This window comes from Doryrhamphus excisus, linkage group LG21, assembly GCF_037039965.1.
Source record: "Doryrhamphus excisus strain RoL-2023G ecotype Guam linkage group LG21, RoL_Dexc_Guam_v1.1, whole genome shotgun sequence".
NCBI classification, from domain to species: Eukaryota; Metazoa; Chordata; class Actinopteri; order Syngnathiformes; family Syngnathidae; genus Doryrhamphus; species Doryrhamphus excisus.
Window position 1 is genome coordinate 11,297,276 of NC_136377.1, and position 72,089 is coordinate 11,369,364.

Consider the following 72,089-nt stretch of genomic DNA (forward strand, 5'->3'; position numbering starts at 1 on the left):
CTATGTTTACTTGTCGGTGCATTCCTGTGCTTTAGATGTCTATATGGTGTGGAAAAGTGTCTGCCCTGTTCCTTATTTCTTTTGTTTTGCGTGTTTGGTCATCAAACTAATTTCAATATTAGCCCATGACAATTCTGACAAAACATGTAGTTTTTAAATGAATCTATTTTATTTATAAGGGAGAAAAAAATCCTAACCTACATGGACCTGTGTGATAAAGTGCCGGGGGGGGGGGGGGGGGGGGGGGGCGCACCCCGCGCCCATTATAAGAAAAAGAACATCATAGCAATAGTAAAATATGGTGGTGGTAGTGTGATGGCCTGGGGCTGTTTTGCTGCTTCAGGACCTGGAAGACTTGCTGTGATAAATGGAAAATTCCTACCGAAAAAAATCATCTTTTCATAACCTCAAGCTGAAACCAACTTGGTGATAACAAGTGGGCCAAATTAGGACTCATTGCAAGTTATCGCAAATGCTTGATTGCGGTTGTTGCTGCAAAGGTAGAGTGGCCTAAGCAGTTATTATGTTTAGGGGGGAATCACTTTTTCACCACAGGGCCATGTAGGTTTGGATTTTTTCTCCTTTAATGATAAAAAAAATGTATTTAAAAACAGCATTTTGTGTTCAGTTGTGTTTTCATTGGAAAAAAAAACCAAAAAATTTTGAATGAGAGACAATGGTTGTTTTTTTTTTTGGATTATGTTGCAATACTAACTTCATTTTTCATCCATTCATGATGGAGCCTATCCCAGCTGTCACCAGCCAACCACAGTGACTTCAGTTTTATTTCATGTAATTAAATGGAATATACTCTACTGTCCTGATGAACATTGTAAGACCAGCAAGGTTTTTCCATTATCTTAAGGAGGTTCTCAGCAGCGCTTCAAAAAGCATTAGAAACCACATTTCATGTCAGGTTTCATGTTCTGTGATTCCTTTCCCACCACTCATTTGCATTTCATTAGGCAGTACCTTTGTAAGAAGGGAGAGTCATGCAAATTGTTTCTCCTGTATTCACCAAGTCCTCAGTGTGCTTTTGTTTGGAGAAAAGCGCTTGCTGAGCTTGAGGCGGCAAGCATGGAGAAAGAGTGCCCTCTAGCGGTTGTACAAGTCAACCATCAACACAAACACAAGTCCATTCTGAGGCAGTTTTCAGAAAGCATTTTTAAATTCATTTTATTATTTCATAGCTAATTTACAACAAGCGCTTCACTGAACTGGAACATTTTAATTTGCTTGATATTGTCATTGTTAAATATACTTTTCTGCGTCATTTGACTTTGTTATAATCAGTCTTTTCTGTAAAAACTAATATACTTTTATTTTTAAAATAAGGAATATCACACTATGATATGGATGACTGAGAGAGATATTAAGAAATACACGGATCAAAGAAACAAACTGAAAACATTATTCAATTTGTGGCTGTGACTGGATGCATGCTGCAATCCTTGTGCATGTGTGTGTGTGTGTATGTACTGTATGTGTGTGTGTGTTCAGATATCACTATATTGGGCTGTTGTTGAGTACTTTGCATCAATTCCAATAGTGTCCACGGCTAAATCTAAAGCCACGCGGCATCATATTTACAGCAATTTATCCCAATAACTCTTTCAATGTGGAAAATAATATAAAAATATACAGACTTGAGACCCGGGCGACAATTCCAAAAAGAAATAAATAACAAACAATTGATACTTGTCATTCACAAGCTTCAGCTGTTCCGCCAGTGAGCACAAATCAACAATAAATATGACTGATCAATCAATACTTCAATACTTCCACTCTGAGAATTCAGCAATAAAATGAAAAAGAAGTAAACACAAAGACATGCTCATAAAACCTTAAAATCCATCTTTTTTTTTTTTTTTTTTAACCCCGTGGCACACAATGCCGTCAGTGCAATAAATAATTTTAATTCTGGACACACATAAAACCTTCATTGCATAACATCAGAGCAATATTGCACTACATCTTCATATGCATGTCTCACTCTCTCTCTCTCTCTCTCTGGCACACATACACACCAGCCATTTATCTATTATACATTAGTACTGATTGTGGCTGTTATAAAGGATATATATTCTCATATGGGATCATCTATATTTTATATTTCATGTACATGTGTCGCCCCAATACAGCATTTCACACATGTGCCGTATAGGTTCTCATTGGTGAGGTCATCTTTACATCAACATTTCCGTGTAGCTATTTTCTGCAATAAAATAGAGTGTGAGGAAATTCCACAAACCAAACTGCAAATTCAACCAAAGAACTAATGCAACATGTTTGGATATTTTTCTTTTTTTTTTTTACAGACTATAGTCCTGTTAGAAATTGTCATAAAAAAGATATATGTGTATATATTTATATTTTTATATATATATATAGACCATTTATTTGTGACTGAGCTTTAATCTGTGTGGTCACAAGAGGGAAAAAGCAGAGTAGAACTGGAAGCGAGAGAGTAAAAGAAGACCTGTACCTTCCACACTCACTCACACACACACACACACACACACATGCACACACATATACCATGACACCATGGCTTTTAGCGCAACCACTGGAAAACAGTGTGAATGAAGGACTGATTCGGAAGAGACGGTTGAGTTGGTTGCGGTGCGTTCAAGCTCTGCTGTTTGTGCCCAGAGAGATAACATTCATCCAGGGTTTTGTGACCAGAACAGCCCCTCTTTTCGGAAGGGGTGTGCAGCTGAGGTTACATTTATGTGTGTGTTTTCGGTGCACGCATGTATGTGGACGTGCGTGTGTGCATAAGAGGCTAAAATGTATGTCAAGAGTTTCTGCTCTACTCACAAGTGTCCACATTACGACCGCACCCTTTTCCATCATCATCATAAGACATGCTTAAAACTCGCCCCGGTTCAACGTTGCCTTTAAAAAAAAAAGATTTTTACGTACAGCGTTCATAGCTTTGTGTCCTGTCTTTCCATTGTCTTTGAGGATGCATGCACAAATTCAGCATATTAGGTTTCTTCTCTGAATAATCATTTTCACTGCTTTTAATTAATAGCGCCTTGCAGTATATGACAGGTGATCTGTCACTGAGGTTGTTCTCCCTCAGAAAAATAGGCTCAGAGAAGACTCCTGGTCATGGGGGACTCAGGCGCAGACCTGATTGGAGGACAGAACGCCAACAGGTTATACAAAAACTACCCCAGGGTCCGTCCCTGCTAGGTCACCCTGTCCTTCCTTTTCATCTCTGCTCAGACCTGTTCTTGTTTCTATCTGTCAGTTCACACTTGACATGAAAATGCATCTTGCGTCTTCTCATTTGCTAGAAAAAGCACATTTATGCTCTTCTATACAGTGTCTGACACCATTGAATCAACTGTTTTTGGTGAAATGGCTTTTCAATGCCAAGTGTGAACACAGCCTCAGTACTTGGCCCTCCCTCCTGAAAGTGGAATACTAATTAAGTCTGTTTCAGTCTAATTACACATCAGTGTCCGCCTCTCAGTCTCTCTTTTTTCCTGGTATCTTTCTCAGTGCCACATCTCTTATTTGTAGTCTTCTTCAGCGAAGCACTGACTTTTGTGGAGGACGACCCCGGCAGGCGAGGCTGGCTTGGTGGTGAAGGATGGCGTCGGTTGGTGGTTGTTTATGGAATATGGGAGGGCATCACAGCCTTTCCCGGGTGGGAATCCAAATGTAAGGCCCTGATTGCTCCTCGATCACTGTCTTTACTTTGTGGTAGACCTCTTCGAAGCTGTCCCCTTCTACAACAGCTGCAGGATGACACAGTGGGTGGGGGAGTTGAGGAGGAAAGCGAAAATGAGAAATCAGTTCAAGACTTGCAACTAAACTACAGACACTCCAGTAGCCTCTCGTTTATCACGGTTAATTGGTTGCTGGCCAGACCAAAAAGTCAATTTCCATAAAGTAGAATGCAATATTAATGAATGGACATTCTTCACAAAACCTGTTGACTTTCTATGTGGTTTTTACCATTATTAGAGCCCTGTAGACATGAAATAACACCCCTATGTTCACGTTTACATTCCTATTAGTCTTTGTTTACACCACATTGTGCAATTCTAATGTGTATGCTACGGACCACTGCAGGGACACAAGACACAGATGCCGCTTGAAGCATAGGTGTTACCGAGCCAGATACTTAACCTCCAATTTATTTATTTTAAACTTAAGAAAGCTCTGTTTAAACTCTGTTTTCAAACAGAATGGGAAAGAAGGACAAAGCCACAAACTTACCACTTCCACACGGAATGGGAGGATAACTTGTTTTCAAAATGTTATGTTGCACATGCACTGTGGATTAGAATACTACATAGGACTTTACTAATAATATATTGTAGTCAAAGACAAAACAGCGATCATTTATTTATTAATTCATTTGTTTCTACTCCTTTTTCCTCACGAGGGTCGCGGGTGTGCTGGAGCCTATCCCAGCTGTCTTCGGGCGAGAGGCGGGGTACACCCTGGACTGGTGGCCAGCCAATCACAGGGCACATATAGACAAACAACCATTCACACTCACATTCATACCTATGGACAATTTGGAGTCGCTAATTAACCTAGCATGTTTTTGGAATGTGGGAGGAAACTGGAGTACCCGGAGAAAACCCAAACACAGGGAGAACATACAGAGATGCCCAAGCGGACTTTCGAACCCAGGTCTTCCTGATCTCCTGTCTGTGTGGCCAACATGCGAATCACACCCTCCAATAACAACCAAATTTTGTGCATAATTATAGAAAAACACTTGCAAATAAACATACGGTATAAACACACATAAAATGACCCAGGTACCAGACACCTGTGCCATATCAGTTGGTACATATCAAATGTACGTATTAGTTCTTAAATCATTTATATTCATCAGCTGCTGTGATCTGCCCTGAAAATGTCTCATCAAATGTTAAAATGTGTTGGAGACTCGTTAAAGTCGACAGCCTGTCATTCAGTTATGCAGCAAAAATGTAAATGTAATGTTCATTGTTGCAAAAGGTGCATTTTTTTATTTTTTTACATTTTGTTGTTAGAGTTAAAAAAGCACATATTACGGCCATCTGGAGTGATCAAATAAGCTCCTGCAATGAACTGGAAATCGGTACAAAGTGTATTGAAAATCTCTCGAGCATAAAATGGAGCAATTTTATGACTAAAAGTGCAGTGAGGTGTAAATGCAGATGCTTTAGCTCACGTTTACCATCTGGCGCTGCCATAACCCAAATTTACTGGCAAGCATGAAAGTCATACACACAGATAAAACTTTGCACCTTCAACTGGTCTCTGGATTCGTTTCCACTTCAATATTACCTCTGCCAGGGAAGACAGGTTTGTTTGTGTGCCAATTGCTGGAACCTACTAGTTTTTTGCATTTACGTTTATGTATCGATTTATCGGCCGCACGTTGACGAGTGGTTAGCATCGGGAATATAAAGCGGCTGGATTGCTGATCACTCATGATGCTTCAAATGCTAATGTTTTTTGACATGGCTAAGTAGAGACCCTGGCGGTTATTTGCTTTTGTAGACCACACATCTGTCCATTATAGGAGACTCTGCAGTTAACTGAATAAATGAGTTAATTCCAGCATTTGCGGCATGTATTAAGTTGTGGTGTGTTAAATGTTGGTGCTCTTACCTGAGAAGCACTCGAGGAAGTCTTGTTCTAGTTTGAGGGCTCTGTCCATTCCTTTCCTGGCCTGCTCCTCTGTCAGGCGAGTGTTAATCTCTCTGTTCACACAATCAAAAATACTCTGTTATGGCACTTTATTAGAAGTAATAAACAAAATGTTCAAAGAGTTGAAGGGTACACACAGAACATTCTCCAGTGACTTAGGCCGGACAAAGATGGCGATGGGATGGAGCTGAGCAGCCTGTAGTCGTCGTACAGCGTTGGCTGACACGTCCAGGATACAATGTTTCCCTTGCTGCTTGCACACAATAACATCGCGTTGTTAAAAACCTTTAAACAAGGTACAGTAAAGTCTCGTTATATCGACATTCTCGGGAGTCGGAAAAAATACCGATATAACCGGACTATCCATATATCCGATCCTGCGCCGAACTGCATTAAAAGTGGGCGGATCTTTGATATGGCATGTAATTTTCTCCTTGAGTTCATGGATTGCGTATCTAGCATGCTTTTGTACTACAATACATTTTGTACTACAGTAAATAAAAAAAAAACTTGCGCTGTAGTGATTACCGGTTACCGGGACATAATTCACCCCGGAACTATCGATAGGGAAGGTGTTGCCACCCGGAGGGGTAGGCGCGAGGGACGGGTGTTTTCCGCTGTGTGTGCTGCACTCTGGTGGTGGAAGTGTGAAAAATAAAGTTGACTGGAAGCAGCCGTTCGCCGTGTTCTTTTTTGGTATTGAAATCCTTAAGCAAAGATTGATTTAAGCTGCTTTTGTATCGATATAAGCAGACCAAATTGGCTGGCGGGAGATGAAAAGGGCATCGTAGTAACCGGATTATCATAATAACCGGGTATCGTACTAACGGAGCTAATTATATCATAAAAGACTAGAAATTTGCCGGGAAATGAAAATAGTATCGTAATAAGTAGTAATTCGTTTTAACCGATATCGATATAACGAGACTTTACTGTATTCAAATGACTTTTTAATAGCGTAATTTTGCTGTTTACGCACCTGCTCAGCCACCTCGCGGACACTCTGGACGCTGGTGCCGTACAGATGACTATTGTACTGGCCGGCTTCGATAAAGCGATGGCTCTGGATGTCTTTCTCCATCTGTTCCCTCGATGACACAAAGTGGTAGTCCCGCCCATCCACTTCATACTCCCTTTTGGGTCGTGTGGTATCTGTCAAGAGAACAAAATTATTAACAAACACGTCTCTTGCTGTGTGTCCGGTGACATATGAAGTTTTTGGAATTGACTTATATTACATCTTAGTAAGGAAAGCATTATGCAGATGGCTCCCAAAAATGGCTGCAGGTGACAAGGCAGCTCCATGTCTTTGACTGACAGCATAGTTACTTACGTGGGACACACGAGCCAAACTTATCAGGGAACTCAGACAACAGGTCATCATTTATTCTGTCCTTGACGGGACCCAGAATGATGATGGGCCTCGCATAGTGAACTAAGCAGGAAAAGACAAGAGAGCACGGACATTTGGAAATAGGAAATGACAATGGAAATGAACTTTTATTGCCTAAAGTAATGGACTTTACATATTACTTTACAGCCTTACCTTCCACTTGGGTGACTGTCTCATAACTGTGCGAGGTTTTATCTCTCCCTGGTGACAGATCAGGGAAGCAATCAGGATGATTTCTTTTTGCCATCATCGTATAGCATTCCCGTTTATGTTGCCAAGCTATTTTTTGTAAAGGTGTTGCAGCGAGGAAGATTTATTATTAATAAACAATGCACCAATGCATTTTTGTGTAACGGTTGCCAGCTGCTGTCGCTGTGCAAAAATACATTGGTAAACCTTACTCCCTGATACCTTTAGAGTTAGGTTGACAGCTCTGGGTTTTAGTGCCTAGTGCTCTGAACTCTCAATCAGTGGACTAGTCAGTTTACATTTGGACTGAACAACATGACTATTTTTACAACATAAGCTGCAGTACAGCTGTAAAAGCAGATGCACAAACCCTTGCAAAAATACTGTGGACATGATGCACAAAAATTCTATATTTTGACGCATGCTTTGCTATCATTACAGTGTGGGTCATACTATATTCATAAAATGCATGAATGTGTTGTCACAGAATGGAGAATATATATAGTTAATCTGTATTCCTCCCTTGCTGATCATTTGTGGAGAAGAGAGCTGGCAAATTACCTTGCGTTCCCAAAGTGTCCCGACCATGATCCTACAATAACAAGAATACAGTTTTACACACACTCGAAATTAGTAAGTCTGACTCAAGGAGCTCAGATGAACTTACCCTTTCTTTGGTGTTGACACGAGACCACTCTTTTCTTTCCAACCTGCAAAGGTTAAGAAGCACAAATTAAAGCTAGGGATCATCTTGTGCACAAAGGCTGTTCCATTTTTACTATGAATGGACAGTCAGTGGACCGTTAAACAGCAATGAGAACCGAACTACTGTATTATGTTGTCAGGCAAAGAGTGTGTGTCTGACCTGTGTTTGCTGGGGATGAAGCCAACCTCTTCAGCCTCGTTCTGGGGGCTGACCTTGCGTGCCTGCCACCACTCCTCGTCCCCGCAATCCAACACGTGGAGCACGTCTCCGAACTTGAAGCCAACCGCCTGACTGAGGAAGCCACAGTCTGCCGTCTTGTCATAATCAAACAAAGCCCTGAGAAATGAAAACAATTCAAGTTAATCCTGTCAAACTATTTATATAACAATAGTTTGGGGACAGGCGGTAGTGGGTGGAATGTCTGTCTCACAGTCATGAAATGCGGGTTTGCATCTTCGCTGGAACTTTTCTTGCTCAGATTGTTCTCCGGCATACAAAAAACATGCATGTTTGGGTATTTGGAAATTCCAAATTGTGTTGTGTTTTTGGATAATTTCTCTTAACGTTGCTTCATGTTTACAGCTGTTGGCCACTTAAACATTCTAATTGTCAGTGATGCATGATAAAATACATACACATGAAAATTAGGTATCGGTTCACATTGGTATCGATAATGATGTGGCGTGATAATGCAACAACTGTAACAATAAAAAACTGTTAACATCTCCCATAATAAAACCACAAGGGAAGTTTTAAACAACAAACTAAACAACTGCTAAAAGGAACAATAAATAAAGTGTAGGGCGAATAGAGTCACTCTTTTTTGGACAAAATCTCAGGGACTTGAGAGGACGTGTGGGCTCGGTTTATTGAACACAACAACTCTCCCCCCAAAAAACCGCCAACGTCTCTACTACAGTCGCATTTCCTTGACGTCATCCGTGCGCCCACTGTCCAGGCATGACCAATCGATGTACAGCAAATTAAACTGTTACACAATTAATCGGATATATAGAGGCCAAAATACGGGCGGCGTTAGTGACAGCCGTGTGACACAGTACAATGGCATACAGCCATTAGTTTCTTAGGAATAAATCCAAATACATTATACACGATTAACTTCCTTGGCTGACATGTTCTCCTGCTTGAAAAGGACATGAATTTTTCACAGGTGCTTAATCACTTTCAAACAAGAAGAGCCGAACCTGCTACCAAACGTTACGACGGCGGAAGTTAACCTCACCGGTTCAGCAGCAACCATTTTGGCGGTGACATCGTATCAGAATAAGAAGTAAAGTTAAAACAAAAACTTCTATGCACGTTGCAAGCTGCTGAAGACAATGTGGACGTGAGACCGTTGCTAATCGGCAACATGGCGCCATAATGGACACACAATCGACACTCGTGACTTGCTGACAATGGGCTTCAAAACAAATCCATGGCATGTGATTTGTCGTCAACGATGCTTGCTAGGAGCCAGCATTAACAGTGAGGATGTTGTTAAGGTAAGAGCTATTTATTGTTTATTTTTAAATGTAAAACACTACAACCTCTGCTTTTGTAAATGCTAATGTAAATATTACATTACATTGTGTGTGTCATTATATATGAATTTGTATAACGTGTTCGTTATTGTTCTTTACCGATTGGCTAAGACAAATCACGTGATTCTCTTGTTATTGTGAGACGTGCTGAGTCAATTTTTTTAACCAAAAAATACAATCCTTAAGGGTTCACTAACATACCACATTTTTTAAAAGACCATAAATTTACTATTTTAATCTTATGTAACAATGGAAGATAACTTAAATCCATACTGATACATGCTTGGTGACTTAAGCTTTAACAAGACACAATTTTTCTATTTGCATATTGAATATGATTGCTAAAGAGATTCATAATTTACTAAAACATTCAACATTTCAAAATGCCAAATGCACTTAACCCAGTTTTTTTTTTAATATGCACCAAATGCCGTCCATTTCAGCACTTAATTACGACACCGTACTGGCCACTTTTATGCCTATGCTTGTGATTATGACCAGCAGTCGACTGTTAAAATGATTCTTCCCAGAGGCAATCAGGGGATCAAAATTAGCATATGATTATACTACCCACGCTGTCTAGGATGAAAGAAGAAAATGACTTAATCCTGCAGAATTAATTTCTAACTCTAAAAGACATATATTGAAGTCATTGTGTGTCATTTAGTTTACTTTTATTTTAATATTTTTTTTTCTGAAGACCGGTCGTAAATGTCTATTGTTATACTATTTCTCAACAGTTTTAAATAAGCCTCAGAGGTCCCACCATAGTGTATTGAAAGTGTGTTGCTTAAAATGCCCTAAAAGTGCCCTACTGGGAACACACCGTTTTGTGTGTCTATAGCTTTTAATGCTAATGAGCTGTGTTTGTCCAGCTTACCTCTCCAAGAAGTGCTATTGTGCACTTTAAACACTTTTTACACATACACCGTAACTCAGCACTTGTGCAATGTAAATATGCAATATATCAGATACAATGATTTAACATTAAGGAGTGGGGGAGGACACAAACCTAAGCAACGCTAGCATAGCTATGTCACCTACTGTGATAACATTAACGGCAATAATATGCTAGGTTAACCTATTGGCTGAGAAAAACACAATGATCAAACTTACAGCAGCCACGTGTTTTAAGACATGTAGCAAAGCCTGCTTTTTTGCCATTTGTAGAGTAATGGGTGTACAAAAAGGGACAGGGGTGTTTAGAATGTCATGAAAATCTGAACTATGAGCATATTTTGTCTCAAAAACCTTTTAAGTCTCTGGGGACACATTATGCAAAAGTCAGTTTTACATAGTAGGGGACCTTTTAATTAAGACCACTTAAACTACTTGAACTCCACTTGATTGACTTGGTTTATGTTGTCTTGACTACATCGCAGTGCCTCATGTTCGACTCCACCACTTTGCACTATGGGAGCTGTACCTGATGTAGAAGCCTCTCTTTGAGTTGCTCCGTAGCGTGGTTGTCCCAGAGCCCATGCTGCTGTTCATCAGCTGCTCCCTCAAGTCGTGAATCTTTGCCTCAAAACGACTGTACTCTGAAAGGGACAAATCTCATCTTTAGCATCGTAAATGAGGTCTTTTTTGTTTGTGCTGAGGTTTGTTTCTACCGTCTGGTCTGTACTGAGCGATGATGGTCACCGTCTGACCAGCATTCTTCAATGCTGCTGCCGCCTGCTCGTGCGTGGCCATACGCAAGTCCACACCATTTACCTGATGCACACATTGCTCAGATGTTAACAAGCATACTATGACTATTGGCGTTCTTCTATTTGGATGACAATTGGGCAACATGTATTTACACTGAGGATTTGATCGCCCTTGTGTAGCTCTCCACTGAGGTCAGCTGGCCCCCCTGCCAGGATGAAAGAGATAAAAATCCCCTCTCCATCTTCTCCTCCAACGATGTTGAATCCCAGACCGGTGGAACCTCGGTGGATCAGAACCCTGCGAGGTTCTCTAGAAAAGAAACCACACAGAATTCTAAACTAGATCATGTCTTTCTGGCAGTAGCACTCACCTAGGGATGTCATCATCTCCCATCAGGCCGTGCAGAACAGGAGAAAAGCGGCTCGGCGAGGTGGGCGTGAGGGCTTGTGGGTAATCTGAGCCAAGGTAGTTGGGGTGGCTGAGTTCAGTATCCATGTGGGAATACGCTGGTTAAAGAAATCACAAGGAAGATTGAAATGCAGCTCGGAAAGATGACTTCCGCACTCCTGCTCCTCATTTTTAACTCTTATTCTAAATTTCATCCTTTCAGTGGGCGTACACTCTTGGAAGCACCGAAGACTTGTTTTTAAATGAAGACACCTTGACATCATGTGTTCAGGCTTACTATTGGTGAGGTCAGGAGGGTTGTAGGAGTTGGTCAGGAACAAGTTGTTGGGCTTGGCCACCCTGAGGTACACCACCTCGGCTGTGTTCTTCAGAGCCCCCACCGCATCCTCGTGCATGACGTCTTCCAGACACACGTTGTTCACCTGATTCGAAAAAAAAAAAAAAAACGGGCGGATGCAATTGATATCGCTGTAATAGACCATTGTGACAGAGGTGAGGGACTTGCACTGCCTCTTGGCATTTATAATCAAGGCCACAAAAACTAGATCAATAGCAATCAGAGTACAGGAGGAACAATAACAGGTACATGTTAATTACTAAAGCAACACAATCCCTGCCCACTCTATATAGTGTTCATCATAAACCCAAGTATTAGCATTAGTATCACATGTGAAGTACTTTTATTTCACTCTACGTCATAAAAAAGTACAAAGCTACAGTTGCAGGTGCAATTTTCTTATTTTGTTCAACTTCTTTCACTTTTAATCTGCACAGTGTTGCAGGAGACACCATTTTGAAGTAGCTGGTGTAGCCCCTGGTTCAGCTGCTGTAGCATCTCTTCTCCAGCAGATGGCAGAAACGCTGCGGCTATAATTTATCAATCACATCCCACACATCTATTAACATATTTATGAATGTAAAATCAGGCCATGAAAATGATATCTGTAGTTTCGCTCCATTCTTTATGCATGAGTCAACACAGTGAGCGATATGATCCTATATGATCAGGGATGTCAAATAAGTGACTGACCGCTAAGATCTTATCCCCAATCTGCAGACGTCCATCTTTATGTGCTGCTCCGCCTTCAATTATCTTGGTGACGTAGATGCTGTTATCTCCTGGAATGTGCTGGTTTCCCACTCCTCCAGCAATACTAAAACCTAATCCTGAGAAAGGGAGACAGAGGAGGGACCCAAGGAGGTATGAGTAAATACTGCTAACAGTGGAGATACTCGATATTGGCTTTCTTACTGATGTCTGATATAGTAATCCCTTGCCGCTTTGTGCTTTGAATTTTGCAGCTTCGCTCTATCATTTTTTTGTGGTTGAATACTGCATATCATTAGTAAAAAAAATATGCATCTTTAAGAAAATTTTACATATTTTCTGCCCAAAGGAATCATTTACAAGCATCAAAATGTGCTGAATCAACTACAATGTAAATACAAGGCATTCAGAAGATGCAAATATTTTTTTTTTTTGTACGTTTTCTACACTGGTCACTAGGTGTCAGTAATGTTACAGGTACGGTACAGAACAGGAAGTAACAAAAGAACACTAACAAATAATTGTAATTTAAAAAGCATCCTGAAACCCACAGAAAATTACCAGCACAGTACACCAGTTCAAACCACCATGTACCTTTAGGCCCTTTGATGAGTTTGATTTCGGTGATTTTCTCCGCTGCCGGCTTCCGGCGGAGAACATAGAGCCGGACAATAGCACCTGCTTCCTTCAGAGCTTCCACAGCTTGGCTGTGTGTCACCTCCCTGACGTCAACATCATTCACAAATAGGATGCAGTCGTTCACACTAATATAGGAAAGAAAGAAAGGCTGAGGTTAAAGCAGAGAAACATGAGATGAGTTCCATCCATTTTCTACTGCTTATCCTGTTCAGGGTCACATTCAGGAGTGGAATTTATCCCATTTGTGCACTACACTGTGGACTGGTAGCCAGTCAATCAAAAGGCCATTGTGAAGAGCACACTGAACTATCTGAGGGTCAGCTATTATGTGAGCTCCTACAACAGGACTAGATTGTTCTGGTGTCAGGAAGCTGAAGACCGGGTTTGGCGTCTGTCTTCTACTTTCACTCGAATTGCTATCTCACCAAATGGCTAATATAGTCCTAAATGTGCAGTCTGCTATTTTTAGGAATCTGCTGCAAATATGTTTGGCAGTTTTGATCTAAACTCACGGGCCGGTCTGACTTACTTCAGGGGCCACATTTGGATGGTGAATAGTCCATCCTTTCACAACTTTCAGCATCCAAATAGTAAGCGTGAATGGCAACTGCATAAGTGTAGTTCATGATGACAAAGGTTTTATGTTCCAAAAGCTGCATTTGGGATTTGAATTTAATATCTGTCAGAATGTACACAAATTCATCTCACAATCATATCATTTTTTGTCACACTCAAGGCTCTCGAGGGGGTTGCGCTGCATTCCAAAAATTTTTTTTTTAAAGTTTTCATCTTTCACCAGAAAAAAATGTGTTTGAACATTAAGTTTCCAGTTGGAGGGGATTTCACTGAGATGCAGTGATCTGTCGTCACATAGTATCAATGGCCGTGCACTAAATATATCAATGGTTATAGTAGATAACACCATTTAACAAAAACAAATGATCAAAGCCGCCAATACGATTACACTTGTTGTCAGGACTGATAACATTAAAATGGTCTCTTCTCAAACTGGCAGCTATGTTTCTTTTAAGTTGCTAGAAACCCCTTTTTTAAAGTTATTTCCCACTAGTGGCAATACAATGAAATCCTTTCTTTGTATTTGTAGTTGCATTGTATTGTAATTGCATTGTTAGTACCTCGGCCTGTCACGATAATCAATCAATCAATTATGATGAATAATAGCAAACTTGATAATTTTGCTGGCCTCGTTAAATTGACATATGCATGTTTGTTTTCCTCCTCTTTCTCTCTCTCTCTTTCTCTCTCTCATCAAACCGACTGGATGACAAGAGGGTTCACTTTGTGCCTCTGTCTCATCATCTGGGCGTGTTGGTTTTATAGCAGAATGAACGGAGTGAGTGAACCCTCCTGTCAGTCATTGAGTCTCATGTGCCAGTGGTTGAATTTGGGGATGCTAGCGAGTGCTGCAGCCTGCAAATGAGCTAACACGAATATGAATGAAGGCAAAAAGGTGAATGCCACAGCTCCAGTGTGAAAATATGTTGATTTTAAAGAAAAGCCCATGTACCCCAATATGTTGCAGTTGTTGGAAAGCATTTTTTGATTGAGTCCTTCTTATTTTTATTAAGAAGGACATTAATTGTGCTTGACATTCCTAATTGCAATGTTAAATACTCTTGAAATTCAAGTTTATTGCTTTTGTTAGTGTACATGCTTTATTATGCCATATATTATCATTACATTAATGAGAAATGGCCTCAAACTAATGTTGAACTTGATAATAATATTGTTTATCGGCAATGATGATGACCCTTGAGGACAATCTTACAATCAAACAAAAGTACAATAACACCTGAAAGCTAAGATGCCATTCTACTGTGTGCACTGTAAGTGGTGATTATTGCAAAGCCCTGTGTGTGTGTGTGTGTGTGTGTGTACCTGAGGCGGCCATCCTGAGCTGCAGCTCCTCCAGGGATGATTTTAGTGATAAAGATGCTCGGGTCATCGCCCACGTGGGGATTGTCTGTTCCCCCTGCTATGCTGAAGCCCAGGCCTGAGTTCCCCTGCAGTAGCAATTACAAGCAAAACACATAGTGAATAATTCATCACGCTAGAGGCGCTTGAGTGTGGCTTCAGGGAACACATGGAGATTGTAAGGATCATGCAACTATCATGTTTTTCATGGCTTCTATTCACTGTGAGAGTCAGAAAAGTTGGAATATACCCTTAAATTAGGAGTTTTCAAAGTCTAGCACAGCAAACTTCCCGTAAAAAAAAATATTTTCTGTCACATTTTATGTTATTTTCTGTTCACTCCAGATTCTATTGCCGTGCAAACTGTCAATATCTATGACACTGGCCTTTAAAAAGACATGAAGTTAGCTGAGCAGGTTTGGAAATTATGCTTGTTTTTATTTTTCTCAAGCTGCTGTGCCCCCCCCTTAAGTCCTCTTGTGCCTCACTCAGCACAAGGACAGCAGGGGGACAGTATTTGTACCGGATTGTTGAAACAAAGCAGTTTATCATTTAATTCAATTCACTGCCAGACTTACTCTCTCCAGTGTGATCTCTTCATATTCGATTTCCCCTTCTGTTCCATTTACCTGCCAAGATAAGCATGAGTTAACTGATTTTCAACAGAGACTAGGATCTGAAAGAATTTCTAAAATTATCGGTGACTACGACACTGTAAATGAGGGGTGGGAATGTACCGGCTAAATTTATCAATCATTTTGGACTGGGAAGGTACTCTATTGATGAATAGCCACATTGTTCTTTGGTCCAATTTGCCTTTTGGCTGAACATCTCATCCACTCATTAGCATTACCTCCGCAATTAAGGACGTCCCTGTGGAAGATGGAATTTAAGGAACTTAAGTCTGACCTAGAAAACAACTTTTCTCAGCATTGTAGTGCTACAAAAATATACAGTGTGGAAAGCCTTTCTTTCAGAAGTCCTATTTTGTTAATCCCCAAAATGCCTCTTTGTGTTTCGCTCTCTTTGTTCCAACTTATTCTTTGTTCCTCCAGAAGTAATACACGCACAGGAGTTATGTTTGGTGTCCGCTAATGATAGCAGTTTGGCAAAGTTTAGCTACTCGTGTTGGCTATCATTTAATTTACCGTAATCACTACATGAAAATCACGGTTAATTTGTTGTTGGAGCATAGAAAACCTGTTTACAACCTTCTAAATACAGTTTTTAACATTATTGGAGCCCTCTAGACATGAACTAACACTCCTTTAGTAAGCTTTACGCTTGCGCTCGTATTATCCCCTATATTAGACATAAGAGTAAATAAGCCATTAAAACGTAAGTAAGACTGGTGTGTTGCAATAAATGCGTTCCCTAGGGGAGCTGAGTGGCGGGTGCACAGGAAGTGACATCTGGGTTTCAGAGTCGAGCTTCAGGCGTGGCTTACTGCAGCAACAGAAGTCTGTGCTTTTTGTTAGGGATTATTGTGCCTGTTGTGAGATAATTCAAACGTGCAATAAAAGCCTGTTGTTCCGGAGATCAAATCTTGAGTTTGTGTGTTTCAGCGAACATTACAGTAACATTACTGACACCTTGTGATCAGTCTTTGAATGCCTTACTTAATTTATTAATTTTTATGCTTTAAAATGTTTAATTTAAACAGAAAATAAATAAAATCGTTTTAAAATACAGGTATTTTTGATTAGCAACAGACCGCATTCCACCACAAAATGATTATTTGTCATAATAACGATGTAAATTGTCGACGGCCTCTTTGAGAATGAATTTTCCAAGTTGCAAGAGTCCCTTTTAACATGACGTAACATGGATGTCGTGGATTTGAGACACGGTCCTTACATATGGCGATCCATCCAGTGTGTCTGTGTTCACCACCACAGGAGGACTATTTCCCTGCGGGCAGAGAGCAAACATGTATGTTACATTATGTAATAACTGCACAAAGTAGGTAGTTGTCAGCATCATATCTATGAAATCAACCATCACCGTCAAGAGTGACCGTTTTTTTTTCTGCACTGTGAGAATGCTTTCCCCTCACTTCGGTCTGGTTGCCACGTTTCAACAGGATAGAGATTAATATCCCGCTTGCTTTTGTATTTTCATGACAGTCACAGAAATAATTTATGCTAACTCTCATGTTAGTCCAGCTTGTATTATTGATGCTGAAGGAGAGCCATTTCCATTGACATGACATGTACCTTACTGGGTCTAGTTGTCCAGTATGGCTAACAGACTGAAGAGCATGCATGCATGTATGATCTTTCCTCAAAAATACACCCTCCTTCTCAGGGTGTGATATATCTTGAGGTTATAAACTCACTGTTATGAACCCACTACACTCTTGTACTATGTTCCAGGTTTATGTCAAAGATGCTATGCACCTAAAGTGCTTGGAGAGCAGTGGCGTAAAAATCAGCCTGGTGACCTTCATTGACCATTCTACAACAACACACACACAATAATTGTACAAACTTAGCTCCAGCTTTCATTAAAACTGATCATATTAATCCTATTAATCTGACAGTATGATATGTCGTTTTTTAAAAGCCATCTGGGCAATCATAAAAGTTAAATACTCACTGTTTAGCATACATTATTACAGTTAATAATTTAAGGAGCATTGGCCCCAGTTCTAGAATATCATAACACTCCATTCACAATAGGTCCCTATACTGAGATTTTGAGTGATATAATGCAATTTATGCGTTGAGAAACTGTTCCTAACCTTCAAGTCACTCCTTGTTGATATGATAATGAATCACTTTAATATCGGATTTATATTCTATTTATGGTTTTATGGTGTGTTATCTGCAAATCTGTTTTTATGGTGCCTGCCTCAGGGCAACAAATGAAATTTAGCTATTGTAGCTAATTGTTGCAGTAACATACAGAGCTTATACGTTGCTAAATTTGTACTGAACCCAATGAATAAATACATTTAGAAAACATTTTGGAATTTATATGTGCATTGGTGTTTTGAGCCAAAATATTTCCCTATATAACACTTCTAACCTTCCATTTCTTCCACTGCAATTTTTTTAGACCGCATATTATATGTTGGAGCTAACTTCTTCTCACAGAAATGCATCAGGGTTTTTTTTTTTTTTTCCCTTTATTTGGGCAAATATATGAATCATAACAGTGCATTTCTTACATCAATCAAAATATAACTTTCCATTATTTACATTTGTATTCAACTATCTGATCCCAAGCCCAAAAGGAGTAGGCTGAAGCAAAAGCTTATAATTGCCAACCCCTTTTTGCAAGATACGTATAATCATGTTCATGCCACTGTCTTGTTTCCCTGTTATTATTATCATTGTAATATTATTATTATTATTATTATCATTATTGTTATCATCTTTATCATTATTACCATCATTATAATCATCATTAATATTACCATTTTCATCATTGTAGTTGAAAATTTTGTGATTTTTTTATTTTTTATTATTTAATTTTACAGACTTCATTGCTTCTTATAGAGTGTAGAAATTTCATCTATTATTTTCAGAAAATATTTCTTTGTGTGTCGATTTATTAGCCCACTTTTGTGTGACATTTACTTATTTTCTGGATCGCATGTGTCTAATCTTATGCATTAAAAAACAAGAACTTGAGACTGTGTCTGGACAGGTGACCAACCCAAACATCAGTTTCTTCTTGTTAAACCCTCCCTGAGGTTTTTAGACGTGTTTATTAGTTTGTGTGTGTCTAGTCTTGTGCATTAGGAAGCAAGGTTTTAGGTCTGTGCTCAAACCAATTTTTGAAGCAATGATGTCTTGCTGTAATGATGATGATGATGATGATGATGCTGCAATGATATATTCCACTTTGAGTGCTTAACTCTACAATGGTCACACCGCACCGCACATGTTCTAATTAAAGTTATTATTCACATTTTGCTACATTTCATGTCAAAAAAAAGATGTTGAAAAGCCCAATCTAAAATCATTAACTTGAGGATTGCTGCCGTTATTAACCTCATGCTGATGATAAATGTCGTAATCTAGCAACTTGAAATAGCTCCGTACAAAACGTTAAAAAAGCTCTCCTGCTGCCTCCAAACAGCACCTGTGCATAGCTTCAGTGTGAGCTGTTCAACATTACGTCAAACTCATCCTTATCTACAGGCTGAGATAATGAGTATCGCCAGCAGATATATAACAGTGCGTAGGCAGTTGCCCTGAGGGGACTTTTACAGAGAATCTTGCTGTTTCAACAACACTGTCCGTGTTTTTCATGCACATGCTCCTGCAGATGTGCATGTGCTATTTTCACAAAAAACAAGCTGCATTCAAAATGACAGATGTTTTCGAAATGGATGCTAAAAACATCGATCACCTAATGAGAGCAAACCTCCTCTGCTCATGTCACGGCATCTCGTCAGAACCTGAGTGAGATGAACCCCAAACGATACTTCAGAGAGGTGATTGAATGCGTAATTGCACACCTCACAGTTGGAAGGCCCATTAAATAATCAACAAGTTAATGGTTCCCTCCCTTTTTAAATGCTCAATGAATTACTGAAACAATTACACATATAAGCATCATGGGAAGTACGTTGGTGTTGGCCAGTACTGCCACGGCTGCTTTTCCTTTCATTTTGGCCAGAAAGAGTCAAATAATAGCATGACGGACTTGCATTAGGACTCAGATGCTGTGTGTGTGGCATTTTCTTAATATCTACTGCCATGCCAGTTGGGTCATGTTTTTGTGATAATTTGATATATGTGCGTATTTTAGTGCTGGCCGAGTGCATGGCAGGACCAAGGTTAATTTAGATGTCATATTAAGCAGATTGCCCACTTATTGGCCCCTTTTAAACGCTGCATGTCAAGTGCCGGAAAAGGGTGGCAGCGAACATTAACGTGTACACAGCTGGCCACCACCTCCGCCTTTTCTGGAATATTAAAGATACAGAACTGCACTTTTTACATAATTACGGTTTGACTCTGAATTATTTATTTTTTGTTCCAAGAATACTCTTGGCCCTTGTGATACAGCATTTCCTCAAATAGTGACCTCCGCTTGAATACTGTAAATACTAAACACCACGCCTCAAATAGATGCTGTCTCGCCATAGGAAACAAAATAACGTGGTGAAACGAGGTCAGTGTAATGTCCTTTTTATATGACTGATGCCTACATGTTTTATTTTTTTTTACCACAACATACAGGGCAGACATGGCCAAGAACAGACTTACCATCAGGGTAATATGTACTTTACATCATAATAAATTCATATAATGCACATATGACTGTTTTTGTCTTAATTTGTGTGCTTCAAATGCATAATCTGTCATGACCCATTTTTAATTAGGTGTCACACTCATAATACATGACCCTAATGAATTAAAGAAGAGTGATCAACAATTAGTGGTGTAATGGTACAAGCGTGGGTGTGGTTTCCCGGCCAGAGTTGCGTATACAGCATAAAAACCAAGCATAACCATTGATTCGACGGACTTGCTGTATAGCCACCCCAGACAGGGAAAAGCCGAAAAAATATGATGAATCATATATATTTTTTCATATTCAAGTTTTAGCTTTTTCTAATCCAATATACTTCCCCTCACCAATATCAGTTTAAACAAATACAATCACATAATAAAACATGAAAACCAAACATACCCACTTACGGCGTGGTCGTTTTTTGGGTTTCCACACATTGTTCAGGAGCTGACAGCCCATCTTTTTAGCGTACCACACGGTCATGAACATTGTGGAGACGTCTAAATGCAGAATAATTCTGACAAGTATATCCTGTATATCCAACTCTCAAAAATGGTACCCACTAAGTTTCCGTGGAAGAACAGCACTCTTGATGTACTTGTTTTCAAATACGCTTGGTCAGCTCTCAAAATCATCTATACATCAAAGTCTATGTAGAATCCACATTGCTTTGATTCAAAAGAAAGATATATCTCTTTACCCCAGACTCAACAAAGCTTCAGACAAAGCATGCGCATCAGTAATGACCATGGCCCAATTAGTGTCGTCCTCTTTCTTGCTGTCTCATAACCATAGACTTCATCTTTATCCCCCAAACCAACAGCTTCAGCTTTACAAATTCCCCATCCCTGATACAGCTGGCTATTATCCCGAATCCTCGTCGTCCTGTCTTAAGAAGTCACCCATCCAAAGTGAGGGGGGGAGAGGGGGGCTCTAATCCTTCACGTCCTCCATCATCCGTATCAGCGGGGTTGCGATAGCGGTGTCTTTCCAACTGCTGCTCGCTGAGAAATGCAGTTCATGTTTTCTGCAGCTATACTGTACTTTACCCCTCCCACCCCTGCCACTGAGGCAAAGAAGAGCAAGGAGGGAAGTTTGATGGCAATTACTTGCCTGTCTTTCTGTATAATGGCCACAGTGGTGATGTGGGGATGGGGGGGGGTTATTCTACAGATGAAAATGGAAGGACAAGCAGACATAACTCTGCTGTGAGAGAAGCCCCGCAAGTCCTACTTCGACTTTGAGTCAGCAGGAACAGCATGCCTGGGAATATTCTTGTTCATGCTGGTCATTTGTATTCTCAGGGCATGGAATTCATCGCCAAGTGGACTGTTCAGGTTGTCTTTGAAGATGTTTTGCCTCTCATCTGAACAGGCTGCATCAGTTCATGCTCAAACACTAGATAGGACAGCTCTAGTCTGTCTAGATATCATAGCTGTAGTTTGAGGGGTTGGTGTAGGATGCACAATATATACTTATTCTCTAAAGCGGGGGGGCACTCGATTTTACATTTTGAAAACCAGTCCATGTAGATATGACAAGTTATATATGTTTAAATAGAAAACAGCTGTCCGAGTGGTTAGCCCCACAGATTGAACAGAGTTTGATTTCACCCTCAGCCATCTCTGTGTGGAGTTTGCATGTTCTCCGTTTTTTTTTCCGGGTACTCCGGTTTCCTCCCACATTCCAAAAACATGCTAGGTTAATTGGCGACTCCAAATTGTCCATTGGTATGAATGTGAGTGTGAATGGTTGTTTGTCTATATGTGCCCTGTGTTGATATGTACCCCGCTTCTTCTTCTTCTTCTTAATTTATTTCAGACATGCATACTATATTACATTATTCTTTCTCACATATGCACTTACAATATCTATTTATATATATATATATATATATATATATATATACACATACATGCATACACACAACACCTCATTACTACACATGTCTGAAAAGGAGCAGGAAGAAGCAAAGCTTATTAAATCCTACCCCTTCTCACCCAAAGACAGCTGGGATAGGCTCCAGCACCCTCCGCAACCCTCGTGAGGATAAGCGGTAGAAAATGAATACAGTAGGTGACAAAGTGTATTATTACTGTGAACAGTTTCTCCACCGCTGTTCATTTTTGCTGCTGTTGTTGTTTTTCCGCATTTGTTCTCTTAATTTTTGTGACTTTATTCTCATTTAATTTCATAAATCATAAAATCATAAAAATTTTTTCCAACATAATGAAAAAATTGCAACTCTATTATTTTTTTCTGTAATTTTTTTTTTAATTGTTAAAATTTTTTTTTATTTTGTTCTTTTTTCTAATCTATTTATATAATGACTGTTGGGCCGAAAGTGGCCCTGGGGCCGCACTATGGAAACCCCTGCACTAAAGGTAGAAACACACCAAGACAATAATGGTTTCATTTCAAACAGTCGTAGTAGCACCCCACTCCATCGTATCTCGACTGCCGTTCTTCCGTTTTAGAGGATAAAAACTTTGGATCCTGCACCAACCCCTCAGACAAGAGCTGTCCTATCTAGTCTTTGAGCTTCGACTGATAAGGTAGAAACAGTGGAAGCTCATGAGTGCAGTTCATGTAATTCTCATGACAATAATCAAATGTATGAGCAAATATAAATAGCTATATTTTCTTCCAGTTTTACTTCCTGTCAATGGCCAAATACTTTTGTCCATATGGCGTAGATAGGTGGAGGCTACCCTAGCAAGTACAACAGCTCTTTTCTAAAAATTTGCTTGACAAGCATGAAATAAAGTACTTACAGTATACACAGACACATAGCTATTGATCATACTTATGTAAGGACATGCAGAAGGACAAGCTGTCAGCAAACATTGTTTTTGTTCGATAAACCCCCCCTGTCTTACCTATCTCATTTTGTCACCCCTCCTCTAACTGCAAGGCCCTCTCTATCTGTCTTCTGTCATTCATACAGAATGCGCAGCATGCCCCCCCTCCACCCCCGTTTGCATTCATACTTCCCAGAGGACCTGGACTTCTGCCGCGCAGTAATTACACTGAAGCTTCAGGGACATCTTTAAACATTTATGAAAGAAAAGTAAGGAGGACGAGGAAAATGAAGATCGACAGACAGGAGATACAGGGCAGACAAGAGTGCAGAGCAGAGACGGGATGGTATAATAGAGACCACTTGGGGGAATGCTATATGCAGGAATTAGAGACGGATGTCAAATACATCTGGAAGGGGTTGACAGTCTTCTTTGAGGATGGTTTGCGTGGAAAAATAAAGGATGCAAGCTGATTTGCATCTCTTTTCATTAGAAAAGACAAGAGTGTAACATAAGAAAAGCCGCATGCTGGTTTTCATTAGCAGCTCTGCAAGTGTAGCACTAATAGCATGTTGTGTCTTGTGTTGTTCTCAGCTGCACAGCTACAATGTGTCTTTGAAAGGGGTTTAAAATATACACTGACTGGCCACAACATTAGGCACACCTCCATCGTCTAATCAGACCCAATTAAAAGAAGTCATTTCAGTGTTCTGCCCTGCTACATTTTAAATGTTTGACACTGTCAGAAGTGTATTACTGTAATTTATTAATGTATACTGTATTTTAGTTGTAGTTTGCAGCGGTGTTGAACTGCAATGCGTCAACAATACGTTAATATTTTGCTTTATAAATAGCACACAGTAATACAGTATATACTGTATCTATCTACCATATTGTGGATTGGATTGGATTGAATTGAATGCATTACACTGAATATTCATTCATTCATTTTCTACTGCTTATCCTCATGAGGGTCACGGGCGTGCTGGAGCCTATTCCAGCTGTCTTCGGTCGAAAGGCGGGGTACACCCTGGACCTCACACTCACATTCATACCTATGAACAATTTGGACGGCAATTAACCTAGCATGTTTTTGGAATGTGGGAGGAAACCGGAGTACCCGGAGAAAAAAACAGGCATGCACGGGGAGAACATGCAAACCCCACACAGAGATGGGCGAGGGTGGAATCGAACTCCGGTCTCCTTGCTGCGAGCTAACCACTCGAACAACGTGCAGCTCAACACTGAATATTATTTTGTAATTATTTTTAAATGTAACAATTCTGTCCATCCATTTTCTATGCTGCTGTTCCTCATTAGGGTTGTGGGGGTATGCTGGAGCCTATCCCAATTCTCTGGTAAAATGCCTGTTTTTTGGAATGTGGGAGTAAAGTCAAAATATGGTATAAATGACATGCGTCTCAATTTGTTTTCTAAATGTAATATTATTTTAATTACAGTCGGCCCGCTCAGTATCGCAGTTTGATTATTGATGTCTCACTATATCGTGTTTGAATAAATGATCGCTGTTTCTTTCATAGTAAACTATAGTCTATTGTTAGTCAAAACATATTGATATGTAGTATTACTAGACGGCAGTAACAATAAACATTGAGTCATTACCTTAACATTGCATGAAGTCGACCATAGTATATTTCATAAAGTGAAAAAAGGTTTTCCTCCCATTCCGTGTGGAAGTGGTACATGTTTGTCTTAAGTTTAGAAGAAATAAATTTGAGGCCAACCCGCAGAGTGCCGAGATTTGCCAGTTATTGCCGAGAAGTCTGTACATGCACATGTTTTAATCTGATAAATATTGAGTAAATTTCATCAAATGTAGAACTAGTACAGCTTCTGCTTGGATATTAATACGCACCATTGCTGTATAATGCGGATGGGGGGAAAAACATCCACACATCACTCGCTGATGCTGGGAACACCAAGGTTGGTGCGTTAAGCACTTGATGTGCCGTTCCAATAATACCTAGCACACTTCCACTTCCATATTACATTTATTATCATTCATAGTAGCGAAGCCATAGTTCAAAGTTCGAGTGTATTCTGGCTGCCCTGTTCTCGCGAAGCAGTTTTTTTTTTCTCCAATCGAGAAATCTTGCCATGTTTTAATCTCCCCATTTGTGCAATTGTCCCTAATAAAGCTGCCAGAGTGCCTCCTACCTGTAAATCAATGAGGCCTGGAGAGCTTGGCGAGCCCGACGCCATTAATGCAATAAAGCGACAGTCTGACGACACCACCTACACATCAACACGACCACACGAGTACTACACCAGCTGCAATGGTTGCCCACGCATATACTGCAATGCATCACTGAGACAGAAAACCAATGTGGGGAAAATAGAAGTTGGCATTTTGAAAGTGAAATACCATTCAAATATGCTTTTATGTATGAGATTATGTGTGTGTTTATTAAAGAGAGAGACAGTGTTTTTATTTTCAAAAACACATCATAATGTGAGCAATTCATGTAGCATGACATTAACACCACCTGATTATGACAAAGTTGCATTAGACACGCTTAATAATGATCTTTTCAAGGTCATAAACGGGACACTACATGGTCAAACACTGACACCTGCAGGTTACTTTGTGATCTGCAAAAACAATAATGTCTATTAAACTGCAGTGACATTTAAAAAGTGATGCCCTCCAGGATTTGTTCCATCTTTGCTCTTAGTACTTGAGTAGGGATTGACATGTTTTATTTATGACATCTTTGTACTATACGTATGTGCTAACTGGAGTAAAATGCCCTTATAAAGCAGTTTGAGCTTGATGAAAGCAGATTTTTGTTTACAGCAATATTAAATATTCACAGAGCACTCAAATGAGGCAATAGTTTGAATGAATAAGCATGAACACTGATACAACCACCCAAAAGATGACCTCATACTCGTTACAGAAAAATAGCTTGGAATGATGGATGATCATCTCATTTTAATCTGTGAGCCGCCGAGCCAAGACAGGAAAATGACAGGAAATGAGCACACAAGCCAGTCGAACTGATGACGACTGATGATGATGATGACGACGATACTGACAACATTCAGGCTTTACGGATAGACACCGGTTGGTCGCTCTTACCAGTGTGGAAACAGCGGAGGTGTACATTGGAGTGTGTCCTGTAGACATCAACACTGGCTGCAAAACAACAAAAGGGAGATGGTAATTGTCCGGGACACGCAGGTGGGCACAGCAGGGGACAACAAAGGCTTGTTTTAATTTAATTTAATTCAGCGCATGCTGACAGCTTCATCTCCTTGCAGTGAGCTCTCAGCAGAAAAGTGTAGGAAAGCAGGTCTCCAGAGCTAAGACAAAGACCAAAATCAGCGACTATAAATATTGATGAAGTCTATAATTAAGATCTGTGATAAATCATATTACTCCCTACAGCCACACCCAGTGTTCTCTACTCTCTAGTCTACCTGTTTGGCAGTTTTTCCAGCTTTTACTGAATATAAAACTTCTCCTGCAATTGTTACTGTCCGAGTACTGTATTCTATACATGACACCAGATGCTGGAGCAGAAATAGTCATCATAATCGACAGTCACAACCATCGGCATTCCACACGTAATAAAGATGTCACATAAAATGTATGTGATTGTGTCTTCTGCAATACGAGATTGCAAGGAGTGCAAAGAGGACTGTAAATGTGTGACCACGTCAAGACAGAAATTGTATGAACAAGATAAATAACAGAACCTAATGAAAGGATGAGGTAGAGACTTGTGATCTGGTACTACGTATATAGAACAGTGATTTTCAACAACTGTGCCGCGGCACACAAGTGTGCCGTGAGGAATTATTCAATGTCACTTTTTTTAATTAACATGTATTAATAATTTTCTGCATATATTATGTCATTGTCACGTGTCATTGGTGTAAAGAATGTAATATTCGTGCGTGTGGCAACACGTAGCTGATTGCCTCGTTCCTCCAATAGACTTAATGATGCACGTGAGAGGTAGTGGTGACATGTTGTAACATTGTTGGTTAAATTAGTATGCGGATCAAAAGGATCTGCTGTGGCGAGTCCGTAATCAGGAAAAAACTGAAAGAAGCAAATAATGATGTTTATTGGTGTGCCGCAAAATTTTTCCTATGTAAAAAATGTGCCGTGGCTCAAAAAAGGTTGAAAAACACTGATTATAGTAGAAGATAAGGGTGTTGCTGAGGTGGTCAGGGCACCCCTCAAATATGATAATCAGGGCAATACTGTGTTAATAAAGGATGGTGACTGTTTTTCCTGGAACATATTTCCCCCCACATTATTTCCGATGGGAAAAGTAGTTTCAAAATTCACACTATATCATCCCAGAATTGATTGTGTTCAACGTCAGTGGTTCCGCTGTAGACGTATTTGTAATCAAAATGATAATATTATGGTTTAGCTGCAACCTTATAATGGATTACATTTTATATAGCGCTTTTCAATGTACCAGTAGCGCTTCACAATGAAGTGAAGCCATTATTCAGTCACTCCTCAGTCACACACACACACACACACACACACACATACTGGTGGTGGTAGGCTACATCTGTATTCACAGCTGCCCTAGGGTAGTCTGACGCACTTGTGGCCTCTCTTACAGAGAGACGCCTTCTTTAAGGAGACTTTGCACATGAAAATGGAGCTCTAGCAGGACTTCCATGTGAGTGAGAGAGCACTGGTGCTGAGAAAGGTTGGTCATCTTGTCCAATAAATTATTATTATTTTTTGGGTTGTTAGCTTAGCCCAGGGGTGGGCAAACTTTTTGACTCGCGGGCCGCATTGATTTAATAAAATTGACAGGGGGGGATACTATACATTTTACACGTAACAGTACACCTGGAATTATTGTATCTATAAAAATGTCATGCAATCTGCTATGTGTCCCCTTTTCGAGGAGCTTTTTGTAAACAACAGACCCCATCAAATAACAAAATTGATCAAACAGCTACTTAAACCATCAAAAAGTTGGCTCAAGTCATGATCCCAGGTTGCATATTATTGATAATAATAATACACTTTATTTGTATAGCACTTTTCAAAATACTCAAAGACGCTTTAGAGAAAAATGGACTTGAATAAAAGCAAGTAAACAGAGTAAAAGATACATTAAAATACAACATTCATTCGTTTATACGCAGTTAAAACATGGGTAAAAGCGGGGCACAGCAGTCAAGTATAAAAGTTCATTCATTCATTTTCTACCGCTTTTCCTCACGAGGGTCGCGGGGGGTGCTGGAGCCTATCCCAGCTGTCTTCGGGCGAGAGGCGGGGTACACCCTGGACTGGTCGCCAGCCAATCACAGGGCACATATAGACAAACAACCATTCACACTCACATTCATACCTATGGACAATTTGGAGTCTCCAATTAACCTAGCATGTTTTTGGAATGTGGGAGGGAACCGGAGTACCCGGAGAAAACCCACGCATGCACGGGGAGAACATGCAAACTCCACACAGAGATGGCCGAGGGTGGAATTGAACCCTGGTCTCCTAGCTGTGAGGTCTGCGCGCTAACCACACGACCCCGTGCCGCCAGTATAAAAAGTTAGACATTAAAAACAGATTTAAAGAGGTGGGTTTTTAGTTGTTTTTTGAAACTGGGAAGGTCAGGGCAAACACGCAGCGAATGGGGTAAAGAGTTCCAGTAGGGTGGGGGCAGCAATGGAGAAGGCCCTGTCACCCCATTTAGTTTAAATGAAATACTTTGGAAAGAACGGGCGGGCCGTATTCTGACACTTGGCGGGCCGGATGTGGCCCCCGGGCCGTAGTTTGCCCACCCCTGGCTTAACCGGTACATGGCTGTGTTAGTTGCTGTTTGATGATCACACTGTGAGCCTCGAAAACTCACCATACTCTGTCAGGTGTTTGTTCTTCAAATGCCGTATTCAAGTTTTTTAACGTGATACCCCCGCAAGATAGTTTTTGTGGCACGAGTTGGCAGTTAAGTTCCAAATGATGCATGAAAGGATCACTGCTCGGCGATCCGTGTTGAAAGGCATTTATTGGCGTATGACGATCACATGATTCACAAAAATTGACACTGATTAGTGACTGATCGGCCGGTGCTTAAACTATGCACAAACCTAAAACATTTTGTCTAAAAACAAAGCCTTTTTATTTATTTTTTGTTACAGAATTTAGTGACATGAAAGTTCAACAGATAAATAATAAACAAATACTTCAATAATATACTGCAAGTAAAATGACAACTACCGCATTTTCTGGACTATAAGTCGCTCTGGAGTATAAATTGCACAAGGCCAAAAATGCATAATTAGGTATAAAAAAACATACATAAGTCACACTGGTGTATAAGTCGCATTTTTTTGCAGGTAATTCATTTTTCAAAATACTTGACCAAAACAGACATTACATCCTCTTGGAAGTTCTAACAATAAAAGAATAGACAACAGGCTGAAAGGTGTAAGCTATGCTAACACAATGGTTATTCAGCTACACAAAAAATAAACATGAACACAAAAGGTGTCAAGTGTTTATGGAACATAAACACTTTTTTCATTTATAAGTCGCTCTGGAGTATAAGTCGCAGGAACAGCCAACCTATGAAAAAAAGTGCGACTTATATTCCGGAAAATACGGTAAATAATACATTCACCAATATGAAATAAAATCCCCAACAATTTGTCATTATCATCACCGCAAAACCAGAAGCAATACAGAACACAAGGAATGTCTTTTAGTGCCTATTTTCTGCCTACATTCCCTACAATTCCAGCAGAAACTGATACATCATTCTGGCAACCTGCTTGTATTGTTGTATTGTGGATACTCGGAATGCCAGTGTTTGTGAATGCACCTCGCTTGCCGTGTTGTGTTTTGATGTGGCGAACAATGGAGAAACGTGTGCAAGGGTACTGTGTTGGTACTGAGCACACATTACTTGCACAATATTAGTCTGCATTAATTTAGCACCGAAATGGGGTACTGATAGCTACTTTGTTTTTTTTGTCCAAAAGTTTATTTGAGTTATGTTATATATCCTGAAACGTAAGTGCAGCACTTGTACAATTTTCCTCCTACTGGAAATTAGGGCCGCAACTGTCGATTATTTTCTTAGTTGGATTAATCTGAAGCTTGTTCTGATTAATCGAGTCATCGATTAGGGCCTAGAAACTGACCACATCAACATGAACCAAACACAAACGGTAAGTAAGTTGGTTAACAGAGAATAGAGATGGCCACATGACCACATTTCCATTGTTAAAGTAGAAGAAAGCTTAGCCTTCCTCAAATATTTGAACCCCCAGAGGCCGATCCTTTTTCTGACCTTACATTTTCACACTGTGACTGACAACTCATCCTCAATTGTGCCAATTGTGCAGCAGCTTGTTTGCGCTTTGTGGTTTCAAGTTTCATTAAAACGTAATTATAATGCACTTAACGGTTCAACTTTAATGCCTTGTCTGGACACACTATATGAAGCATGGTGGGTTTTAAGGGTGTTTAAGATATTTTATTACACATACAGTGTTACACTGTGTTTTAATACTTACGGTTTAACTTGACCTCACAATAATTTAGTGGGAAATCATATTTGGATATACAGTAAATAAGATGTTTTTTCCACTTATTACAACGTATTCATATGGAGCCCTATTATGGTAAATTGTTGTGAGAGCAGGCCCAGGAGAACCTAACAAATCAATATGCTTTGGGAGAGGGAGGAGAGAGAAACCGGGAATGCACATACTGTACAAACACACCATAAGCCACCTTGACACTTTTAGTAATGTATTCCCTGCAGTGGTATGCAATTTTGCACGCCAGTGAGTAAACTGGTTATAAACAGGTGTGAAGTATAAAGAAAAATTTGAAATGGTCATAATTTCTGGAACTCCGCCTCTCCCCCGAAGACAGCTGGGATAGGCTCCAGCACCCCCTGCGACCCTCGTGAGGATAAGCGGTAGAAAATGAATGAACGAAAAATTCTGGTATGCGTAATGTTTTTGCGGGCGGTGCATGTCAAAGTTTGCCTCATTTTCATGAATGGGTTAACCCAGGGGTGGGCAAACTTTTTGATTGCGTTTTGCATTGATATGACAAAATTTACGGGGGGGGGGCAGACTATATATTTTACACATAACAGTCCATCTGGTATTATTGTATCTGTAAAATTGTCATGCAATCTGCTATTATTATTTATTATTTTATATTTATATTTAAATATTTAAAAAATAATAAAATATTGTAATAATTACAATAAAATTAAAATAATAATTATATTATTATTATGTAAAATATGCAAATATAACAATAATATTATATAGAATTTATATAATAGTTTGCATTAATATAATAATTATAATAATTATAATAGTTCAAATAATAATTATAATAATCTAATAATAATAATAATTATTATTATGTGCTTGTGTCCCTTTTTTCAGGAGCACTTTGTAAACAACAGACCATGTCAAAAAACGACATTGATAAAACCATCAAAAGGTTGGCTCAGGCCATGATGAAATGAAATACTTTGGAAAGATTGGGCGGGCCGTATTCACTGATATCATCTCCATTGTGACCCTTAGCCATCATTGACATTTAACTGTTGTGTTTGTCACTGTTGTTGTTATGGGAATTCTTGTTGTTGCTGTTTTTGTCTCTCTCTCTACTGCCCCCCCCCACCCCACCTTTCTTTTCTTCTTTTCTGTTTTTCTTCTCGCTCCGGTCCGGTCGCTCCAAATGCGCATAACAAAAACATCAAATAACGGCAAATAAAATTTCATGGTACAGGGAAGTTGTAGCCAACACCTTTCCTGACACAGAGCAAATCTGTTTAGCATGTAAGGGCATTTAGATCAACAATACTATCTGCCCCAATGGCTGGACGGGATAAATAAAATAAATAAAATAAATAAAATAAATAAAATAAATAAAATAAATAAAATAAATAAAATAAATAAAATAAATAAAATAAAATTTAAAAAAATACAATGCATGCAATGTATTACAAATTATTCTTCAAATTTACACATGAACTGTTAGCATGTGGTCACACAGAAACTTTGGTTTTGTTTCAATGGCAATTAATGGAGTTCAGAGTCGGAGTGCTTTGTTTTATGCCTCATTATCTCGCAATGAGGGCAGCATTAATGGATTGTACTAAATGTATCAAAAAACACAAGATATGGAAGCATTTTGGCCTGATTTGACTTTTTTGTTTGTTTCATAAAGCTGAATATTATGCTCGGTATTTGCACTCAGTATTTAGACAGGTTATTAGTTTGTATGTTTGTTAATGTGAAGTATAGTGACAATGTCCTTTTTAATGTTGAAGTCATTTTCAAAGTTTAATGCTGGAGAGAACTTGTTGTTTGTAACACAGTTGCACACAGTTGTTTGTAACTGAATCACAGAATTGGCCAATAAAAACGGAATCTACTGTTAAACGGGGAATCTTTAGGAAATGTACATGACGTCAATGGAATGTTGTCATCGTGAGGAGAAAGAACTTTATTTGGGGAAATATTTCTATTTCTTATTATTGCACATTCATGGTAGTATTTCCTCACAAACACTAACCTGGCCCCTCCCACCTGAAATGCCAGGTCAGCCAGCGAAATGGTCATGGTTTTATTTCATTTGAACATGCATCAGATTACAATTGAGTGCATCACATAATCAGAAATAGCTCTGGAAATCATATATTACTCGTCCGCAAGTTTGATTGGAACTTACCTTAGTTAGCAGAGCATTCTAGTGCGACTCAGACGGTATGAGTGTGTTTACAATGCCCTTGTCACTTATATATATATATATATATATATATATATATATATATATATATATAATAAAACAATTGGAATTGCATGGCGGCGATGTCTTCCATAAATGCAAGCACCGGTATTAAAGTTTGTTGAGGATTTTGTTGCAAAAGTAAAATACACATCTTTTAATAGCTTGTACTTTAAAAAGCGGTCATTGATAGATGCAGTTACAAATCATTGCAAATTATGTGTACTCTCGGTGGGAAAAGTTAGGACACGACTGGGTGAGAGGAATATATTGATAATAGTATCGCCATGTTGATATTTTCATGCTCATGAGCCATGTATCGCATATTGTGAGTTGCCCTACTGCTGTATAATTTATCACCAACAAAAGACCGAATTCAACACCTTTTTTGCTTGCTTTTCAAAATTCTCAACTTCCTGTGTGTGTTGGCTCTCCTGGCATTGAAGCTATTACTTCCTGCTGATGACACATATTTTTTTTTTTTAAATAGGTCACTAATGCCTCTTCTGTATTTCGGACTTTATTTGCTTTCTGTTTCAGCTTTGTGTTGTTCTTCATCCAGTATGAGCCACACACAGTGCCAATTATGGCACTGGCTAGTCGCACACCACCTCTCATCTTGTGTAAAAAGATGCATTTCCCAAGTGCACTCATGCATGCAGAGAGAAGAAACACATTTCTGATACCACTTGTCCTTTGGGAGCAACGAATGAGTCATAATGGAGTCGAAACACTGGCTGGCACACACCACATTGTCAAAAAATTCAATTAAATAAACCTTGATTATCCGATAATGTGAGATTTTAGGTAAAGAAGCACGTCTCCTCCACATGTCTCGATTATACATGGTACACCTATCATCGCTGTCTAATTACAGATCCCTCTGCTTGGTGCTTGATGACGACCTTCCCTTGGATGAAGGGAATAAATGAAATAACACCAGTAAGGGATACTGTATTTTCTATCCATCAGGCAAAATTATTTGTTTGCTTTCTTCTAATATTTTGCCACACTGTTTACAAGCTTCAAATGCATCTAGCATAGCTTTTCATGTCATTAAACCCAAGGTAATTCAAGCTTAATTAATGTGTTGGCCGTGTAAGTTTTTATAAAAATGGAAACTTCAATTCCAACACAATCCAGTCCGAGACGTCTGATTTGTTTTCTCACAGTAATTAATGGAAGTAATCATAGCAGTTCATAAAAAGTTCCAGGGTCAAACTCTTAGGAAAAGTTCTGTGCGGCAATGACTTCCACGTAGAGACTTCCAAGTAGTGGGACGATTGTGGAATTTTGTTGATTGCTTTCGAAAATGATATTGCTTATTTCCTTCACCGGGATTGTGGAAAATGTTTCACGGAAATTTTCACAGGAAACTACATCAGGGCAGTGCACTCGACTATGAAAGCTCTGATAAATGAGGACATTCCGCACGGCTTTTGCTACGCTCACTTAACGTGGTCGGCTCTGGAACCAATTAACCACGATGAATAATGGATGGCATTGATGCTGGATAATAGTTTTCATTTTATATCTAACTTCCTGCTTCTCAAGACTGATACCGATAACTCACCGACAAACTGATGTAAAAACAATGTAACAAGACCTAAACTTTGTTGACAAGTGATGACCCGAATGCTGCTTCCTTAATGTCACATAATGTTGTTGAGGCTGATTCCTCTTTTGGAAAAAGATCCCTGAAAAGACTCAAAAAGCCAAGGAAATAATAACTGCGTTAAACCTATAATAATTGATTAAATGACAGTGCTAAAATGTTATCTTGCAGCTAAAACGCTGAACTTTAGTACAACTTAATAGGCGCCTGGTTAAAATTGGAATTGTACGGCTCAAGCGGGTTACACTGTTTCAACACATTTCTAAACAATTGTACCGCTGGACTTAACTGACTACCATGCTACCACGCAGATGTGAAGCTCATTAAAAAAACAGCCGACAAAAAGAGTTTATGTGGTTTAGTTCACCGTGTCCCTGAGTGACTTGCTCCTTGTGGCCGTGGTACCTGGAAGTCACTCCTCAATTCCCATCTATTCACACAGCTGTCAGTTTGACAGTTTCACAGCACCCTGCAGGACAAATCCCCATTACCAGCGCAGCTCAAACTGAGTAGGACCTGATTTTAATAGCAGGGGCAAAGCTCTGTCTCTCAGCCTCTTCTCTCCGCTCATTAAAAAGAGCAGATTTTAATGGACATATCTGCTCCTCCTCTGTGACACTGCAGTCCCATGTGGCACATAGATAAACACTTCCTGCTGCCTCAAAGCAAACAGACTCCTAAAAAACAGTCAAGGTGTTAAATAACACTAGCTCACACCCTGAAACGTTATAAAAATGGAATTATGGCTTGCGTTTGTCGGTACAGTATGTATGCCGTAATGCACTGTGACATGTTTCTATTGATGCCACTTAGCTTTGGTGTCTAGATTTGTTTGCGTTTGAAAGACGTGTGTCAGAGGAATAGCAAACATCGGTTTAATGTCTGCACAGAGAGCTCAGTTGCCTTTGATTCAGTTAGAGATCTCATTCCAGAGAAGAAGCACCGAATCTGCACCATTGGATTTGTTGTGTAGTCACTGATGATCTAGTGATTGACTCTGACTCAGACTTCACCTGCAGTGTGAACGGTTGTCTGTCTCTGTATGGGCCCTGTCATTGACTGGACACCAGTCCAGGGTGTTGTCCAACTTACACACAAAGTCAGCTAGGAAAGGCTCTGGTTTCCCAAAAATCTGAACAGTAAAATAAATAGATTTAGTATGGTATGGTTTGGGTCTGTAATTTTTGCCTTGAGTTTCTTACACTATGGCACACAACTAATCAATTTACCCTGTACTGTGCCATTCTTGTCCACATAAGCCCAGTTGCTTGCTCACTGGCCATGCATTTTTTAAATTGAGCGTGACTGCTAAATGAAGCGCCATGGGGCCAAAGAAATTTGCAAGTGCCACCAATTTGATAAGGACGGTGAGAAACCATCCAGCCAGGATGTATGGGAAATCCGCATCAACAATTCCATCCAAGCAAATTATTTTACATTGTTTTCTGCATGTAAAACTACAGAAGAACTACAGAAGAACCAACTGCGTTTGTGGTTTATAGATTCTATACACACGGGAGAAACCACGAACGCCAGCATGTACATATGAAAAACAGTGATTATTGCAAGCGATAAAAACATATCTGAATACAACACAATTAAATACATGTATTTGTACGCTTGTGTCTTCGTTGGAATAGGTGTCTATGCTATGTCAGTTGGTTCTTCTGTTGCAGGCATGTGTTTGGCCAGCTATGTGGGGCGGGTTGAGCATGACCTGTGAACCAGTAAGTGCGGGAATCGGTGTGTGTGCTGCGCTCTGGTGGTGGAAGTGTGAAAAATAAAGTTGACTGGAAGCAGCCGTTCGCCGTGTTCTTTTGTTTTGGTATTGAAATCCTTAAGCAAAGATTGATTTAAGCTGCTTTTGTATCGATATAAGCAGACCAAATTGGCTGGCGGGAGATGAAAAGGGCATCGTAGTAACCGGATTATCATAATAACCGGGTATCGTACTAACGGAACTAATTATATCATAAAAGACTAGAAATTTGCCGGGAAATGAAAATAGTATCGTAATAAGCAGTACTTCAATATAACCGATATCGATATAACGAGACTTTACTGTATAATTATTCTATAAAATCGTACTATTTTTCAGGGCTGTACATTAAAAACAAAAATTACTTGCCCATGGGAAATCCTTAAGGTGAGAACTACTTGCCCGATAATTCATCAAATAATAGTACTCATGCATTGTATTTGGAGGAATGTCTGAAACGTAAGTTAACATGGCATGCCATACTACCTTACACATCGCAGTCGTAGTAAGCAGTGATATTTATAAGTTGTGCACCACAATCAAAGATTATTGAATAGACACATTTGTGTACTAGTAAAGTGTTTTTAATCCAGAAAAAAATTCTCAATGGTCAAACAATAATTTGTGAAGCAAAGGTGAGAAAAATCCACAGAGAAATGGAAGCGCTAGATTTTGTAGCTTGTGCAAAATCAGCACTTGGTATTGGATCTAATCGGTGGTGTTTCATTATGACCACTTCAAATTGTCACAGCAATGTGATTCACTCACCTGTGCCATCCTTTGATTGGCTGCCGCTAATAAAATATTTGTTTAAGAGGCACTGTTTCATCACTTTTTGCTGTTTTCCTTCAGAAGTTGTTGAAGAATTAGATGATGTTGGCAGGGACGCCATGATGGATGTTTTGTCTAAATAAACGATTCTGATTCGTCCATTTCAAGATTTGCAAGGATTGGTTTGCAAATTACCACCGGAATTACGCAGTCCGTGTTTTACCAACACCCAACAAGAACCGCTTTTAAAAAAAACTCTTGGCAGTATGGCATGCCAAAGTGCACTTGCCCGACGGGAATATCACTGATTGGATTTACTTGCCCGAATTTAGTTTTAACTTGCCCCGGGCCATCGGGTACATCGTTATTGTCGAGCCCTGATATTTGGATGGGTTCGCAACCGCCAGGTTGATGGTTCTTGCCTAGAAAAACTGTGAAGTGCCATCTCCATGTCAGGGATGAGGTCCTGCCCCAAGTGGAGGGGTTTAAGTACCTTGGGGTCTTGTTCACATGTGTGTGAAGAATGGAACGCAAGCTTGAAAGGCGAATTTCGGTCTACTGTGGTGAAAGGGGAGCTGAGCCGAAAAGCAAAGCTCTCAATTTACCAGTCGATCTACGTTCCTACCCTCAGCTATGGTCGTAAGCTTTGGGTAGCCCCAAAAGGACAAGAACGCAAGTACAAGCGGCCGAAATGAGTTTTCTCCGTAGGGTGGCTGGACTTAGAGATAAGGTGAAAAGCACTGTCATCCAGGAGAAATTAGGAGTAGAACCACTGCTCCTTCGCATTGAGAGGAGCCAGATGAGGTGGCTCGGGCATCTGTCAGGATGCCTCCTGGACACCCCCCTGGGGAGGTGTTCAGGGCTCGTCCGACTGGTAGACGACCTGAGGGAAGACCCAGGACACGGAGAGATTGTCTCTCAACTGGCCTCGGAATGCCTCTGGATTTGCCGGAAGGAGCTGGGCGAAGTGGCTGGGGTGAGGGAAGTATCCTCATATTTTTTCCACAAAGTGAGTTTAGACAAAAGTCAAAGCCAACTATGTGTGCAAAATTTTTATTAAAACATAAACAATCTTAGAGAAATATAACATTTTTATAACATCTTTTCATCCGCATACTGAGGGGATCTCCGGTCATTCGGCGTAGCGAAGGGGCGCTCAAAGCTAACAGCTGCTCCCGTGTGTAAACAATGGAGCAAGACGCAAGCTACAAATATAACAAGATGCACAACCATAGCTACACATTTGCTTAAGGGGTCGGTATGGCACAAAAAACAATATGAAAGTAAGATTAAAGCACTATTCAACACTTAAAAAAGCAGCAGAAGATACAGAGCTGCCGTAACTAGCTAGCACTTGGGTGGCGCCATCTTGAAACAGATCTAGTCTATATCAATATGAATGATATGCTTGTTTTTGGTATAGCCATCGGTTCTTCCTTGGTCTATATCCCACCTGTTTGTGTTGGTTTGGTATTTTTGAAGATAAGATATGCATTTATTAGCCACACAAGGGGAAAAAAGTATATGTGGCTATCTCAAAATAGCCATCCATCCATACATTTTCTATGCCACTTATCCTCACTAGGATCGTAGGGGTATGCTGGAGCCTATCCCAGCTGACTTCAGGAGACTTTGAGGCGGCGTACACCCTGGACTGGTCGCCAACCAATCACAGGGCACATATAGACAAACAACCATTCACACTCACATTCATACCTATGGACAATTTGGAGTCACCAATTAACCTAGCATGTTTTTGGAATGTGGGAGGGAACTCGTACACGGACAGGGAGAACATGCAAACTAACAGATACCTGAGCGGATACTATACCACACGAAATACCCTAAGTCCCTAACTTTTTGCCACTACATCCTCCTGGGAGCAGCCTGCATTACATGATAAATTATTATCATTTTCACAGCCACAAAACGAGCAGCTATAAAATGTTTGTTGTTATTGCCTTTATAGCCTTCCACCTTGTAATCTATTAAGATAAATGGATCTCTGACTAGTATTTCCTGAATGCATCTCCTGTCCGCTTGCACTTCGATTTTCACATTGTTAAGCTACCGTATCGAATTGCCTCAAACACATATTCATCCTGGTGTGAAGTTACCTCTTAAATACACTGGGCTGAACTTTTACACGAAATGATACATATCATATTTCATGATTCTGATTTTTAAATATACAAGTGTTACATTATGTGTTGTAATTGTTGTGGATAATCTGTCAATGATTCAGTGGTTGCTGCTGGAATGAGGTTGAGTGTTTATGTTCTATACAGTACTATACAGTACTATACACGGTCCACTCTTTAAGTGCTGACTGCTGTGAGTGCAGTGAGCTGTTGTAATTGTGTTGGATATTGATGAGCAACAATCAAAAGCACTTGTGCATGTTTGTGTGCTCCTTACCTTGACTGGAGAGATATGCGTATGTGGTGTGTAGCCGTGTATGGCCTCCATGGCAGCAAGGTTCTTGTCGCTCATGTGAAGCATTTCTGCACTTTTCCCTGGAGCCAGATGTGCTGGACTGTGCTCCAAGGGGGGCGTCTCCTCATCCTGGTACCTGTACTTCTGTAATGAAAAAAAAAAAAACATATTGTCTTGACTCTAAAACCTTAGATTTGAATCCAGTTTTACCCCATAGAAATCAATTTTTAACCAGGAACAGATGCACAAAAAGAGGCATACACTCGGTTCCATGATTCATCTGCATCCTACCGAGTGACATCACAGTTGTCATCATAGCACAGCTAAAACTTTTGCACAGTACCGTGTGTGATGCCGACTGTGAGCATGCGGTATAATGATTCATGCCGGTTCTACAGCCGGAGATCATACGTGTTCTTCTCCGTAACCTTACCCCCACATCCCACCCGCTGGGATCCCACACGTAGGCAGCCGGCCAGCAGCCCACCACTTAGGTACACACGGTCGGTTTTGTCGGAGGTGTGATGACACAAAAAATCTCCACGCAGCATTTTCTATTACAAGAGCTTGAGTAGGTGAGCAGTACTGTATATATGGCAGATGCAAAACATGCACATAGTCTGATGTGATGCTCTGCAGATATGAGTGACGGCGGTTGGAAGGCATCATCCAAATATTGTCTAACGGGCTAATGTCCAGTCCCACCACTCTCCTCCCTTGCTCATCCTTTTTTTTTTTTTGGAAGCAGACGGAGAGGGAGGCACATGACCGAAGCCCTTCTCAGAAAGGCTGCCTAGCAACCAGGGCAGAACAGAGATTGCGGTGCCACAGTTGGAGGGTGCCAGCATCGGCCCTGGATCGTATTTCACTGAGACAGCAAGCAAGAGAAGGAGTGAAATGGAGATGATATGTGGGGGAGGGTGAGGTGCAAGGCTAAAAAAATGACAATTGACAAATTGATGCAGAAAACAACAGGACAGAAACAGGAAGGAAAATAATGTAATTTGATGGTTGTCTTGGTTAACTACACACGACACATGGTTTAGCATTTATCTCCATAAGCTTTTTACCAGCATCTCCAGCATGCTGATAAATTGAATATATTGGATATAAACTAAAACAAAGCAATTCAATTACACAGTCGCCTGAAGGGCTTTGGTGCCTCCCCCTTCCTGCATGACCGACCATTACGCTGCCTTCTGTCCCGCTTGTGGGGGGTTAGGTTCCGTTAGGTTCCTTTGCAAAGTGTCCCCCTGTGTGTGGGTTTTCTCCGGTATTCCGGTTTCCTCCCACATTCCAAAAACATGCTAGGTTAATTGGCGACTCCATATTGTCCATAGGTATGAATGTGAGTGTGAATGGTTGTTTGTCTATATGTGCCCTGTGATTGGGTGGCCACCAGTCCAGGGTGTACCCCGGCTTCTCACCCAAAGACAGCTGGGATAGGCTCCAGCATGCACACGACTCTATAGAAAATGAATGAATTTTCCCCCCAATTTTGTTTTCTCCATGTCTCCTTGGGGCTGCGTGGTTTTCAACTGCACTGCTGTGTTAGAAGGACAGCTGGAATAGGCTCCAGCACCCCTGCAACCCTTGTGAGGATAAGCTATGGAACATGGATGGATAGTTTCTTTAATAGCAGCAGAACATTTCATTTATGTGTGTGTGTGTATATATATATATATGTGTGTGTATATCTATATATATATATATATATATATGTGTATATATATATACTTGTCTCAATTTGTAACGCACATATATATTCACTGGTAACAATCTGGTTAACTTTTCAGCACACATTGCAACAAAATCTTCAACAAACTGTCATACCTGTGCTTGTGATTATGGAAGATGTAGTCACCCATGCAATTCCAACATGCTTCCCGTCTTCAAACAGAACCTGCACGTTCTTTACATTATATTAAAGCGGTAAAGATATACAGCCCATATCCCATCCGGAGTCACGCACATAACCGCGCTAGCATGCTAAACCAAGCTAACCCTGCGAGTTTCCATTCACGCTCTGATATTCTACCAACCTTTGCCGGTGTTTATAGCCATTTCAACCTGTTTAGTTCGGGAGGAGGTGGTTTAGTGTTTATAGTGCGAATAGTCCGCCAAGTAAATACTTCCCCCAGTATTTCATTCACCTTATGTATGTAAATCCACCGCGGTGCACAACTCGGCTTGTTTACGTTTATCATATATACCGGTAAGTCATTGGAAAACTATATACCGGCATGTAAAAAAAAATACTGCACGACTCTAATCTGAATTAAATATGAATGAATGGGAGTTCTTTTTTTTTATATGATGTAATGTACACCGACTGAACACCGAGTGTATAATCAGTTTTAATGTTAATATCTATAATTAGACCCCATATTAAGAAACAGTTTCTTCCCAGGGTGTCTGTTTAGGCAAGCAGTGTGTTAATTACAGCATGCAACAATTAGAATATTTCTACCAGCCCCTTAAATTACCATAGCAACAAAATGTCTATAGGTCTACTGACTGACTTAATTGAATCAGTATATCAGCGAGAGAAGCCTGAGCATCTTAAGGGAAATAATCAGTTGTAAAGGTCAATATAAGGAGAGTCTACATTTGCATGTACTGTGATAAGAATCCAATGCCGAGTGGCTGAATAAGCCGTCCCTTTAATGGTTCGATGAGTTAATATAATGTAGAGCAAATGTCAAATGCTATCTTCCATCATCTCCCTTTTGGAATTCAACGAGCAAGCTCAGAGCTTTTAGATGACGGCACATTAGGTGAGGGAAGAAAAGTCAACCTTGCCCTCTCAGGCAGGTAATTTCCAAGAACCTTAAGACTGCATGTTAAAGGAACTGTGAGAAGGTCCTCATTTATGCATTAGGCAGGAAAATCACCCTAGTACAAATGTGAAAATAATTATTATTAATAGAAACAGCTGCTGCCCCCATTAAAGACTTTATATTGTTTGCTTAATGTGACATGTGTATTAAGAAAATCAAGTTTCACGGCTAAACATGAATTAAATGAATTGACAAGAATAGCAGGACTGCTCAGTTGAACTGTTAACTAATTTTAATGCTTAATTCTTAATAGTGAGTGTTAGTTAGCAGGGTACTTTCTGGTTCAAGGAGAATGACCCATGACGGTTTGAAAAGAAAAAATTATACATATTTCCATGAGCGGTACACTCATCTTCATTGTCGTTTTTGTATAATCCTGCTAACGTCATCAAAACAATATACGCAACAAAAATATAAGCGCAACACTTTTGTTTTTGCTCCATTTTGTTATGAGCTGAACCTTTTCTGTGTACACAAAGGCCCACGTCTCAGATATGGGATATCAAGATGAGGGTGAGACAGCATGATTATTGCAAAGGTGTTCCTTGGGCTGGCCACAATAAAAGGCCACTCCAAAATGTGCAGTTTAACTGCATCGGGTGGTTCTGATGGGTCCGAAAACTAAAAATAATATCAATAAAATGTTTGTTGTTCATGACATACATGCCGGGAAACCCGGGTTCAATTCCCCGCTCAGCCATCTCTGTGTGGAGTTTGCATGTTCTCCCCGTGCATGCGTGGGTTTTCTCCGTCCGTGTACTCTGGTTTCCTCCCACATTCCAAAAACATGCTAGGTTAATTTGCGACTCCAAATTGTCCATAGGTATGAATGTGAGTGTGAATGGTTGTTTGTCTATATGTGCCCTGTGATTGGCTGTCGACCAGTCCAGCGTGTACCCCGCCTCTCGCCTGAAGACAGCTGGGATAGGCTCTAGCATGCCTCGTGAGGATAAGCGGTACAGAAAATGAATGAATGAAAATGAACATACAGTAAAGTCTCGTTATATCGATATCGGTTATAACGAATTACTACTTATTACGATACTATTTTCATTTCCCGGCAAATTTCTAGTCTTTTATGATATAATTAGTTCAGTTAATACGATACCCGGTTATTATGATAATCCGGTTACTACGATGCCCTTTTCATCTCCCGCCAGCCAATTTGGTCTGCTTATATCGATACAAAAGCAGCTTAAATCAATCTTTGCTTAAGGATTTCAATACCAAAAAAGAACACGGAGAACGGCTGCTTCCAGTCAACTTTATTTTTCACATTTCCACCACCAGAGCACAGCACACACACCGATTCCCGCACTTCCTGGTTCACAGGTCATGCTCAACCCGCCCCACATAGCTGGCCAAACACATGCCTGCAACAGAAGAACCAACTGACATAGCATACACACCTATTCCAACGAAGACACAAGCGTTCTTTCTTGGTATTGAAATCCTTAAGCAAAGATTGATTTAAGCTGCTCGACATTGTTCTATATTATAGAACAATGTCGAGTGCATTATTGCCCACTTTTAATGCAGTTCGGCGCAGGATCAGATATATGGATAGTCCGGTTATATCGATATTTTTTCCGACTCCCGAGAATATCGATATAACGAGACTTTACTGTACATGCCTGCCTATACCATAACCCGTCACCACAGGTCACTTCGTCAACAACACAGGTGCATTTCCAATGCACAGATATACTGTGGCGAGAGTTTGATGCCCATTGTTGTGTCATCCTCCCAAATGTGACCCAGGCCTCTTGTATGTGGATATAAATCCGATCTGTCTGACACTACTGCAGACTGAATGTTCAGGTCATGTATATCCAACCTATATGTCACCGTGCAGTATTTGGGAAAAGTGTTCACAGCTAACGTTCTTTATATTGTCTGAAAGTTATTTTATATAAAAAAAATCTGCTCATGTCAATGTCCCAACACTCCTGGCAAAGACATCCACCCACATGCTCCGCCAAACAGATGTTGCCGCAAGTTCCTTACTTCTTTAGCCAAAATGTTTGCAGTCCCCCCCCCCCCCCCCCCTTCATATTCTTGGAAAAAAAATTGGTTGCACAAAATCCTTGAACTTGCCACAAATGCGCTAGGACTGAGATGCCATGTTTGTAAACACACTCCCACGACTGCGACTTGTATTTGTGTGTAATATGACCGCATGCACACACAACACAACGTCACAGCCGTGTGCATTGTCCTGCCGCTTTTGTGGTAATTTCAAGGATTTTGTGCTAACCGGGGTCAAAATTGTTATTATTATGAAATTATTTTGCGTAAGAGATTGCAAGAATTTGGGCTGTGGTAATTTACGAGGTACTCACTGCGATGTTTGTTCCGAGGAGCTTGTGGGCGAGAAGTCGGAGCTTTTTGCCATCCATGACTGTGTTTTTATTTTATTGTCTGCCATTTCTCTTCACGTCGACTATTTTGTTGATGAAAAATATGTGAATGAATCTGAAGTGTGAAAGTAGCCTAAAATGGCCTCTCTTTTTTTAAGACCCATTAAAAAAAAAATTAGAAGACAAAGTAGGGCTGGGCAATATATCGATATATTTTTTAAAGAAATCCAAAACAAGCATATCGTTCATATCGATATAGACTGAATTTGATGCAGAGGTCTCATGTTTTAAGATGGCGCCGCCCAGTTGCAAGTTTTTACGTTTTTAATGTTTACTAGTGCTTCATTTATTACTTTTTTCTTGTTTTAATGCCATACCGACCCCTTAAGCAAGTGTGCAGCTATGGTTGTCCATCTTATTACATTTGTAGCTTGTTGTTTGCACCATTGTTTACACTCGGGAGCAGCTGTTAGCTTTGAGCATCCCTTCGTGACACCGAATGATCGAATATCCCCACAGAGATATGGAGGTGGAGAGGCTGCATAGCGGGACTGAACGGCGAAAAAGACTGCATATTACTGTATGAATACAGCATCAACCATGTTTACTGTCTGTCGTAATGGGGAACGCAAAATGGAAGCGCTAATGGCGCTAAGCCGTTATTTTATTTTATTTCAGGTGCGATTTTTCTATAACATTGTTTACATTTTAATAAAATTTTGCACACATACAGTAAAGTCTCGTTATATCGATATCGGTTAAAACGAATTACTACTTATTACGATACTATTTTCATTTCCCGGCAAATTTCTAGTCTTTTATGATATAATTAGCTCCGTTAGTACGATACACGGTTATTATGATAATCCGGTTACTAGGATGCCCTTTTCATCTCCCGCCAGCCAATTTGGTCTGCTTATATCGATACAAAAGCAGCTTAAATCAATCTTTGCTTAAGGATTTCAATACCAAAAAAGAACACGGCGAACGGCTGCTTCCAGTCAACTTTATTTTTCACACTTCCACCACCAGAGCACAGCACACACAGCGGAAAACACCCGTCCCTTGCGCCTACCCCTCCGGGTGGCAACACCTTCCCTATCGATAGTTCTGGGGTGAATTATGTCCCGGTAACCGGTAATCACTACAGCGTAAGTTTATTTGTATTTACTGTAGTACAAAATTTATTGTAGTACAAAAGCATGCTAGATACGCAATCCATGAACGCAAGGAGAAAATTACATGCCATATCAAAGATCCGCCCACTTTTAATGCAGTTCGGCGCAGGATCGGATATATGGATAGTCCGGTTATATCTGTATTTTTTCCGACTCCCGAGAATATCGATATAACAAGACTTTACTGTATTTGACTTTTGTCTAAATTTAGTTTATGGAAAAAATATCGAGATATATATATCATATTTCGATATTCTTCCTAAATATATCGGGATATGAGTTTTAGTCCATATCGCCCAGCCCTAAGACAAAGTTGAAAGCCATGTAGGTCACTGGTGTGTGTGAGTGACAGGAAGAAAAGTCTGGCAAGAAATTGTTTGGCACCACCAGTAGGTTTTATATATATTAATCTCTCGACTAATCACATTTTGGAGAAAAAAAGTGTCTGTCTGGGTCAATATGCAACTCCTTTCTAGAGAGAACAATCCTCTCCAATCTATCCTTCATTCTGTTATTTCCACTTGAGTTCATCCAAATCCAAAAATACCGCCTTCTCAGTTGATTTTCACCCTCGTGTGTCGTCTCAAGTGTCCAACCCCAACACAGCAATTGCCTCATTTGCATCATCACAATTTCAGTTGCCAGCCAACACCTACCAGTACTGCAATTTTTTTTTTTTTGGAATTCATGTAGACGTAAGCCTCGCAAGGAAAGACGAGGCACTCATCCTCCGCCAATGCTACCTTCAGACTATTCTCCAAGGTGTTTCAGCACAACACTTTGACAAGTGTTAGTCCTCCTTTAGCTATGCACGGTGCAGAAACAACAACAACACTTTGCATTCGCCATGGGGCGGAATACTTAGCAGGACGCTCAGAGAAAATTAAAAATCTATTCACAATTGTAACTACTGTAATGCTCAATTAGAAAAGGTGAAATATGTTATCAGTTCTTCAAAAGAAGAGTCTAAAAATATCTAAAAATCCCAACTGCAGCACACTGGTATCATAAAAAATAGGTGATATCATAAAATATAGATCACGAAAACAACTTTTTCCCCCCATCTATTCTGCATTTTGTCTGCTCATGTCCTCGCCCTAGTAGAGTCCCACTTGTTAATTTATTTTCTTGAATTAATGAGACCGTCTTATTTTTTCGTCAATGATGATCCTCATATTCAAAAATAAATCACACAATATGTTTGTGGTTTATAGATAGCTTGTGATGATGAGTGGGGCATATTAAGACAAACATATGTAGGATGCATTACATGGAAAAGTGGGAAAGTTGTGTACTGTATATCTTTTTAAAACAGTTAAAATAGCATTGAGCTCTCCCCTGGCGCACACACTAGTGTTATGCTGATTGTGCGATTTGTATATACTCTGCTCCTGCAGTAGGCGTTGGGGCATTCACCTTTTTAATTTACTCACAAACATGCGATATGGTTTCAGTGAAAACAAACACTTCCATGCGAGGCCAGTACTCTCGTGTCCCGTGATGAGAAGCAGCCCTTTGATGCAGACAAGCCAGTATTCTCTTTAGCCCTCAGTCAGCACACTGCACTTTAATAAGATGCACATCTCTTATTGGCTGCCTATGCATAAACACGGGCGAGTCACAAGTTCACTTCAAGCATCAGTGAGAATGCAGCTTAATAGATAATCACTTCACACATTAAAATGCAACACAGCAAGTGCACATGGACCTCTGCAGCCTACTGTACGAGAATACTGTGAATTCAAGAAAAAAAGGCATATTGGGGGTGTTTTTGATGCTGCGTTCAGGGGTGCACGGTGCACGGTGGACGAGTGGTTAGCATACACAGCCAGATCGGGAAGGCCTGGAATTTGCATGTTCTCTGGGTACTCACATTCCAAAAACATGCTAGGTTAATTGGTGACTCCAAATTGTCCATAGGTATGAATGTGAGTGTGAATGGTTGTTTGTCTATATGTGCCCTGTGATTGGCTGGCAACCGGTCCAGGGTGTACCGCGCCTCTTGCCCGAAGACAGCTGAGATAGGTTGGTATCAACCCAACCTACCACAACTATATCAGGTCATATTTTTCAATAAAAACACTAATATCATTTATAAGTATAATGACTCTCATTGTCATGCTATTTGCAGATATAGTATGCATCAAAGTACATAGATAACCATCATCAAAATGAACATTTACACAATGAAAAGAGAATTTCCTGTTCTTGTAGCCATGTGATCATCTATTAGTGGTTTCATAGAGAAGCTTGTTTTATATTTGTGAATTGTCCATTTTGTTATCCACATATACAGTAAAGTCTCGTTATATCGATATTCTCGGGAGTCGGAAAAAATACCGATATAACCGGACTATCCATATATCCGATCCTGTGCCGAACTGCATTAAAAGTGGGCAATAATGTTGTTCTATACTATAGAACAATGTCGAGCAGCTTAAATCAATCTTTGCTTAAGGATTTCAATACCAAAAAAGAACACGGCGAACGGCTGCTTCCAGTCAACTTTATTGACTGCTTTATTGACATAGCTGGCCAAAACACATGCCTGCAACAGAAGAACCAACTGCGTTCATGGTTTCCACGAACGCCAGCATGTACATATGAAAAACAGTGATTATTGCAAGCGATAAAAAGATATCTGAATACAACACAATTAAATACATGTATTTGTACGCTTGTGTCTTCGTTGGAATAGGTGTGTATGCTATGTCAGTTGGTTCTTCTGTTGCAGGCATGTGTTTGGCCAGCTATGTGGGGCGGGTTGAGCATGACCTGTGAACCAGGAAGTGCGGGAATCGGTGTGTGTGCTGCACTCTGGTGGTGGAAGTGTGAAAAATAAAGTTGACTTGAAGCAGCCGTTCTCCGTGTTCTTTTTTGGTATTGAAATCCTTAAGCAAAGATTGATTTAAGCTGCTTTTGTATCGATATAAGCAGACCAAATTGGCTGGCGGGAGATGAAAAGGGCATCGTAGTAACCGGATTATCATAATAACCGTGTATCGTACTAATGGAACTAATTATATCATAAAAGACTAGAAATTTGCCGGGAAATTAAAATAGTATCGTAATAAGCAGTAATTCGTTATAACCGATATCGATGTAACGAGACTTTACTGTATCAAGAATTTGTGTTATGGGTAGAGTCACGTGACTACAAACGCTACACTTTGTCTTAAAGGAAAATGAACATAGCATACCAACACAGTCAAAACAGACAAAAAAAGAACATTAAAACCAAATTACGTCTGTTATCGTAATACATTTAGGTAACGGTGAATTTTCAGTTTATAAATCAGAGGTCAACCATTGATTTTGGACTCAGATGTTCCACTGTATGTAAAATTAATGACCTGTCCACTGTGCTCTAAAATGCCCATTTCTGCACCGCTCATGTGTTTTATCTTTCACTACCATGCAGATGAACCGTTTGTGTTCTTCTGATCTTTTGCCTAAGGAGCATTTCCAAATACAAACCTTTGAGAGCGATTGAAAAGCCTTTGAAAAAGTGCAAGTTCAGCACAGGATATTATTTACCGTTATTAATACAACAGCTCCTTGTCAAAGGTTGGCTCTTTTTGCTTAGTTTGTATTTTGAAAAAATAAAGGGCCATTTATTTCCAGGGCTTTGGACACTGTGAGCGTGCTAGTGTGCTCTGACAACCTGCACAGAACAGCTGTAACGTTTGATAGCAGATGAGGCATAAAGAACAAGTTAAGGAGGTAGAGGTGACCCTGCATGGTTCAGTCTCAGACATGGACTGCATCAGTAAATATGTGCTGCCATTCATTGCTCTTGCGGTCTAGCTGAAGCTCTATATACAGTAGGTGCAAGGATGAAATTGGTTAGATCTAACTGTAATGTAATACAATGTTTTTGTTGGATTCGGTTGTGGATTAAAACTATTGCCAAAAATCTCTGTTTTTGTACACCAGGGGTCTCAAACTTGCGGCCCGCGGGCCAAATGCGGCCCGCGAGACGCTAGTTTAAGGCCCCCACCTTGATACCAAAGTTTAATGTTGAAATGACAGCTTAAAGATGTGTGCACACCGGACACAATTAACATGATTTTGCCCCGCCCATACTGTTACCCTACCCTGTTACTCCGCCCTGTTTTGCTTTGGATTAGCAATGAAGCTAAAGGCTTATGACGCTGGGTACAAATAAATGCAGGAAATGATTTGGGATAAAACGGAAAATACACGTCAAGATAAAGCATCTCATCAAACATGTTGTTAAAGTTACGACGCTCCCAGATGGAACTGAGTACGATGCTAACTTGCTAATTGGGTCAAATTATTAAGTTTCATTAATCTTCATGTTAAAGGTTAAATAACTGTTAATACTGAAAAAAATAATTTCTCTACCAACTGTATGTGGTTTCTTACGTTTTTCTTATTTGCTGTTTTATTATTATTTTACTTATTTATTACTGATTGATTGATTTATTGTCTTTATTTTTTATTTATTTATTTTTTCTTATTTTGTGTATAGAAAAATAAAAATTAACATATTTGAGAACAGTGGAATGTTTTATTAGATATTTTGGTGTGGAAAACCGGAACCAAAGTACTGAAAAAGTGTAGGGTATAGCAGAAGCAAAAGCATTGAAGATAGTTTTTTTTTTTTATTGATTTATTTTCCAGTTTTTAATAAATGCGTTTTGGTTTTTTTTTTAAAACCTGATGCGGCCCGGCTTCACCCAGAACCTAGCTCCGGTGGCCCCCAGGTAAATTGAGTTTGAGACCCCTGTTGTACACTGTCTTGGTTGTTGTACAGCCAAACGGTGAACAGAACGATGAAAAACTCCCCTCTCCTCCGTGGAATACATAGCACCATGCATCCTGTGCTAATGAAATGTTCAAGCACACTGTGTATTTCTGTGTTTTTTTTAATTATGCCTGCAAAATAACACACCATGACACCAAAGAAACTTGCAGGTGGCAGAACTTTAGATCAAGAAGGTGACAAACACGATTAAATTCAAGTTAAAACTCATAGCAAAGTACGAAGGTAGCATCTGTTACAATAGGATTGTAATGTAAAGGTTTCTAGCTAAACAGATGGAACACTTTAAGGGGAGACACATTACTAGAGGTGCAACAATTAATCAATGAGTCAATGATTAACTGATTATCCTCTTAATAGACTAATAGACTATTTTGGTATTTCATTAATATCCACCCATCCATTTTCTATACCGCTTATCCTCACTAGGGTCACAGGGTATGCTAGAGCCTATCCCAGCTAACTTCAGGCGAGAGACGTGGTACACCCTGGACTGGTCGCCAGCCAATCACAGGGCACATATAGACAAACAACCATTCACACTCACATTCATACCTATGGACAATTAACCTAAGATGCATGTTTTTGGAATATGGGAGGAAACCGGAGTAGATCTCTTGAGTGTGTGGCCTAGCCAACATGCTAATCACTCGGACACCGTGCGGCCATTTGATTCATACTTTTTTATTTAAAATGTAAATTTCCAGATTTCCGCCTCTCAAATGTGAATATTGTTTTATTTCCTTAGTCATTCCCTAGTTTGTGAACCAAACCACTAATAATTAGGTTCATATTGATTCGGTCTCTCTGGGGACTGACCAGTTACTCGAATAATCGAAAAAACAAGCTTCAGATTAATCAACTGAGAAAATGATTGTGAGTAGCAGCCCTACATGTACCAGAAAGTGAGCAGGGCCGCTGTGTGTAATGATGATTGTACCTGCTTGTGACGTTGACAGTAAAGAGTAAGTGAGCAAGTTGTAACTGTACAAGTTAAGTTGGTAACAAACTAGCTTCTGTATTGCTCTTCTGTCCTCTGCACTCATCGTCATGTGTCCTCCACAAAGGCGAAAGTCATGTTAAATGATCATTTATCTATGTCATTTGTAAAACTATAATTATTCTCCATAGAATGTGTTTTTAATTCTCATTTCTGGGTAAAAAAAAATAGCTTTAGACTTTGTATATTTCATTTTTTGTCTGACCTTTTGGAACAAAGTGATGAAAACTGAGTTTCACTGTAATGTCAATCCAGTGATTCATATGCACATTCTAGCTAGACTGTGATATTTAATTCCTCATGAACTCTTGGTCGTTGCAGCGTTTGCCTGACATCAGGTCACTCTGCGGCCCATTTTCCAGTAACGATATCCCTGAATCGATCCTAAGGGTGAGGTGAAGCATTGATCTGGATATACTGTAGGAGATGACGACATGCTGATCTGAGTCATAAATCGTTAAATGCATAATATTCATTTTTTTGTTGAATAAACTCTATACTACTCTATACGTTTTTGCGGCGCACAGTACAGTACCCGAAAGACACTCTTCAGCAAGACGGTCCATCTTCATTAAACCTTGTGCAGCCATCAATGAGCATTAAGCATAAGAGAGCCCATTAAAGCACTCCTCAATGCTTCCAGCCACATAAAGACCCTTTTAATTACTATCCTGAATTTAAGATGACTGAGAGTCTGTGTTCAACAACAAAGGTTATGCAGCAACCTCGGTAGAGATAGGTCATCCTTTTAAAGGCTATTTTTACAAATCTTCAGCAAAGACAAAGAATGAAGGGGATCTGTGAAACAGCAAAACACTATCCCTGCAATATAATTGATATATGAGGTCCCAAAAGACCCAGTTAAATAAAGGAGCACCAATAACAACCCACCATGGGACCACAACAGCCTGGACACAATCTGTTTAAGGGCCACTACTGAGGCTGCTGGGTACATAATGAGTACAGTGGAGCTTTTAAATTCGAATGTCCCTGAGGTTGTGGGGATTGGATTGGGTATGACGTCATGTAAAAAGCTTTTTCTTTGTCTTTCTGTTGCTTTGTTACGACACCTACAAGGAAAGAATACGCCTCAACAAGGGGTTTTAAGAGCAGAAACACTACTGGAAGTGAAGTAAGCAGATTGTCACTGTATTTATTTCAGTTTTACAGTATTCAACTTGTGCAGCAGTTGGTAGAATATATTGAATGTACACTGTGTTTGGTAGCTTTTTTTTTTTGAAAACACAGAAAATGAATTACTATGAATCAAAGCAGAAATTATTCGTAAAAGAAAATCTGGATCAGATTAAACCACACAGAAATGCTCAAAGCCCAACAGATTGTTATCCTGGAAACACCTCTAGGTATAAAAGTGGGATTTTTGACCTGCTTCCCGCTTATCACAGAGTCAAAGTTCAACCTTTAAATGCACAGCATAATACATAATAGCCTGTTATTATTATCATTGTTGCGGATATAAAGCAGCTTGCCTGCTGCAGATTCCTCCTTTGGCTATGGAGAAAAGAGGAGGACGGTGCCAGTTATCTGATTCCAAGGAGGGATAAAGCCTCTCATATGCTCTCCCTGGTGATGAAGGCTTTTTAAGTAGCTCTGGGCTGGACAAAGTGCACTTCCCAAGGTCAGAATCATGCAGTGTAATTCCCCATCTCTGCTGTGATGCTAACCTAAATGTGGACCAGTCAACGTGAAGAGCCTGGCCTACTGTGATGGAGATTTCATTCATTGCAGAGAACGTAGTGAAGCTGAGCTGCTCCAGTCTGAAGGACTAACATAGTATAGCATTGCAGCCATGAGAAAGCGGTATAGTGTACGTGAGGTGAATACAGCTATAAGACAATGTATATGTGCTAAATACATCCATTCCCTCTTAAATGATCTATCATTGGTGCAGGCAGCATCCGGCACCATGCACCCCGGGGTTTCACCCTTACCTTACACCCGAACATGAGCGACAGAGTCCGGTTGCTGCAGATGACCTTACACTGGCACATGACCGGCGAGAGACACTTTAAATTCCTGATATTGGGCAGAGACATCAGTCCAAAAGATCCACACCGCTGCTCTGTCCGCCGCCACTGCCGCGATAAGATCACCCGAGAGCCGCGGAAGCTCGGAGGGGACGTAAGGGAGAGGAGGGGGGTTGGTCGGTGCGGGTTAATAACCGACGCGATGGCCGGTGGAACTGTGAAGGAACTCGGCTTCTTTAGTCTTTAGTCAGCGCGTTTTAAACTTTGTGCATGTCGGTCTGCCTTTAAGACGTCTTATTGATTGTGGTTTAACGAGGGGAGCATCAATGATATACACCCCCACCCCCTTTTTCCCCCCCTCGTTTCCGCTGCCACTCTTTCTAATAATTGACCGTAAAGTTTCTAGTAAACGTGCAGCTGGATTGAAGAGAGGATTAACCGATTTTGCTTACATTCTTCTGAATAATAGCCGTAAGATTGATATATTAAGACAATTTTCTTTTAAATCTCAGCGATTTTACACGCTATCTTTCCGGTGCCACGTCGAATAGGTTTATTGCGCCCCCTGTTGGATTAAAAAATAGAGCAGGATCTGTCTGTGGTGCTGAAAGTGCCTTCCTGTGTCTACTTTAGTGATTGAGGTGAACCCCACTGTCATTCATTAGCATGCTCACTCAAGGTTGCTGCCATCAAGCCTTAAATGAATGAGTCCCAAAGTGTCTACACACACACACACACACACACACACATTGCACAATAGGCTGCACACTCACACACAGTGACACCTTGCTTAAGTGATATTGTTATCTTAAACATACTGAGTCACAGTCACCAGTAAGGAAATAAGATAAACTATCACCATTTCTAGTATTACAATCAAAGCTTTTTATGTAATATTTCATTTAACTATTCATAGCATCAAATATATTAATGCATACATATTAATAATGTAAAGTCGCACAAATGCCATCTATTGAAAGTTTGAAAATGTAGAACATTAATAATTTTAAGTGCAACGGTTCCATTCCATGGTTTAACTGATGGACATTTGTTCAGGAAATATATACCCTTATTAAGTATAATAAATCAATAAATAGTTAAATACATTTGAAGATACCGGCACTGATGAGTTTGTTTATTGCTTTCACTTGATTTGGACATACTGTATGTGTGTTTTGCATGTGACTGTGCTGGCATAGTCGGCCCACAGGGTGGAGTGAGAGAACCAGCTAGGTTACATTTAAATATTGTGCATTCATCTCAGGACCGACTGCGGCGCTGGGCTCGATGCTCCCAGGTGACGTCAACAGTTAAAAAAAAAAAAGTCCAATACACAGACCAATACTACTCTCCTAAGAATGGCAGGGATATCCTGGAAAGGATGCGGTAAAAAAAAAAAGAAAGAAAGACTTGTGGGCCTGTGAAAGGAGGTCAATGTCCAAGGTAGTTATAAAATGTTCTTTCCAGTTAAATCTCCACACTAAGCAGTCTGTTAGAACAGAGGTAGGGAACCTATGGCTCTGGAGCCTGGTAGGGCTCTTTTGATGACTGTATCTGGCTCTCAAGCATTTCTTACCACAATAAAAATGTATTTTTGCTAACATTTTAAAGTAAACATCACAGAAATAATATTAAAAATCAACAACTTTTTTATGCATTTTAATTCGTCCATCTATTTTCTACTGCAATACGGCCAACCATATCCATCTTTCTTGAAGATATTTTCCAGGTCAAACACCAAAACTCGATTCAGTAGTCTACATCGGTCATTGAGATGTCAACATGTAAATGTAGACTTTCCTCCTTTAGTCAAATAGTCACCTAGCTAAAGCTGCAGAACCAAGCCTTCTGGCAAAGATGGCCAAAAGAATGAAATATACTGAGTATGGTGCAAAATTATGCAGCAGCAGAAGTTGTATTAATGGCAACAAGTATTTGATTTATTATTAGACACTGCGCTGCTCACGAAAGTGTGCTGGCCACACCCCATTGGCGTGGGGTAGTGTGCCTGGTCTACGTAATTAGAGCCCATTATATCTAAAACTGTTGGTCTTACATAAAAATGCACACATTTTATTGCATTCAATGTTTAAAAAAATGTATATGGCTCTCACAGATACACATTTTAAAATATCTGGCCTTCATGGCTCTCTTCGCCAAAAAGGTTCCCGACCCCTGTGTTAGAAGGTAGATAAGACAACCAGCATAATCATGATGAGTGAACTATTGTGTGTGTGTGTGCCTGTTATAGCCAAATGATGTCTGTCCTTCTTATCATTCCGATTTCTTATGACATAAGAACCTATGAGATGACTTTTTAAACCCACATACCGGTTACCATGGATATTGCTTTGTTAAAGACAAAACTCCGTCCTTGATTGCAGTAGTTAATGCATTCTAATGGAGGAGGCGGGGGCTCTGGTGGTGAGTGTTCACTGTGAGTGAGCTTGCCATGATGAGTAATAGACCTGCATGGGGTACTTTCTTCAAAAAACACACACCGGTGGTTCCACTTCTTTTTTTTTTTTGTACATGAGATCCACACACACACCATGTGCTAATGAAATGGTTACTCAGGAGACACAGCATACTGACAACTTACTTGCTAATCATCTGGTAAAAACAACAACAAAATACAATGATACTGTTTCAACAGTCCAATGCATAAAAGTGGAAACTTTTTCATTCATTCATTCATTCATTCATTCATTCATTTTCTACCGTTTATCCTCATGAGGGTCGTGAGGGTGCTGGAGCATATCCCAGCTGTCTTCAGGCGAGAGGCGGGGTACACCCTGGACTGGTCGCCAGCCAATCACAGGGCACATATAGACAAACAACCATTCACACTCACATTCATACCTATGGACAATTTGGAGTCACCAATTAACCTAGCATGTTTTTGGAATGTGGGAGGAAACCGGAGTACCCGGAGAAAACCCACACATGAACGGGGTGAACATGCAAACTCCACACTGAGATGACCGAGGGTGGAATTGAACTCCGGTTTCCACAATCCGGTCGCTAACCACTCGTCCGAGGTGCAGCCCGTAAAAGTGGAAGTCCAATGCTGCAAAACCAGCACTACTTATACACAATTATGCCTACAAAAAACAGTTGAAAGCAGCATCATGTGAACCGCCATGCGAGACAAAACCAAATCTCAGGGAGACTTCAGCTCAGTGGGCAAATATTTTGTGTACATTAAATTCTTTTGATTTAAATTGATTTAGCCAAGTATATGCTATTATTGTTAGCAAAATAGTTGTCAATAGTTTAGCGACTAACGACTAACGCTATCATTGAATGTACAGTCGTCCCTTGCCAGGTTGTAGTGCAAATTTTGCAGGTTCATTCTATCACAGTTTAAAAAAATAATGACCTCATTCCATCCCAGCTATTTTTCAAAAGCCGTCCCTCTCGGTACCAGACATTTTTCATGACTTTGACTAATTTTTCAAGGCACACAGAATATTGTGTTCTTGGGCTTTATAGACATGGACACCTTGGACTGGTCGCCAGCCAATCACAGGGCACATATAGACAAACAACCATTCACACTCACATTCATACCTATGGACAATTTGGAGTTGCCAATAATACCATTTATAAATATAATGACATGTTTTTGGAATGTGGGAGGAAACCGGAGTACCCGGAAATGTCACCATATTTAGCCAAAAACTGTGAACAATACCACATGCCACATGTTTTACATAAAAATAATAATATTTTCTCCAAATATAACACCGTGAACTGTTTTTGAACTACAATTGAACTGTGTGCGTGTGCATGCACGTGTTAAAATTTCCATTCAATGCATAACCTCCTCCGCAACATGGCTCCAAGCTTCTTCACTTCCTCGTTGGTGCATAGTGTTATTTTACAAGGCAAAGATGCAAGCCGTGCTGTTATGAAATGGACTTCTTCCAACGTGTGCTCAACTCTTCCAAAATACACCAAACATGATCTCGTCTATTGTGTTGCATCATCACCTCCTTGTGCCTCTTGCGCAAAAAAAAATCATACATCCTTCAGGAGCAGTCAGGATGAGAAAATGTACAAATATGTCTTTGGTAGGAAACAAGTTATTTATGTCCAATGCGCCTTATTGTATTGGGTGATATAAGTGTAAATGAGACTGTAGGGGTGTTATATCATGTCTAGAGGGCTCTAATTATGCTAAAAAAATATATATTTAGAAGGGCATAAACAGGTTTTCTATGCTAACGCCAAAAATATTGAATTCATAAATACAGAATCCTTCTTGAAAAAATAATAATAAATAATAAATAAATAAAATGCTCATCATTAAGGCTAGTGATTGTATTGTAACGCTAGTGCCTATGAAAACGTCAGTAATAACTATGCAGTGTAGTGGTCCTATTATTGAGATGGAAAAAAAAAATGTTAAAACTTAAAAGAAAAATCATGCCAATGGTAAATCAGTCCATTAAATTAATTAAACATATCATAACATGATCCAAAACTTATTGTCACAATGTGATTTGAAAGGAAATATTTTTTTACCTTGCTTGTTTGGACATGACCTAATTTTATTCCATATGCTTCTGTACCTTTAAGAAGTAAGCCTTTTTGTTTTTATGCCTCCATTTAACCCTCAAGTTGGCACATATTGACTGTTTCCTGTGACTCACGACAAGCCGATCTGTTACTGTAGGTGACTCTCCTGCTCTACCTCAGCATTATGTAAAGCACAGCAGCCACCTTCAAGCTGTGGTATTCCACCGTATAATGTTAACATGGCAGTGCTGCATTGTGTGAAAGAGCGTGAGAGAGAACGGTAAAAGAGCTGGAGTGTTTCCATGACAACATGTGCAGGGGGGTAGCAGACGTCTAACAAACGGTCCACTTGCCAACACCGTTCAGATCACCATATTTATGGAATGACTGCTTCCGTCAAAAGTAGAAAAAAAAAAAAACAGGTGCTCCATGTCACACCAATGAGACACACGGTGGGGAATTTTCTCAAATACATATCGAAGGAAAAGTAGCAAGCTGTTTGTGCTGACAGGATTCACCATGATAGTTCCCTGAAGGTTACTTTACTAGCTTATGTGTAACACACAGTCAAACCTCCATTTTCCAATGCCACCGTTTTCGTATGATTTTTAGATTCTTCGCTCTGACATCTCTGTGTGGAGTTTGCATGTTCTCCCAGTGTGTGCGTGGGTTTTCTCCAGAGACTCCGGTTTCCTCCCACATTCCCATAACACATGCATGTCCAGTCCGGGGTGTACCCGGCCTCTCGCCCCAAACACAGCTGTGATAGGCTCCAGCACCCCCACAAAACCTTGTGAGGATAAGCAGTATAGAAAACGGATGGATGGATGATCTACATACAGTAAAGTCTCGTTATATCGATATCGGTTAAAACAAATTACTACTTATTACGATACTATTTTCATTTCCCGGCAAATTTCTAGTCTTTTATGATATAATTAGTTCCGTTAGTACGATACCCGGTTATTATGATAATCCGGTTACTACGATGCCCTTTTCATCTCCCGCCAGCCAATTTGGTCTGCTTATATCGATACAAAAGCAGCTTAAATCAATCTTTGCTTATGGATTTCAATACCAAAAAAGAACACGGCGAACGGCTGCTTCCAGTCAACTTTATTTTTCACACTTCCACCACCAGAGTGCAGCACACACAGCGGAAAACACCCGTCCCTCGCGCCTACCCCTCCGGGTGGCAACACCTTCCCTATCGATAGTTCCGGGGTGAATTATGTCCCGGTAACCGGTAATCACTACAGCGTAAGTTTATTTTTATTTACTGTAGTACAAAATGTATTGTAGTACAAAAGCATGCTAGATACGCAATCCATGAACTCAAGGAGAAAATTACATGCCATATCAAAGATCCGCCCACTTTTAATGCAGTTCGGCGCAGGATCGGATATATGGATAGTCCGGTTATATCGGTATTTTTTCCGACTCCCGAGAATATCGATATAACGAGACTTTACTGTAACCAGATACCATTTATGTTCATACGTGTAAAATGTACGACCACAGCACATGACATTGCAACTGGTTACGTGCAGAAAGTTACTCTTTATACAGAAATTTTAAACACGTTCACACACGCATGTACACACATGCACACACACAGTTCACTTCCAAATGTGAAATTTGTAAATAATTCATGGTGTTTATATTTGTAAATGCATTTTTTTTTTGTAAATACAACCCATTCTTTTGTTTTGTTTATTATGTTGGTGTGGTTGTATAGATATTTGAGCTGCACAAAAGCTAGAAATATTTGTATCAAATTGAAAGTTTTGAAATGTAAAAAAGTTGGTTTCCCCCTTTTTTTAGTCGGCAACTGATATTTTTCAGAATTTTTGCTCGGAAATTTTCTGAGGAAAGTCTACTTTTTTTTGGGTGGGTTCCATCTTTATATAGCCATAGAACACAATATGCAGTCAAAATCATCTAAAACGGGGTTGTCTTTTGAAAAAAACTGGCTGGCATTAAATTAGTTAATTTAGGCCAAAAATGTCCCAGTGGTTAGCGCACAGGCCACACAGCTAGGAGAGGTTTGATTCCCTTCTCGGGCATCTCTGTGTGGAGTTTGCATGTTCTCCCCCGTCCATGGGTTTCCTCCCACATACCAAAAACATGCATGCTAGCTTAATTGTCCATAGGTATGAATGTGAGTGTGAATGGTTGTTTGTCTATATGTGCCCTGTGATTGGCTGGTGACCAGTACAGGGTGTACCCCGCCTCTCGCCCAAAGACAGCTGGGATAGGCTCCAGCATACAGGCTCCCGGACCCTTGTGAGGATAAGCGGTAGAAAATGAATGAATGAATGAAAAAATAGTCAAATTTGCTTCAGTATGTTTTTTTTAACTTGGCTGTATTCAACCATGTTTTGACATTTTGATGTCAAAACTTTAGGGGTTTTGTGCCTTATTTCGATTGTGACTTTTTACACAGCAAGACAAAATGTGTGTAAGCAGTCAGCAAAAACAGTAATGTCAACATCTTTTGACCCGATGCTAATTAAAGACCCTGGCGGTTGTTTACTTTTGTAGACCGTGCACCTGATGACTACAAGAGACTGTGGTTAATGATGCAACCCTTCTATTGCAATTGTGCAGGTGTACCTAAGGAAGTGCCCGGAAAGTGCACAATATTACTGTATCTTTCCAGCCAACACTAACCTGTGACCAAAACTAATTAAAGAGTGTCATTGAATCATGTTCAACCGAGATAAACGGGTGTTGCAGTCACATGAGAAAAAGCGACCGTCTCGCGTGGCGTAAACAGCAGGAGCACTCTAACGCTCACTCTGCTGCTCTGACACACACAAACCATACTACTCCACATCACATATTCCTGCTTGTGTGTCTTGCAGAACCACCCAGCTGTGTAAATTTTACATGCCAGAATGGAGTCATCACCAATAGTGATGACCCGAGGCCCTGCATTATGCATGAGGTATGTTGCGCATGTTATATCTCAAAAATACTTTTAAAAGCCCGTCTAAAATTGCATTGCGTTTATTTTTCTCCTTTCAGCTGCTGCAGCAGCTAGGCTTTAAAACAGATGACGTATCACGCGGTGAAATTGTTGCATTTGAACATCAACCTCCAATAAAAACAAGAACATTTAGACTAATCACAAAGGCCTAATGGATGATCTTCTGAAGAACGTGTCCCAGCAACTGCCGCTCTAATTCTATAAAGCCGTCACCTCGCTTTCCCCGTCTCTGCCGCCCTTCCTCCTAGGCTAAAGTAGACAGCCATGCGCTGTCCAAAGTACACGGACCATCCCGTGCCAGCTGTCTCCCGTCTTGAGGGTTTAAAAGATATGAGAAAATATGGACGAAAGATCGCTGCTGACTGTCAGCTCATGCTTCATCCTGTTTCAGAAGCTGTCCGTTGTAGAGCAGCCACCAGATGACAATCCTGTCAGTCTTTCCTACACTGTAATGCAGCCTTGATACCCATCCCTCCTGAGAATCACGTCACCACACGACACAGGTCCATTAGATGCACCTGCATAATCTATCCCATCCAGTTTCTATACCGCTTATCCTCACGAGGGTCGCGGCCATGCTGGAGCCTATCCCAGCTGTCTTCGGGCGAGAGGCGGGGTACACCCTGGACTGGTCGCCAGCCATTCACACGACACATATAGACAAACAACCATTCACACTCACATTCATACCTATGGACAATTTTGGAGTCACCAATTAAGCGGAGTACCTGGAGAAAACCCACGAGCACACGGGGAGAACATGCAAACTCCACACAGAGATGGCCAAGGGTGGAATCGAACTCTGATCTTGTAGCTGTGTGGCCTGCGCGGTATTCTCCCCGTGCATGCGTGGGTTTTCTTTGGGAACTCCAGTTTCCTCCCACATTCCAAAAACATGCATACAGCTCCATCATAGGCTCTCATTAGATTCTGTGTGCTTTATGTTGTGGCCAGTCATAAACAGAGAAAGTCAACTGTTGTTCTAGAGCAGGGGTCTCAAACTCAATTTACCTGGGGGCCACTGGAGCTAGGGTCTGGGCAAGGCTGGGCCGCATCAGGTTTTCCCAAAAAAAAAAAACGCATTTATTAAAAATAGAAAAATATACAAACTTTTTCAGTGCTTTGGTTCCGATTTTCTACAATAAAAGATCTGATAAAACATTCCACTGTTCTCAAATATCTTAATTTTTATTTTTCTGCACAAAATAAGATGAAAAATAAATAAACAAATCAAAAATAAAGAAAATCAATCAGTAATAAATAAATATAATAATAATAATAAAACGGCAAATAATAAAAACTTTAGAAACCACATATAGTTGGTGGGTAGACAAATTAATCTTTTCAGATTAAAATGAACAAAGCATTATTAGAGCCCTGTAGACATGACAAATCACAACTATAGTCACATTTATACTCTTTTTATTTACAACATATTGCGCAACTGCACGGTCTTGAGACACATGCTAACTCGCAAACTAGAGAGCTAGCGACCTAAACGGTAGCCTTCAAGTTATTTCCTTTAAACTTAAATAGCCAAAAACTTACCACTTCCACACGGATAGGGAGGATAACTATTAACAGTTATTTAACCTTTAACATGAACATTAATCAAACGTAATAATTTTTTCTGGGTACATGATACCATACAGCATCCATATCAAACTTTCATATCAAGGCGGGGGCCTCAAACGACCCCCGTTCTAGAGGCTTATCTGACCATGTCAGAGTCACCAAGGTGTTGGTCTCAAACAGGTTTTTAGTCTTCAACTGACAACAACAGAAAGGGTATCAAGACAGGAAACCCCATTTTGGCGCCAACCATTGGGGGTCCAAAACACAGTCCACAAACCGCGCCACCAACCCAACAACCAAATGGGTGAGAGGCATGCCTTCTCATGTCTGACAAGTAGTAATAATAATTAGGCATCTCTTTACTGTTTTAAGACTTAATAGTAATAGATATTGTAATAGATGTTGTGTTTTGTATTTGTATTATACTGTACGCTAGGCATAACCTTGCTACATTTTCGGTAGCAAGTGCAGCCTTGTATCCACTTCCCTCCTATAATGAGATGTGCTGATCGCAGTCGATGGTGGTCAGAGCGAGTCAGTCAGCGCGTTAGAGAATGTATTTGCCTGGGGGCGTCTTTGCGGCTCAGTATATGTATATGGATAAGATATGAGATTTGCATTGTGGGATTGTGTAAGTTTTCTAGCATGACCATGACGACTCATTCCCCTCAGTGGGCAGCACATTGCTAATCATTACATAATACCTACCCACCCACCTACTCCCTCTGGTTTTAACTCTTTTTCCATAAGGACAATAATTATTAACCAGGTGGCACAAAGCACAGATTCATGGCCGTGCCACACAACGCTTTGCATCATTAGTATGGTACAATGTATGTCTGACTGAGGGATAAATTAAAAAAAATAGACTGCCAGGTTTAACAAAGTCATTGTGAATTTTTTTTTTTGTTTTTTTTTTTTACAAGCCACCTCTGATGAAATGCAACAAAAAAAGAGGCTGAGGCTACTTAGCTTGGCACGGAATATTACCAGACCGGTCACTCGTGGCTTTGCTTTTGGATAAACAGAGGGCCACCAGATGTTGATGAGTTGAATATTTACTGTATGCTGCACATTAACACCTATAAAACAATAACTGCATACTTATTATTGGAGGTCTATTCACTGAAATTCAGTCAACACTATAGATGTCTATTTTTATGTGAATATGTAATAATTCAAATTGCAATTATTCAAATGAACTGAAGTATATACACAATTGTGGTGAGAGCCACAACAACAGCCATGTTGTTTGGTCTAGAGACAGTGCCACTGAGGAAAAGACAGGAAGCAGAACTGGATGTAGCAGAGATGAGGATGCTGAGGTTCTCATTGGGAGTGACCAGGATGGATAGGATCAGGAACGAGTACATCAAAAGGACATTACATGTTAGACGTTAGAGATGATTGGGACATGTCCAGAGGAGAGATAGTGAATATATTGGTAGAAGGATTGGTAGAGGAAGACCAAAGAGGAGGTTTATGGATGTAGTGAAGGAGGACATGAGGGCAGTTGGTGTGAGAGAGACAGGGTTGGATGGAGGAGATTGATTGTGTTCATATACTAAACCCTGCTTTCTCATCACACTGGGTGGATTAATGTACATGACACATCAGTAGTATAATAACATGTAGTATAATACACTTCATGAGAATGTAACATGCCCGGTTTTTGACAAGTAAAAGGGAAATGCTTCACAAATAAAATGTACTGTTGTTAAATGACAATACAGTGTCCAAGCTTGACATAAAGAAATATGACTACTTATGCGTAGTATTTTGGTTATGTGTACTGCACATCATGGGAATCTGTATGTATCATCTTGTCTGTATGTACAGTGTTTTCCATACTTACCGAAATGCATCATCTACCCTCAACCTCAGCATGCACACTTAAAAAGAACACGGCAGACGAAAAAATGGGATTATTTAAAAAGCCTTTGCTACCTATTCCCATGGGAGGCTAGAGAAGACTTCAGGGGAGCTCCACAGACCACATGTTTCAAACCTGATAAGCTAATCTCAATAATAGTAAAGCAAAATCTCATTGATATTTACTTTTTTTAGTCAGTGTAAACATGGTAACAAATATGATCCAGAAAAAAATCAAGGGGGGAGTAGGTGAGGCCCACTTTGAAAACCTCTGCCGTTTGTACAAAAGTGACATTTTGTGTGAAATATAGAGGGTCTGTTGCTAAATTGAGCAGCATATCCATCATTTTTGGAGACTGTGTAGTAGCTGTTGGGTTTGGGTCTGGAGAGGACACAAACCGATGCTCATGTAATGGTGCCTAACTTTTGATACAGTTTATTTAACACTGGCCTGCTTTGAGCATGAAATTATACTCATAACATAAATCAGATATGGAAAAAAAAAAATTGCGGGGAAAATTCATTCATTTTCTATACCAGGGGTCGGGAACCTTTTTGGCTAAGAGAGCCATGAAGGCCAGATATTTTAAAATGTGTATCTGTGAGAGCCATATACATTTTTTTAAACATTGAATGCAATAAAATGTGTGCATTTTTATGTAAGACCAACAGTTTTAGATAATGGGCTCTAATTACGTAGACCAGGCACACTACCCCACGCCAATGGGGTGTGGCCAGCACACTTTCGTGAGCAGCGCAGTGTCTAATAATAAATCAAATACTTGTTGCCATTAATACAACTTCTGCTGCTGCATAGTTTTGCACCATACTCAGTATATTTCATTCTTTTGGCCATCTTTGCCAGAAGGCTTGGTTCTGCAGCTTTAGCATTTACATGATTTTTTGACATCTCAATGACCGAGGTAGACTACAGCATTACCCAGTAATAATCAAGTTTTGGTGTTTGACCTGGAAAATATCAGGAAAGATAGATATGGTTGGCCGTATTGCAGCAGAATATAGATGGACGAATTAAAATGCATAAGAAAGTTGTTGATTTTTAATATTATTTTTAACAGTCATTTCTGTGATGGTTTACTTTAAAATGTTAGCAAAAATACATTTTTATTGTGGTAAGAAATGCTTGAGAGCCAGATACAGTCATCAAAAGAGCCCTACCTGGCTCCCGAGCCATAGGTTCCCTACCTCTGGTCTATACGGTTGTGTGCATGCTGGAGCCTATCCCAGCTGTCTTTGGGTGAGAGGCGGGGTACACCCTGGACTGGTCGCCAGCCAATCACAGGGCACATATAGACAAACAACCATTCACACTCACATTCATACATATGGACAATTTGGAGTCACCAATTAACCTAGCATGTTTTTGGAATGTGGGAGGAAACCGGAGTACCCGGAGAAAACCCACGCATGCACGGGGAGAACATGCAAACTCCACACAGAAATGGCCGAGGGTGGAATTGAACCTCTCACATTCATACCTATGGACAATTAAGCTAGCATGCATGTTTTTGGCATCTGGGAGGAAACCCATGGATGGGGAGAACAGGCAAACTCCACACAGAGATGCCCGAGGGGGGAATCGAACCTCTCCTAGCTGTGTGGCCTGTGCGCTAATCACTGGAACATTTTTGGCGTAAATTAACTAATTTAATGCCAGCCAATTTTTTTCAAAAGACAATCCCTTTTTAGATGATTTTGACTGAATACACACGGGGGGGGGGGGGCATGCAAACTCCACACAAAGATGCTGGAACTATTTTCCTCAGCACCGAAGTCCGACCAGAACTCTGTACAGGACCTAAAATGTTGACGGATTTTACTGCTTACAGGGGTGTCATACAACTTCACGTGAAAGAATCCGAACTATCCCTTTAAGGTTGCAGCCACTGTATATCAATTATTTTAGTCATCCAGCTGTTTCCCTTTTGCGCCATCTCTCTCCTTTGCCAGTCTCCGCCGTTTCCCGCCACACAGACCACACCACCACTGTCATGTGTCAAATTAATTGATGAATTGGAAATTTCTGTCCTTTAATGTTGTCAGCAAACATAGCGAAGTGTATCAGTAAATGTAGAGATCTACACACATACACTGGAGCTGTCCTCACTTGCCTCACACTCACACACACACACACACACACACACAAAGTGGTCGACCTGCTGAGTTCATGGCCACGCAAAACAGTCAGACATCTACACAATAAAGGCATCATATAAAATCAACTGTTAATGTAGTGATCAGGCATTTGTGTGTGTGTATGGAGGTCGTTAAGTTCGTTGATGTTCTTCTTGCTACTTTCGCGGATATTATTTTGCTGTGGTTGCATATTAAAGCAAACAGAGCTCTGGTATCTGTATCGGCAGAAATCCAAATTCAGTTTTCGGAATTAGGCAGCACGGCGGTCGAGTGGTTAGCACGCAGATCTCACAGCTAGGAGACCCGAGTTCAATTCCATTCTCGGCCATCTCTGTGTGGAGTTTTCTCCGGGCACTCCGGTTTCCTCCCACATTCCAAAAACATGCTAGGTTAATTGGCGACTCCAAATTGTCCATATGTATGAATAAAAAGTATGAATCAAATGGCTGCACGGTGTCCGAGTGATTAGCATGTTGGCTAGGCCACACACTCCGAGATCTACTCCGGTTTCCTCCCATCTTCCAAAAACATGCATCTTATGAACATCTTATGTATGAATGTGAGTGTGAATGGTTGTTTGTCTATATGTGCCCTGTGATTGGCTGGCGACCGGTCCAGGGTGTACCCCGCCTCTCGCCCCAAGACAGCTGGGATAGGCTCCAGCACCCCCGCAACCCTTGTGAGGATAAGCGGCAGAAAATGAATGAATGAATGAATGAATGAATGAAAAGTTTCGGGATTGAATCAGATTTGAAAAATGTGGATCTGTGCATCCCTAGTTCTGATGATAACTTTTATTCATGTGCGTGTATGGTCACGTCTTGATCCATAATGACTAAAGCGGGAGCTACTAATACAGATTTACCGGCAAGAGATGGCATTACAGATTTCGATAATAATGAAGACAGACTCAACTATCGCACTTCCAACTTCCATGTTTTACCTAATGCTGTGTTCACTCAAACAAGCATCCATGCTCTCTGGTTTCATTCTCAACCCCTAAAGACCTCTGAGATGACATGTGATCAAGTCCTGACTACAATACTATAATTTCAAAAATCAGCGGTGGGAGAAACAAGACATACATTACAAACATGCATGTAAACATTCACACTCATTCACAACACAATTGACTCATTAAAGACATATTTTTACATTAAAGACGTAAAAAGATATACTACTGCATAATACACATATGCTAAGGGTGTCCCAGGCTGTTGGATCTCGGGGAGCTTTTCAGTCAAAAAAAGAAGACATGGGAGTGAATGAAACATTTTTCAGCATCCTGGAGGCCCTTTACGGCCCGCAGCTTGTTTATTCGCCCATGGCACATTGTAGAAATAAAGTTAAAAAAAAAAACAGTAAAAATTTGAAAACGGGACCAAAAAGGCAACATGTAAAGAAAAGAACCTGAAAGTTTGATATTAATAAATACAGTAAAGTCTCGTTATATCGATATCGGTTAAAACGAATTACTACTTATTACGATACTATTTTCATTTCCCGGCAAATTTCTAGTCTTTTATGATATAATTAGCTCCGTTAGTACGATACACGGTTATTATGATAATCCGGTTACTAGGATGCCCTTTTCATCTCCCACCAGCCAATTTGGTCTGCTTATATCGATACAAAAGCAGCTTAAATCAATCTTTGCTTAAGGATTTCAATACCAAAAAAGAACACGGCAAACGGCTGCTTCCAGTCAACTTTGCAGCACACACAGCGGAAAACACCCGTCCCTCGCGCCTACCCCTCCGGGTGGCAACACCTTCCCTATCGATAGTTCCGGGGTGAATTATGTCCCGGTAACCGGTAATCACTACAGCGTAAGTTTATTTTTATTTACTGTAGTACAAAATGTATTGTAGTACAAAAGCATGCTAGATACGCAATCCATGAACTCAAGGAGAAAATTACATGCCATATCAAAGATCCGCCCACTTTTAATGCAGTTCGGCGCAGGATCGGATATATGGATAGTCCGGTTATATCGATATAACGAGACTTTACTGTAATAATAAAGCAAAGATTTGTCTTTAAGAGTTCAATGTGGGCTAAAAGTAGGTCTACAGTTATCTCTTGGACATTTTACATTGATTAGCCATTTAGACATTTATTTACATACATAATATTTACATTTAAAGACACTTTCAAGTTATGAATGTAGTATTCTACATTGGTCACTAGGTGTCAGCCATTGTTCGGTGAGATAAGCGAGACTTGATTGCCGGAACAGGCCATTTAAATGATCTCACAACAGGCACAATAATAACATAATAATAATAATAATAATAATAACAAGAAGAAGAATAACAGGCTACTGTTGCAGCACTGACCTACGACAAGTTAAAATTCAACTCTGAACTCTGATTTATTTATAACGGCTTATAACGTCACTTATCACAGCAGTTGGGTCTGGAACCAATTAGCCATGGTAAACCAAGGATTACTGTAGTATTATTAATATTATTACAGTAATTAAAAATATATGTTTTTTTATTTGTTTGTAAAATATATCATCTAAACAGTCTAATCTAATTACATGTCCTCACAAAGGTATACACAGATTAATATGGAGTGTTTATCTGTACAGGAAATGTGTACTAAAGCATCTGCATAGATGGATCCCTACTGGTTTAATCAACAAGTCTGCTAGAGTTGTACTCCCTCTGCATGTCTACACAGGTACATGCTCGCTGGCTCATACACGCCCACATGTGCCAGGCCACGTTCGTTCATACCTAACATATCCAGCACATGAATAAACATAGCCGGAGCATATCTCTCATACGTACTCCTCTGATTCATCTACGATTCTGGAATATCACACTTGAAGCACAAATAATAAAAACCCGCCCCCTCCCACCGAATCCAAGGCTGCCAGAACGACTAGCTGGCTTTGTGCTAACATGCAAAACAGAAGAAGAAGGCGTCAGCATAGAGATGGAGACAGAGGACGACACAAAGACAGAGGTGAATGTACCTACCACACATGGGCAGAGAGAAGGGAGCTTAGTGCGGCCCTTCATGAGCGAGAGACAGAGGAAAAACAGCCTCCCAGACACCCGCAGCGAAGGAGGAGGAGGAGGAGAGGGATGGGGAGACAGTTACTGGGGAAGGGTAAAGGGGAAGAGAATGGAAGGAGGGGGAGAGAGGGAAGGGAAAAGGGGGGGATGTCGTAGCAGAAGAGAAGAGAGTTTTCCTGGAAGCCTGTGTTGTTGGTGTTGTACATATGGGCTATGAATATAAAGGAATGGCAGCATGCTCCAGCTGTGACTCATAATATATGATTGTCACTGCCTCACAGTGAGGGAGGGCAGCCAATCAGACATGGAGATACACAGGAACCCAATCTATTATTTAATTTCGCCTTTCGCTTTCTCTCTCTGTGCATGTGTGTGTGTAAACACTACGACAAAATACGTACTCACATCACTCGACTCACATATACTATTCAATAAAGCCGCAGGATCAATATACTGTATTGACCTGAATATAAGAAAGATGTCTGAAAAAGACAGGTGGTTATATATTTAGGATCTCAAGATTGACAGTCCATATATGAACCAGCTGGTGGGGCCAAACGACTTCTCCCCCAAGCCGGTCAAGTGCTTTTCTTCCTGTCACTCACACACACACACACACCAGGGACTTGGAGACATTTACTTGAAAAGTATCTCAAAGGTTGGACACTGAGATTAATACTGATAACATGAGAATTATGCATTTTATTTAATCTTGAAATCATCTCATATTCAGTTGTCCTATATTCTGGTCAATATCCATCCATGCACCCATTTTCTATACGTCGCGGGTATGCTGGAACCTATCCCAGCTGTCTTCGGGTAAGAGGCAGGTATCCTCTGAACTGGTTACCAGCCAATCACATCAGATTGTGATCAATCTGTAATATCTTGCTGCATTCATATACTGTTTATAATTTATATAATCTGAAATAGCCATACTTTAGTCACTCATTGCAATACTGTATATATTACTGTAATTATATATTGTCACATCCATACTGTTTATAATCTGTATAATCTACAATAGTATTGTAGATTATTATAGTCATTTATATCCCTGTACATATCCTCACTGTATTATAGTCATAGACTGTCATAGTTTTTTTTTTACATATCTGTCCATTTTTTTCTACATTTACTTACTACTAAGGTACTTATAAAATTGCTAACTGCATTTTGTTGCCCTGTACCAGTGACATGAGCAATAACAATAAAGTTGAATCTAATCTAATCTAATCTAATCTAATCAATATATATACTGTGCCATGGCTACGTTAATAGGTCACTTCCCTGCTAGAGGAACTCAGTTTACTATGTAAGACCATCTAAATGACCACTCCCATTTTTCAAGTGTTTACATATGATTATTAAAGAATATTTTTGCATAAATTGCCAAACTGTCACATTTTTTATCCATTTTCAGTTTAAAGAAATAGTCCATTTCCAAAACACATAAAGCTAGCTTCCACCAAGCAGTACAGTTCTATTATTTTTGGCTTGTTAGGTTTAGAACAGTAAACTCTGTTCTGGTTTGTGTTTCTACTGGTGTGTGTGTGTATGTGGAGGCGGAATAGTGACATCTGCGTCAGCCAAGTAAATAATGTGACATCATAGAAACCAGACACACAAGCGACCAACAAAGAATACACATGACGCAGTAAACTAAGGACAACAATGGACAACATCTTACAGGCAAAAAGACAAGGCAAAAAGTCACAAAGCAGATGGGGCTCAATTTATTCAGCATAACATGTCAGCACAACATATCACAACATTTGGCTATATCCATCCAGGCATCACCAATCAACCTACGCTAAATCAAACTGTTACAATAGTGACAGTTGTTGGGCCGAGCGGGCCAAACAGAAGCTGTAGTACTAGCTGTAGTACTGCGCACTAACCACTAGACCACCGTGCCGCCCTGCATTATTATTATTATTATTATTATTATTATTATTATATTGGTACATGCTATGCCTTTTGAGTGTTAAGTTGCTGTGTGATGAGTTTAGTAGTATATTGAGAAATGTTATACTGTGTTATAATAGTGTTATATTGAGTAATGACCTCTTTCAATTTACGATGGGTGGGTTGACAAGCTCCTTGTAAGATTTTTCAAAGCTTATGATAGGCTCCTGTCAAAGAGCTGCCTGATCCTCACGGATTTATGCAATTTTATGATGTGAACAT

General features: G+C 40.1%; 1 protein-coding gene across 4 annotated transcripts; it reads right to left on the reverse strand.

Annotated features, from left to right (window-relative positions):
- Positions 1-3,297: 3,297 nt before the first annotated feature.
- dlg4a (discs, large homolog 4a (Drosophila)) lies at positions 3,298-53,869 on the reverse strand. 4 transcript variants are annotated; one of them, XM_058087979.2, is made up of 22 exons: positions 53,715-53,869; positions 39,578-39,739; positions 26,343-26,399; positions 17,043-17,096; positions 15,764-15,814; positions 15,150-15,274; positions 13,206-13,375; positions 12,594-12,730; positions 11,841-11,985; positions 11,526-11,661; positions 11,308-11,488; positions 11,116-11,218; positions 10,929-11,043; positions 8,118-8,294; positions 7,920-7,962; positions 7,814-7,844; positions 7,217-7,264; positions 7,004-7,105; positions 6,650-6,822; positions 5,808-5,920; positions 5,632-5,723; positions 3,298-3,752 (listed from the first exon to the last, which is right to left on the reverse strand). In XM_058087979.2, the coding sequence occupies exons 1-22, from the start codon at positions 53,817-53,819 to the stop codon at positions 3,646-3,648; spliced, it is 2,427 nt and encodes an 808-aa protein (XP_057943962.2). In that variant the 5' UTR covers positions 53,820-53,869; the 3' UTR covers positions 3,298-3,645. The 4 variants fall into 4 exon arrangements, with proteins under 4 accessions (XP_057943962.2, XP_057943963.2, XP_078643713.1 ...); XM_058087980.2 differs by having other exon boundaries at positions 11,308-11,464; positions 53,715-53,867; XM_078787587.1 differs by lacking the exon at positions 26,343-26,399.
- Between the last annotated feature and the right edge of the window lie 18,220 nt (positions 53,870-72,089).

What these genes read in the sequence shown, in the direction of transcription:
- dlg4a (XM_058087979.2), bottom strand. Translation starts at nt 53,819, where the DNA reads ATGTCTCTGCCCAATATCAGGAATTTAAAGTGTCTCTCGCCGGTCATG. An exon ending in CCTCCGCTGTTTCCACACTG is followed by an intron (nt 17,097 to 26,342) that starts GTAAGAGCGACC and finishes CTCTGCCCGCAG; the next exon opens with GGAAATAGTCCTCCTGTGGT. An exon ending in ACTCATCAAAGGGCCTAAAG is followed by an intron (nt 12,731 to 13,205) that starts GTACATGGTGGT and finishes TCCCTTTCTCAG; the next exon opens with GATTAGGTTTTAGTATTGCT.